This window comes from Sinohyriopsis cumingii, chromosome 5 (genome assembly GCF_028554795.1).
Source record: "Sinohyriopsis cumingii isolate HCF-2022 chromosome 5, ASM2855479v2, whole genome shotgun sequence".
NCBI classification, from domain to species: domain Eukaryota; kingdom Metazoa; phylum Mollusca; class Bivalvia; order Unionida; family Unionidae; genus Sinohyriopsis; species Sinohyriopsis cumingii.
This window is the reverse complement of record NC_142965.1, coordinates 74,333,108-74,394,055: the sequence shown is the minus strand read 5'-3', so window position 1 is coordinate 74,394,055 and position 60,948 is coordinate 74,333,108. Positions and strand designations below refer to the sequence as shown.

General features: G+C 35.7%; 1 protein-coding gene across 9 annotated transcripts; it reads right to left on the bottom strand.

Annotated features, from left to right (window-relative positions):
• Nucleotides 1-1,498: 1,498 nt before the first annotated feature.
• Nucleotides 1,499-45,418, bottom strand: LOC149799454 (uncharacterized). 9 transcript variants are annotated; one of them, XR_016421178.1, is made up of 10 exons: nucleotides 45,237-45,417; nucleotides 43,370-43,550; nucleotides 26,082-26,174; nucleotides 24,173-24,330; nucleotides 18,290-19,102; nucleotides 14,090-14,178; nucleotides 10,030-10,534; nucleotides 4,690-4,720; nucleotides 2,536-4,122; nucleotides 1,499-2,180 (listed from the first exon to the last, which is right to left on the bottom strand). XR_016421178.1 is itself a non-coding variant. In XM_089958809.1 (9 exons), exons 4-7 carry the CDS (start codon nucleotides 24,237-24,239, stop codon nucleotides 10,031-10,033), a joined length of 1,473 nt encoding a protein of 490 aa, XP_089814935.1. In that variant the 5' UTR covers nucleotides 24,240-24,330; nucleotides 26,082-26,174; nucleotides 43,370-43,550; nucleotides 45,237-45,418; the 3' UTR covers nucleotides 1,499-4,122; nucleotides 4,690-4,720; nucleotides 10,023-10,030. The 9 variants fall into 9 exon arrangements, 7 of the variants coding, with proteins under 7 accessions (XP_089814935.1, XP_089814932.1, XP_089814930.1 ...); XR_016421179.1 differs by having other exon boundaries at nucleotides 1,499-2,729; nucleotides 3,840-4,122; XM_089958809.1 differs by having other exon boundaries at nucleotides 1,499-4,122; nucleotides 10,023-10,534; nucleotides 45,237-45,418.
• Between the last annotated feature and the right edge of the window lie 15,530 nt (nucleotides 45,419-60,948).

Below are 60,948 nucleotides of genomic sequence, written 5' to 3'. Positions count from 1 at the left end.
TTGTGGGAGACATGATATTATGTCCCCTGAATAAATGTCATTCAACTGACTTGAGTAAGAACATATCGAAAAGATCCACTTGAGTAAAGCTCCATCTCAAACACACACACACGCACACACACAAATTATATATATATATATATATATATATATATATATATATATATATATATATATATATATATATACACACACAAAGGGAGAGAAAGATGCATTCATCTATTTATTGGTTTATCATTGATTTTTTTAGTAGTAATTAAACCAGTGGTACTAATAGTTGATTATTAAATTGCCTTTTGTTTAATTCCCATCACTATTATATAGCTATATACAACATACATGAATAAAACAGAATATTATTTCAACCGATTTGATACAAAGAGTTTTCTATGATTTAAATAATTTTATAAGCCCCTCGTAGAGCTCAGATTTCGCACCAAATAATATCACAGCAATAAATAAGCAGAACTACTGCACATTATATTCCAATACATTTACTAAAATCAACAGATTTCATCAAATGCATTTGATGTATACGGAGCAATTTAATTTTTTAAAAACATTAATAAAACATGCTTGTGTATTTCTCCTGCTGTAAGCTCAAGTTTTTATTGTGGGGCATCGATTAATATGCATTATTTGATAAAGTAATGCACATTAATATAAAGGTTTCTCAGGAGAGAACAGCTTAAAAAGTAAGCTTCACTTTTTTACAGATTGTTCCAGTACTCGGATAAAAATTAAACGATATTTCTTTAATATATTTTGAACATCGCGTTATCTAGTTTACGGAGAGAAAACAATGAATAAATGCACTTTGGGGAAAATTCAACAATGGCCGGATATTAAAGGATTTTTCTGAAAAGGATGTTAGTTATTGGAGGCTGGATTAAAAATGCCATATATGTTTGGAATGATGATTCGCTACATATCTGTAAAATATCAGATATCGAGTTTATTGAATTCAAACTGCATGGGAATGTTATATTATATCAGCAAACCAAAAAGGTGGTTCTGTAATCTTTAGTGTTTGTAGACAATATATTTTTAAGGAAAGGAGATACCATGCTCATAGTCAGCTCACAGATAAATAACTCTTAGGCAATAGGTGGAGCTCACATCAAGAGCTGTTAGCTATCTGAGCAGCAGAAAGTCCCCTGCTACCCTGCTAAAATCTCCAGCTATTAGCTGTGGATGCAAAACATGGCCATGCTAACATCTTTTGTTATCACCCAGAAATGCAAAACAAAGGGACCAGTTAACAAATGAAAACCAACTCGTATGAATATAAGCTGCATACCAAATCTAGTTGAAGTGCAGCCATCCTTCATAAGGTTCTATAAGGAATGTTAAGTGTACATGGTCTTTACTTCTATCAGTATTTTCATGGAATATGGAAATAAAACTTATTCACGCTATCAAAAGAAAATCTGTACATGACGAAATTTAGGAGTGTAACAAGATAACTGGATTCGATTTCGGATTTATAACAGAACACTTTTGATAGTGATACAAATTCATGTTTAATGATGAATGACTTGAAGAGAAAATAATTATGATTAATACGTGCGTGTATTAGATCCAAATATTGGACAAATTAACATAATCCGCACGAACCTAATAATGCCACAAATGAAAATACAAATAAATGACCTTACACAGTACAAGGACAAAATGTAAATGATTCACAGTAATTTCACACGACAAAAAATGACGTGTTATAGTAAAAATCAATTCACTCAAATAGTGTAAAATGAGGTATTTTATTCAAATAGTAAAATGGTGAAAACAAAGGGACAGATATCATCTAAAATAACGTTACAATCCCAAAACACTGGGTATTACAAACCCCAAAATTGGCCCATGGCTAAAAGATTACATGCATGGAGTTACACGCTCCGTCACCAGCACACTTGGCTACCAGTCACACTGGTCAATCAAGCAGTCAGTATTCCAGGTAGTCACCGACCACCATTCAATTCCTAGGTCAATCAATCAATCAGCGCCCACCAATCGGTCAGCAAGGCCCGATTACCTGCTACTCGACCAGCAACACTTTTCACTCAGCTCTACGGCTGCTATGGTTCAGCTTTACAGCTGCTATGGTCAACTTATATGGTTAGCTCTACAGCTTGTACCACGTCGACTCCGATCAGCTATACAGCTGCGACTCCGATCAGCTGAAAATACGTTTAACACCGTGTATTATGCATAACACGGGCATATGCGATAAAACGTAATGACGTTATATACGGTAGGCTATACAGATTACATTATCGGCACAATAATTACAAAACAATCAACAAGTTCAGAAGTGAACCTAAATGTGTCCGATAAGAATCCTATGGTACTAAACGTTTCTTAAAATTCAACTTGTTATTGCTAATATAAATATCTTGCTAAGTCACAAACAAGAACAGAAAATATTTGCATCATACTACGTAAGCCTAAGCTTCATAGAAAATATACAAAAATAAACGTGGTATTACAATAGTTATAAATTAAACACAATAAATTAATAACTAACTCCCATACCTCTACAGCTGAAGATGTGAATGTCCTTAATGTAGACCGTTCACTGACAAAATGTTCCGTAATGTGAAGAATTAGTCTTACGGTGAAGCAATTTTACACAGACGATGAAGCCATACATCGGATGTACGCCGGAAGTATTCGGTTTTTCCCATCGAAATCACATCGCACGCGCGGAATAGGATGAACCCAACTCACTGTTTCGAAAAATTGTACAATATACATAAATCACCTCGGGTATCGCTGTACAGAAAAAACGAAACCCGAGTACATATATTTAATAAATAAAGGGATTTATACATTTCCGTGACAAGAAGGATGTACAATCGCTGACACTAAATCCTATCAGTGACATTGGGGGAAGCAGGAAATCAAACTCGTACAAGGTCTCTTCCAAGCAAATTTTTTTTAGGCCAATTAGGAGTTGAAATACACAATCAGTGTGATATAGACACCAAAATTTACAATGTGAACTATCGGGGGGATTTAAATCCTGCAAATGACTGGGGAATGTTAGAAAACACGCTGTGTTCAATGCCTAATCGATATAAAGCTGTATGCCATATTTGGTTCACGTTAATTAATGCTAAAGTATTTTTGCAAACCAAAAATTTAACCAAACGAGCAATCAGATGTCCAAAGGTTACAAAAGATGAATGAAATGCTGGATATCAAATTTCTTCAGCGTGTCATAAATTTGGAAGTGCACTGCGAATTTGGTTGCACACCAAGAATCCTTGTTATAGCTATGCGGATAGAATGCGAGCCTTATCTCCTGTACATGATGTCCATTGCCTTATTAAAGTACAGACGCAAAATTAGATTTAGTTTAAATTCAACAGACCTTGGTAAACGTATGCTGCTGAAACCATATTTAGAAGGATGGGCTTTCAGGAGCCATAAATTATATCAATTATGTCATGGAATGCTGAAATTCAAATTCAGATTAGACTTATTAGTATAAATCTGCATACCAAATTTGGTTAAAATCCAAGTTAAGTTTTATCTTGTAAAAACCACATTGTTGGCAACTGACCGAAGAACTGGGCAGAGACATAATGTGATTACCACAGTGTTTCACTGACTTCATTTCTTCTAAATAAGCAAAATATTCTTTAGTAAATGTAAGAGTAGTGTATAAATGGCTATGTAAGGATTGATTTGTATATAGATCATGCACTAATTCTGCTAATATGCTGATATAACTGCTTGATCAAAGTCTTGTACTTCATGCATTTTTCATCAGTTAATAATTCGTTATTTGTAAAGACTTCGTCTTTATTGTTCGATATAAATTACAAACCTACCTATTGTGTCAAATGATGTGAGAATACAAATATCAGTGATAACAAATCTGAATGTTTCTTCCAGGTTTCTGAAGATCGTATTGTCCTCACTTGTTTGCTTCCATTGCACCAGTATCAAAAGGACATACAGTGGCTGCATTTTGGATAGTAATCGTATATTTGCTACATATTAGCCTCAGAGACGTCTACCTCTAAAACGAGATAACGGAACTATATCCAATTTTTGTGGCAGTCGCCCTAACTTACAGGTCCTCATCTCTCCGATTAGGCAGCAAGGAAGAAACTGGAATGTATGATATGAGGGCTAATAGTAGATTTAAATATGTAACTATGACAACCTTTTGGAAAAATTATAAGGTCCTAATGTGTAACAGGAAAACGTGCATTTCACATTTATTTTCTCTGTCGAAGCGGATAAATCATTGTTGAGAAAATATTGGTGTGTACTCTGATACACCTGTGAATTAACGAGCCTGTCTTTCAAAAACCAATACCAAATTACAATCATCTTTCTTATCTCCTGTATATAATAAAATGAAGACACTGAAATACCTATAAAGAATCAAATAGTAGAAAATTGTGAAAAGAAATATCTTATCTATTATATCCATTATCATTTTATTCCTGTGTTTTCGAAATATTTTCAAATTGCAAGCAACTGTTTTGTCCCTCAACATATAATGCTTCCTTTCATATACATGTACAGAAAACTATAACTTTAGTGGGGATTGCGATTTCATTATTATGTAAACCGTAAAGACATGCCATATACATTACGATATTTGTAATCAAGAAACACTAAAAAGAAATACATACTGACTTTTGCTGAGAAGGTTTTTATGTTACTTACTAGTATCTCCTTCATCTGTTCATGGGCTATCCTGAAATAAAGCATGCAAATATCAAGTACTATAAAATGCATATCATAAGAAAAACATCAAATAGATATATCATCTCCGAAATCTGTCCTAGGTAAAAAGTCACTGAATCAGTAGAGAATTATTATTTTTATGCATTACAGATTCAAGGAGAGAGTGTACATCTCGTTTGGTTTATTTATTGCAAAAGATATCTCATAAAGATTTGATCTTTCAGAACAGACATGAAGATAACTTCAGATTTTACAGTCGTTATTGATGATGCGTAATAAGCTGAAAATGAGAAATATATTCAGCTGTTTGGTTTAAATATACGAGATTAAAACACGAGTCCTTTGAAAAGACTGACACGCATATCCAAACCTCATTTCCAGGATTCCAAGATAAGATCATTATTTATTTTAATTGATGATTGATGAAACGATCTCTGATATTCTTGAGTGATAACAAAATTTTCAAATTGGCCATAGTGGTGTATTAGATCGGCACCACATTAATGTAGGACCAATGAAATTTCGTTTGAAAGTTTTGGCGAAAACCCCATGTCAATATGACCATCCATGCTGGAGGAGTAACAATAAAAAGATTTTCAAGATTTCCATCTTGACAGCCATACGGAATGTAAGATGGCTGCCATTTTAATTAATATGTCATTTCATAGTAACCAAATGAGGATGTGGCAATCAATTTTGGAGTAGAACAAGATTTTCAAGAATGCCACCATGGAATCAAATGAGGGTCGTCAGATAGATGCTTTTCTCGTTTAGAAACAACCTGACACTATAAGACATTTTCTGGTGAAATCCCAGTGTTGATATGTCATTTTGTTTCAAATCAGCGGTAACAAGATTTTCAATGACGGTCATACTTGATGTCAGATATAGTAAGCCCTATTTTCATTTAGAACAAGGCGGACATGATACAATGCCTTTGGGTGAACACCCTAAGTCATGGTGATCCATCTAGGTGGAGAAAATAATTTACTCGGTTTTCAAGATTGCTGCCATGATGACCATAATGGATGACTGCTTCGCGCCTTTTTCATTTATAGCCAACAACACGTTATTAGTGTTCTGGTACAAAAAATATTTTGATATTAATTCTTTTTCACAAGAAGTACGGTAGTAACAACAGGATTTCCAGATAGGTTGCCATGGAGGCAATATCGTACGTCAGATCAGCACCATTTTCATTTAAAACTATGTACATATCCTAAAACTTCCTTCAGTGAAAACAACATTGACCACATGTTGATATGACTATCCATTCTCGACGAACATCAGTAAGAATTTGAAAATGTTTGTTGTTGTTGAAATATTAGATGTCTGATTCGCAACATCTTTCTAGATTTTGGGATACGTGTTCATTGATGTATAATGAAAATACACCAATTAGTTTATTAGTTGCGATAACAAACTTATGCAGATGAACGGAGAGATGATGCAGAACGGGCAATCCGATAGATTTGTACCCATTGGTCTATGACTAATACAGCTAAATTATAAAGCTTTATTAAATCTATTTTGGATCTCATTTGTGCAAGTACAAAATACTGCCTGAAATACAGTGATAAGTGCCAGCAGCAATAAGTGACATGGTACATAATCTTAAAAAGACCCCGATGATTTCGTAGATTTTCTGGTTGTACTTTCCGTTGGAGAAACAGTATTATAGTTATTATTATTATTATTATTATTATTTGACGAAAACAAGTTGCTTACCAGCCATATCACTTTTAAACTAAAACTCAAAGAAACCTAAACTCGTCCTTAATTTAACTTTAACAAATGCACAAATATATAACCTTGCAGTATGTACAGTATATATCGACTACCATGTTGTACAGTAAATATGGACTACCAGTGATCACCTATCCCATATTCTCATTAAGGAATATAGAATAATAACTTTGTATACAAATGCTCCATGTACTGTGGTTTTCATGGTCCTTCTTTCCTCATTGTAAGTGTATATATTATTAGGGAGATAAAGTACTTTGACAGCTTTATGGCAAGTGTGAGTCAGTAAATAGTGGTGTTAATTAACGCACTCATGCATAGCAACATGATGGCCAAGTTATTATTATTATTATTAATAATATCATTACATAAAAGTTATTCACCTTAAAGCAACACTTTTGCTTCCGATGTCTTACATCCACATCATTAAAATTGCAGCGAGAAGCAGAATCTTAAAATAAGCTAACTTAGTGCATGGACGGAAAAGGAAAATCAATGCATATGAGAATAAAAATTATATTTTTGCCTTGATTCTACCCCACTAGATTAGCCAAAAGATCATATATTTTTTATGCCATACGAAAACCTGTATGTCGAATCATGACTGATCAAAACTCCAAGATTTTGTAATATTTTTGTTGGCTTTACAATTTTCTTTCAAAGTATTGTTAATTCGATTTAGTAACATAGTGCACGTAGAAGTTTCTTTCTCATTGTCATATAAGAGACGAAGTGGCAACCAAATCATGTTATATCCAATTTCACCCAGTGTTCATAACTCTATGATACGTCCAGGACAATATTATGCCATACTAATAATATCATGATGGAATGATTATATCAGTTCAAACTGTACAGTAAAAAATGTTGGTTTTACAGATTTGACACCTTTTTAACATTTTTGTCAGCTAGATTATGTTGTCTTCTACTTCAGAAAACTTTTCTCCAAAAATTCGATTCGAACCTTCAAGGCCAACATGCCTGGGTACTTTCAGCCAATTTTAGTTTCAGTTGGTTGTGTGCTTGTTTGAGCAGAGCAATTGTGGACAGACAACTCATGTGGTACAACACATGCTAAGAGATGGCCTCCTCTTTAAGAACTCAATTGGCTTTATAACCAGAATATCATTATTATTATTACCATTTAGCAAATAGTTATAAAAATGTTTTTTCTCTCTGTTAATACCAGATATAGTTCACCTTGTAGTACAAAAGAAAACTTTTAAAATTTATCTCCTGAAAAACATAACCTTTTCACTGCATATGAATGAAGTATATGTACATCCGTTAATTAATCTATACATAAAGTAATTGATCGGAAGTATGATTCTAATGGTATTTTACATTTGGCATCATTGTTATTATATGTTTGTCTTTTGTATCACATATATCCTGATGAAGAAATGCATGATTAAGCATTCATAGCTGTAATCTTGTCGACAAAGCTGAACTCTGATAGAAGTTTGTGGAACACTCTGATACAAAATTTTGAAAACTGAGAAGGTTGCGGTTGTGGTTGCTGTTCTCCCTGATGGAGAAGTGTTGTCCTAGAGCAACATATGGACTGCATATCCAAACCTCTTAATCGATTCTCTTTTCCTGAAACTCCACTTTTGAACCATGGACTTGCCACTTTTAAGACTGGGTCTTAGTTATCAGCATTCTATATGCTGGATTAACAGTCTTTATTGACATGCTGTTACATTATCTCAAGAGTTCCGTTTTTAAATCATACCGATATATGCATATATGACCTAGAACAAAACGATATTTACAAGCATTAAGAGACGTGGTACCAAGATGTTCCAAGTGAAATTTCAATTTAATGTTCGTATAATGTTCAGACTGTTTCTGAGAAGATACTTCGCAATTCTTTAATTAAAAAGGATGCAACCATGGTGAATGTATGTATGTATGTATGTATGTACGTCAGCACAATATAATCTATATGGTGCTAACCGAAGGTAAAGTTCGAAAATGTAAAAATTAACATAGGTAGTCTCCAAGGTTTGTGTAGTCAGATTAGTCAATGCGTTTTATCAACTGCTGTCAAACAAACTGTGTCTTAAGCTGTATCAGACACATAGACTAATTGATCATCATTATCAACGTACAAATCAGAAAGTTACTGATGTAAGAATGCTTCTCTACAAGCTGACCAAACCAAATCCAAACGTTTAATGGGGAGCTGAGGGGAGGGGCAGAGTGGTCTAAGGCGCTTGCCTTTACCGACCACTGCCATCTAACTTATGTCCACGTCGGGTCGGGTCTCAGACTCGGCCAATGTGGATGTGTAAGAAAGCTTTCCAATAGCTTCCCGTAGGTCCAAGGCTCTGATCCGGAGCTTACCCGGGTTCTTCCTCAACCGATTATACTGGCCGCCATGTATAGCATATCTTACGATGAGAAATGACATTAAATGCAAACATCATTTGTTTTTAGATCTTTTAATGTTATTATCGACTCTCTTGGTGGCCGGACTGAACAGCAATCTTGATTTCGACAGTTAAAGAGACTTTGATACGTCGACGGCTGTCAGCTTTGATCATGTTTTACTTTAGAGGGAGTCTTCTAATTATTCATATTCTATTAATAGCCTAACAGATACACTATATTAGTTTAGAACTATGACACCAGGTTGTTTACCATCAAAGCTTGGCATGCAGTTGTTCAGCAGAAGTTATCGATGAGAAACGTTATTTATGGCAGATGATCATCATCTGCATGAAGCTTCAAGCGTTGATGCCACACAGATTCTTATCAAATTCGGTCAAAAAAAGGTATATCATTTATCGGTTAATTCTCAATTGTAATGCAGCCATTACTTATCAGAGGTTAAGTTTCTTTACATAAATTTAAAAGGCCATCATGATTATAAGTACCATTCATTAATTTTATCACAGTGAATAAGACATTAAAACGTTGAACAAGGCTTGCACATGAGGCGAGACGCGTGCGGCAAAGACTCAAAAGGCACACTTAATGAGTTGAGACTCATGAGGCACGACTAATGCAAGGTCATCAAATTACATATTATTTAGATTAAACTGTTGTGGTTGTTTGAAACTAATTTCTCATCTAGGTCTACAGCCTATTCAAAACTGTATAATTGCCGAGGAATTTCAACTTAACCTTTCAATGCATACTTTATTTCATTAAATTCATTGTGGTATATCAAATTTCATAACACTGTTGAAGGAAGTGATAACAATTGTGAAAATGACATAGTTATTCAAGCCAAAGAGAGCCAGTGAAGAGACATCATTTATGAGCCAATAAAACTATCTCTGTATCAAACGACCTGATTACTTGATAATGACATCTAGTATTTTTTAATTTAAACGGTAAATTTATATTTTAATACCAGTAAGAAGATATGACATGGTGTTTCCCTCTGAATTAATTTTTATGCGCTTTAAAAAAGGAATCAAAATTTATCTTGAGTTAAGTGTATTTTGGAGAAATGTGGGCGAAGAAGAGCAATGAGGCTGCAATGAAAAATGTACACAAAGTGCAATATTGTTTATGTAAGGAATATTAAATTGGCATACATAAAAAAAACATACTTGCTACCTTAAGTATCCAGCTCCGAAAGTAACTTCGGCCACCATATCTCTCTCTTCTTGGAATCCCGCGCATCAACATAGTCCAAGACCCTCAGGTGAAACGGAACTTCACAGTCCTCTAATAATACTGGGACAACACATTTTCTATCTTCATCAAACCCATGTATAATAGCCATATTAATTTCGTGTTTAACAAATCCACTTTTAAAAGCTTCCCGTGTCATAACAACAATGGTTTTGTATGCATTCCTGATGCTATCACCAGCAAATTCTAGTAATGGTGTGCCGGGAGTATTGTCTTGATCGTACTCACAGCAAACAAATCCATGATCTTTTTCTAGTTTCTCCAGAGTTTCCTTTACCCACTGCATGTCAGAGCTACAATAACTGAAAAAGACGTGGTATTTCTTTCCTGGCGGCAAATCTCTTTTCTGTGAAGATACTTTGTACTCCTCAAGTATCGGTCGATCTGAAGCCCTTGAATATATTTCTTCACTTAGGTCCATCTTTTGCTACAAAGAAATATACAATTCATATCAGCATCTGGTCATTTAGCCAAAATATACTCTTTATTTATACGGCTTCCAAAAATAAGAAATAATGACACATTAAAATTTGTAATGCAGAAAAGGGTAATCAGTGGTAGATTTGTAAATTACATTCTTCAATGCTTACTGCACACTGGATCACAAATGCGTTTGCTTTTTGAGATGTCTATACATTCATGTTTATCTTTTCATAGATGTGATATAGGAAACTTTCATGTAAAAAGTCGTTGCGTCAAGTTATTACTGATCAGAGTCAACAAAGAACAAGTGGTTACCTTGCTTATGGAATGAAATATCCCTAACAAAGGCTCGAGTCTAAAGTCACCCCGACATCACTCTCATGGCATACATTGGTTTAAAATGTGAAAATAGTAATGTAGTAATAAATAATATGCCTTGAGTTTTTTTTAAAAAAACCCACATAAAATCAGGATAATGTCCAGCTGTCAGGTAGAAAATGGTGGTATCTGACATGTTGTTTTGTTGCTTAAGTGTGTTCCTACTAGGAGTAATTTCAACTAGTCTAGGTGATCCACTAGCATCTTCCGTATGATTGTCAATAATATCCTTGTTAGAACTCTGGCAGCTCTCATTTGGTTTGATTTGGTAAGGAAGAGGAAGTTATGTTATCAAATGATAGAGATTTTGTTGTTCTGTTGTTTGTTAAATAACACCACCTGAAGGGAGTTCAGTAAAACTTTTAGGTTTACCCCACAGCATCATTTTCTTTAGGCTCAACTAGACATAAGTCGTTTCGTGAAAACCCTACATCTATATGACTTTCAGTTTTAAAGCAGTAAAATAAGATAGCAGCCATGGTGACCATATTGGATGACATATCAGCACCAATGTTATTTAGGTCCAGCTACTCATAATAATAAGCATTGGTGCTAATATTATAAATAAAAGAATGAGATGAAACTATATGAAATGGTCCATAATTGTTGGCATGGCCACGGTTGACTATCCGGAATATCTGCAGACTATTTAGGTATGCTGAGGTTTTCTTTAGCGATTTTTCTACAATTTAAACGCGTTTTTGAAGCACACACAGTATATCAGTTCCAGTCTGCAGAATGTCAAGGTATATTCTTATTTACTGAATTTATTCTGTCAAAAATACCAATAAATTATACCTTGAAAAATAGTGCATGGTTGGGTGCTGGTTATATTGTGTGAATGTAGCAACAAATGGAAAAAATAGAAAGTAGTGTTTCAGCTGTAATCTGAAAAGGCAGGAGATCAGAGCCTCCCACCCAACACCACCCCACCCCCATACCCACCCAAGTGTACAGAGCTCATGAAATTCTTGGAAAAATGGCAAATGCTTTCTCATCATTTTACAATAGACACCATTTATCCAACTATTCCAATTTTGCCAGCTTCATTATATATGACCTAGCTGCTCTTAATTTATGAAAAATAACCGTAGAAACTTACTTACATTAGATTGGTATCTAAGTACAGCTTAAAAAAAAGGTCAGATATACCAACGCATTGGGCCCTTCTAATTCTATATCAGCAAACTCATATTATAAGTGAGGTGTCAGTCAAGGCTGTCCAAACTAAAGTGTTATCTTATTTTCCTGAAACAAACATTGAGCCTGTCGTTGAAATGCTGCATTTGTATTTAGAAGTTTTCTGAAGACACTGGCAAATTATTAATGCTCAGCTTCCTGCTGGTCCCCATCTGCAAATCCTTCCACATTATGAAGATCATCTTACTTGAGTGTATTAAAAGCTATATTCTTTGTTTACAAATTGAAGTACATAACCTATGAACGGGGAACGGTATTATTTCTGTTTTCCATATATAATTTATTAATTGTTGGAAACCTAAGTATGTGCCCCTCTTCAGAAGAATGTGCACGAGTGGTCTGTGACTAATATCAAATGTAAAAGGAACAGTCTATTTCATTAGTCCAAATGGGTGCGAGTGTCTGAATAATAGTAAATTAGCAATTGGACTTTTAAGTTGGGGAAAGTGATTTTTATTCAACAAATAGACTTGCCCTCAGGGACTTCGTTTCCACTTTTTTCGGGGGGGGGCAAACTTGACGGGCTTGTTAATTTTCTTATATAGGCTACAGCAATTTTACAGCACATGCAAATTCAAGGCGAATGCCCCCTCCCCCCATGACGTTCTTGCTTGCCCTGAGCAGGTGTCTGAAAAATTATTCAACCAGTGGAGCAAATGGACATTGGTTGACAGGACCTGGAGGTAAACATAACTTTACCGGAATAATTTGAGGGCGAACAAGTACTTGTCAATTGAATATTTGGTTCTTTTATATTCAAAGGATATAAATTTCAATATTGTGTCAAAATAGTAATAAAATGTATATTGGGCCCTTTTGGGCACATGAAAATGAAGTCAGGGCAAATGGAATTTAAGTCAGGATTGTGATATTTTAAAAGTCATATGCCCCGGCCTATTTGTGAAGAACGATATTCTGTGACCACTGATGAGGGTTTGACAGTTTCATAGAATGCATCAAGACTAAACATTCCCTAAAGCTCTAAAAGTGCTTGCTTCAGTATTTTTAATATCTCTAGACTGCTAAAACACCCAACCAGTTCGAAATTTATTCCGTACACCAAATGATAAATGCAGGTCACAATACATGATATAGGAGCTTTAAGTTATCATCGTGTATTAACCATTTCCTATGCGGCCACACTGTCATTAGGTCCAAAGCAGGTTATTGCCGAGTTCATCTACTAGCACCGTATTTTCATAAACATCTGATCCCAAACATATATCGCTTATTAACAGATGATTTATCTAACGTTAAGTACCACAATATTCTTTATTCCAATAAAAGTAAATAAAGCAATGTTTCGTCGTCAGATGTTTCTTTTCGCCTCTGAGTGCGATACAACAAATTTAGCATTTAACATTATTGGCACATAATACGCGTTGATCCTGGATTGTAAACAAATCAATGGCTAGAAGTAGGAAAAGGGGTCGAAGAGATGGAAGGCATGGAGCTGTGCCCTTCTGTAATGCATAGTTGTAATACTTATCAGCAAAGTGAAAGGAAAATCTCAAGATTACATGCTTATATGCTTGTTAGTGATTACCACATTATTATAATCAATTGGAAAATTGTGACCGCTGTGCATACTAATTCTACAGTCAACTATCGTTTTAATGTTGCAGATATCTCTTTTACATCCTATTGATTCAGAGTATGTAATGCTAGTTAAACAGTTAAAGATATATTCTGGTGTTGAAAATGCCTTTGCAGAGATGGTCTTGACAAACTGAAAGCATTAGAAATGCAAAGAAGGTTGTCATCGATTTTCATTTCCATTTATAAAATAAGATTTGCAACATTCTCGTGTGTAACTTATCTTAATGTCATTGGTTAATTCTGATTTCATCCCAATATTGACTATATTGATTTTTGTAATATCCCGGTATTAGCTATAAAGAAAAGAGAAAACCTTTACAACTACTGTCTTCGTGAAATATTGAATTCCTTGAAGGAATCAAATGCAAAGTACTGTACTTACAATTCCCTGTTCAATCTGTGTAGACGTCTCCAAAATGACAGGCTTTCTTCCTTCATCCATCACTTGGACCTTCGGGGTTTTGTGATCGCCTACACAGAGAAAAAAGTCATCTCAGCATAAACAATGCCACCAAGAATCTCCTGTTCATTATATTTACTGCTTTGCATTTATCCGTCCAAACGATCACTTTATTCATGTTTCTTTCCCATACCTTAACATGGGGATTTAAAGATCCACTTACCAGGCTTGCGAACAAACTCAGATTAGGCTCGGGCATGCACATGTTTCCAGGGTACTTGCCTGCAGGTAAGTGCAACACGTTCATATTGAGAGGGAGAAAGTTATCATTCCGTTGAAATGTTTTATGTTCTGTATATTTATACCCTGTGATCTCACCACAATACATTTATCAACACCTTTATTTAGTGTTTATATGTATCACATTCTTCTATTACATAACTGGCCACATTTTCATTTGTCATTTCCTTCTTGTGGTAAATACCAATGCCAGTCTCGCATTTTCTCATGCAATTGTGATAATGTGAACATTTGCTATTTTTTTATAGCAATGTTTGAAACATAAGGAATACTGTATGTATGTTTTAACTTATCAGATGAATTTAAACTGCCAACTTCCGGGACCTAACCTAGCATTGGGCTGTTTGTGAGATTGCAGACTCTAAACAATAATCTTATCAGCGACTACCATACTGCGAAATTGCCGATATTTAGAATTAGTATATGTAGCTCATTTTTATAATAATATAAATTGTGAGACTGTTTGACATGTATATTTACAAATATTAGGCATTAAGCTCTAACAATTAACCAGCACAAGGATTTCATTCGAAGTGTGATGGATGCACCAATGTAGCAGTGTTTATAATCCGTTGTTTACGTGTTAACGAAAGGAGACAAGTACATGCTTACTTATTACTTTGTAAATCATTAAATGGATAAAAGTAAGTGTTCTCAGTTTCAAAAGTCGGCCTGACATATTTTTTGATGCATCTTGCAGATTTCAAGGTCACAAGATGATATTTGTTAATTCAGTCTATTATACAGGTGCTCACAAATCCTTCATTTGTGAATTAAACCAACATTCATTACAAACAGTCTAGCTTTCACTAGCTTTTATTTCCTTAAAATATCCTATATTCTATTTTATTTCATTTTCCACTTGTGCTGGAATATAATGTTTGGGGCAAGCGGTGATTTCCCAAAGGCATATTCAATTTTCCAGTCAGCATGCCCTGGGCAAACAACCTGTTATAAAATTCTAATTCTTTGCTTTATACGAAGCAATTTCCTGTAGACTAATTATATTTATATATGCGCATTATCTCATTATCAGATTATGCACTATTCTTTTCTTTATACAAATTTATACCATCGTCTGTCCATCCTAAAAAAAAGTACGAAACTTAATGGAACAATGGTTTTCCAACGGTGATCATCTGTGAGAGCAGTATGCCTGCATATTCCCCCTTCCATCCAACGTGCAATTATAATGACATTTGAAAATAGTTTCAAGCTTGAACGTGTGCATGTATGAACCAATGGAAAATGCATTACATGCATGGGTCTCTAATCCCTGGGTCACAGCGAACCGGTAAGTGGAGAACATGTAGTATATGTTGAAGGCATGGATATTAGAAGTGTCATTCCATAGCGGTACTTAGAGATAGAAAGTTTTTGTGCATATATATGTAATTGCTTTTATCATGTTTATGAATGGTGGAAACACATTCTAGATACCACGAATAGAACTGGATAACTGGAATTAAGGTTTGGATTTATATGCCCCAGGAAATAGTAAACACAAACCTCTGCTACACGTATAAGTGTGAATAAATTAGCCCACATTGCAGTTACAATATCCATTTAGCAATATTTTGTCAATATTAGGGTTTTCGTGACTTGCTTAGATCAAGTCACTGCGTTACTATACAGGGTGGTAATAGAAAGGAAGCAGTGAATGATATCGATAAATAAAGCTCACAATTTCAAGAACTGGGCAAAAGTGAACACATTTTTCAAACACACTGTCATATAAGGATGCTTAATCTTTATTGCAACCAACTGAAGACTACACTTATAAAATAGTGTAATAAATTTGGAGTATGCACATTTGGTTATAGCACCCCATTTGAGGAATTTTTAGATTTTTGTAATTACTTGTCTGATTATTGGATTTCGGTGCAATAGAAATATTCCTTTGCCCGAAATGATTAGCCAGTTACTAGGAGCAAACGTCACGGAGTAAAGTGTTAGTGAGTTTCCACGATGCCATTATTCACTAGTAGTGGATTCAGGTCCGAACCGAACGAGTGTAGATGGAATAACAAAGTCCCTACTAAAATCTAGTGGTGTACATTGGTGGTGTGACTGCAATGGCAGTATTTACAGTAGGAAACCGGTAAATTACACAATGGAACCAATAAGAAGAGACTCGGCAGACACCGTTTATGTCGCCATGGAAATGTAGTGCAGTTTTACTGGCAAAATGTGCCTGGAAACCATGGGTTGACTGGCCTCGGCTGGCGGAGTTAAAATAGTTCTTTGTATTAAGGGTTAGTTTTATAGTTTCTACAGTGTGAACTGCTGGCGGTACGGAAACCTAATGAAGAAAAACCACGCAGATGTGTGGTTGATACATATTTGGCAGGTTGTGAGATCTGTGGTCTTGCATTGATAAGAGTAAAAATTTATGTATAGAATGGACACGTCGGGTTTTCTAATTTACAACTGAAGTTGTATGGAAGTCTTTGGAAATATGGGGTAAACTTATGACTTCTGGCGGGAATCGTGCCAGGGTTTGACACCGCTCGGTCAAGTAAATACCCCTGGCTGGTAACAATAGTATTAGGCTTGCCTATTTCGTCTCTGCTTTTATAAAAACCTGACTTTGTTCAGAATGACTATCATATGATTGTTTTATGTACGCATGAAAGACATAATACTGATAGTACCGTTTAATTTATTTATATCTACCAAACAGTTACATAAAAACATTCAAGCCAGTATACAAATTTCTTCTCAAAAATGTTTTTATTTGTTTTCTGTACAAGATCTGCAACCTTCAATCTATTCAACTACATGCACTAATTATTGTGAACACAAGATATGTGTTATATCCTTCTCCTATGTGATGATTCCCTTACTCTGCTAGCATGTTGTTACATGCATACATGTTTATGGGCAACATTTCACGCATCTTTCAACACATTCGAGAAAATAGTGTTTGGTTTACTATGTCTGACCAAATATCGCACTTGTGGACAATATGCCTATAGTTCTGCCACCCAGACTTTGTTTCTAATAACTGGTCACATGACCATATAAAATAAGCAAGAACTACCTACAGGAATAAAACACCATACCTCATAGTACACAACTGCATTGTTTTTTCTCATTTCTCTTGCATTCTGACATCACATTTTCTAGTAGTGAAACATTTATCTGTACAAATCCTTAAGCAGTTGTCTTCCTATATTTTTACAAAAGAACATTTAAAACATATAACATTTTAACAGGCAATACAACGATTGAGTTTCGATTTTATGTATATAGCCGTCTGTATATACATGCAGACGTCCAATGGTGTAGCTACCCAAACCCCCTCCCCCTCCAAACCACACTAATGTTGGGTGGGAGAAAGCACATGTGGGTCTGAAATTCCCACCAGACATTTGTTTTAATTAAGAAGGACCCCATAATTAAGTTTTACAGAGATGCCCAGATTTGCTTGATTCACTACTGCAGATGTTTATCAAAAATTTAACTAAATCTCAATGCTTCATTCAACACCTTAGACGAAGTAATGACTTATTAATAGTTCATTGACCTGATCTTGTCTCTATTTATTAGCAGTCATAAGAAAGGACCTTCTGAACTATTGTGTATGTTGAGAGCTGTTTCATTCTGAATTTTACATAATTTTAATAATATTGTAAAGCCTTTTAACTTTTTTTTTTACCTCGATGGAGCTTCAAGTTAACATTTTAAAATATATTGCTCCCGACATTTTCCAAATGATGTGAACTTAAATTATGAAATATCTTCCCGGCTTCAAACAAATAAATAAAATGAATAATTAAAAAAGTACAATAAAGTAAAATAGATATATAAATAAATGTTTCGGTTCTTTCATGTGAAGTATATCTCAATAATATTAACAAAACATATTGTGCTGATTACCTTGTTGATTACTCCACTTCAGACGGAAGCTCCATATCTCACTGTCCATGCTGGTGACATACAATCCTTCCTGCTGCTCTTCCCAATATATTCCCCAAGGCTGATGTGGCATTCCCTCTTTATGTACTGTTAATGGTTCTCCTCTATCTGTGAGGTGATGAATGCAAGGAGGGTTCAAGTTATTACATACATATATGTATCCCCTTGTGTCCACAGATATGCCCCTGGGGTATTTCAGTTCACTTCGTCGATACACAAACTTCTGACTACCTATCCTAACGTCAAAAGCATACACGCCAGTGTCATGGGAGTCACCAGAATTACACGAGATGTAGACCACGGAGTCATCAGGGTTTGTGGCCAAATAACTCCAGAACCCTTTACAGATCGTACGAATCGTGACTATATTTCCATCTACAAGGGACACAAGGCCCCAACAGATTAACATCTTCTCGGTGTCCTGATCCCGCTTCACACCACTCACGACAAGATTTCTTCCTGACCTGAAGGCTTTCACTCCATGACAGTTATCAAATCCTTTTGTTACATTTAACCTCGTCGTTGGTCTTAAAGCTGGTGGCTGACTTGTGGACTCGACTGATAGGATTTCTATTTGACCTTTATCCCGTGTCACCGCTACCTGAGTTCCTCCAAGAAGACAAACATCAAAGGGCAACGACTGCAGCTTGCTTGATGCTGCCAGTAACTTTCCATCACTGAGTCTATACAGCATGAGTTTACACCCTCTGCTGTCAACTACCAGCAACATGTCTGCTGACACCACAAGACCGTTGTAGTGTCGGTTACGGTTGGCTACAGAGAAATTGATAAAACATCAGTGCACTAGTCTACCATCGTAACGTTATCACCATCACCATCATATCATCCACCTCATCTTCAATATCATCATAATCATCATGATCATGATGTTGAAACTGTTTACAACAAATTTATTATCGCTTAATGTTATAATTATATTTTATACAACATCAATATGAAGACAATAATATCATAATGATGATCATTAGTAGTAGTAGTATTAGTAATAGTTGTTGTTGTTGTCGTGTTTAACACCATTTTTCAGCACAAGATAGGCTATACATGGCGGCCAGTATAAATGGTGGAGGAAGAACCCTGGAAAACCCGGGGAAGAACCACCGACCGCCAAGCCCAAGACTCGAACCCACGCAGGCAGAGGTGAGATGACAGTTACGGATCGTAACGTTGAGCATTTTAGAACACTCGGCCCCTCGGGGACCCTAGTAGAAATAGTAGTAGTAGTAGTAGTAGCAGCAAACAGCTCCGGAATATATTGATAGTCAAGACGTACGTACATGCTTATATATGTATTGTGTAACAGGGGGGTCTATAAAGTATTTGGCACCCGGTGCGGATATTTTCTTTGGCACCCCCAGAAATAATTTTAATGTGTAAACACAGAAAATTATATCATGTTTGCAAGTAGACTTTTAAACAGTACAGCGCTGTCATAAGCAAATTGAAAACAACCTTTGCTTTGGCGAATTTAGGTTTGAAAACATGTGCTGGTATTTAAAATCCCGTGATGGCACACACACACACACAAATACACACAGGGGCTGAAGTTGCAGCATATATTAGAATGGAAACTATAAATATCTCCACCCTGTAACCATGTATAAACTTCCTGGGCATGAGAAAAGGAATGCATTCACCGACTGAACATTACCCATGGAGTTCTTACCATCAGGGACCTCATTGTTTGGCTAGAACTAGGATGTACTCTCACTCACTCACTCACTCACAAACACACACACACACAGAGGTGGCCGAGTAGTCTAATATGCTTGCCTTTTACTAATTACTGTCATGTCAAATCTGTCCACATGGGTTCAAATCTCGTGTTCGGACGATGTGGGTATATGAGAAAGCTTGCCATTAACTTTCGGTGGGTTGGTGGTTCTTCCCCTGAATTTTCCCTGGTTTTTCCTCCACCAAATTTATTGGCCGCCATATAAAGCCTATTGTGTGTTCAAAAATGTTGTTAAGCCACCACCACAACAGCATACACACACACACACATACACACACACACATACTATTATTATTATTATTATTATTTAGATGGTTGGCTCCAGTTGTCGCACTCAACCAGTTCCTGTGTGATTCTGTTTTGTTGTTCAGAATTTTTGTAGGGTGAAGATATGTAATATTTATTATAACTTTTGCTGTTCGTGTAAGACTAAAGAGAAAATGCCTTCTCATTCATTAATCATGCCTAAGGAAAATCAGTCAATTTAATTAGATTGCCTACAAAATCGTAGAAGGATGGCCCACTACTGTATCGAAGGTTGAAGCATTTTTCTCGTTTCAAACCACTGACAAACAAAATTCTTTATTAGGTGAAAGGAAAAAGCGTTGTTTGTTAGCTTCTTCCTTTGAGAATCTTAAGTTGAGACACCTGTAAAATCTTAACTGTAAAAGTGAAATGGTTTCTGTCTTGGTAGTGTTCTTTAACCAATTCTATCGCAGTGCAAGAGGGGTGGGGAAAACGTAGGTATCAGGAGAAATGGGAAGTGTACACCCTTGGGTTATTTTATATAGTGCATATATAATTATAATAGGTAATTTTTAGACCATTCAGTCTGATTTGTTTTAATAATACTAGCGAGTTCCCGTCCTCTCAGAAAAAGAGATCAAATTGTTGGTCTAGCTAACTTCTAGCTACAGTTTAGTAGACTCGAAGGGTACTAATATTAGTATTGGGCACTTTCACGCTGAAAACGATTCTATGAACATTCAAGTCTTTTTTTTTTTTTTTTTTTTTTTTTTTCTTCTTTTTGTTGGAGGTTGTTTTTGTTTCTTTTCTGGGGGATTGTTGCTTTTTGTTGTTTTTTATTTGTTTGTATTGGGGTGGGGGTGGGGTCCATCTTACTGGCACGTTCAGTCCCTCCTAGTTCATACCACTACGAACTACTAAGAGCATAAGAAGCACTAAGAAACAGTAAGATGAACCAAATTCTAAATGCTGGTGATAAGTAGTTATCAGAGCACTTATTAAAGAAAGTAGATTGAATATTCGTATTATTTTTATGAATAAACGTAATTTTTATCAGGGGTTCCGAGTGGCCGAGTAGTCTAAAGCGCTCTCCGTTACGGATCACTGCCATCTCACCTCTGTCTGCGTGGGTTCGAGTCTCGGATTCGGCTAATGTGGGTATGTGAGAAAGCTTGCCAGTAGCTTTTCGTGAGTCGGTGGTTCTTTCCGGGGTTTTCCCGGGTTCTTCCTCCACCATTAATACTGGCCGCCATGTATAGCCTATCCTGTGCTGAAAAATGGCGTCAAACCCAACAACAACAACAACAACATTTTTTATCAGGATAACAGCGACCAACACATCAAGAAAGACAACTCTTTATATGCAATCTGCTAATACTGCACGCATTATCGCTCATTATCTGTGGGAGTTTTGTCAGCGCCGTTATTTCTCGGGTACTTAGTGAAGAAGATAATGGTTATGAATTCCGTAACTGTACACAAGAAATTAGTGACCCAGCTATTCAGACATTGTCTCATCCAAAATATTATTTTACAGTCAATAAATAACAATCAAAATATATGACTAAAATGTAGCAAGTAAACGTATATGGTTTAGTTCAGGTACGAAAATTTGTGGCAAACAACCAACATTGATAAAGTATGTTTCATTCAAACGCATTGTAAACTGAAATGGTGAAGTCATATTCACCTTGCAACAGTCTAATATGGCAATCCAAAAGTAATTACACGGTCTTTAATCATATATGAGTTATTTTGACGTCAGTTCCCCCATAATAATCAGACCAGGAATAAATGTCCTTTAATCAAACTCGAGTGAGTTTCCAATTGTATGTCATCATTGCTGATTTTATTTATTGAACTCCAATAAACATTACACGATGACTAACAAGAAATATTATTTTTTATGAGTTAAACAATCCTACAATTCTAATTACATATCTACGTATAATAATTACCGTTCCATCTTTTTATAATTTTCTTACAATGTTATTGAAAGGCAGAATGAAGATTATATAACCAGTCTTAATATCTCACAATTCTGGATAATTCTATATAGAGTTGCACTTCATTAACTTAATAGTATATGTGTTGTTGTTCTTTTCGACTTTACTCGAGTCTTTTCGGCTTTACTCGAGTCTTTTGGTTTGGCTTTTTCGATACGTTTTGTGTGCTTTTCACAGTAAGAAAAGGTGACATTCTCATGGTTTTGTTTTCTTGTTTGAGCAGTCAAGAACTTTTAAACTCATGTATGCCTTTCATCTTCAGGCCTGCATGCCACACTGCTGGCGCTCGTTTATACTTGCCAAATCTTGGAATATGTCCCAATTTGCTTGTACCATTGAGGGCGTCACATATCTGTCATCTGGATCGTACGATTTTGTAGAACTCTATAACTAGATCACCAGCTTTCTTGGAGTTCCATTTTATGGGATTTTTTCTCTCAACCCCTTGATTCATGAGCTCTGTGTTATTATCAATCCTTAGCTCATCATTGTTATCTATACAATGGTCCCCAATTTTGCATCGAACTCCATGTTGTCGTTTGCATTAGCTATGCTGGTGGACAAATTATTAATTTACAGTCTCTGCTGTTATTGTGGTACTTTTAATTTTAGCATTTTGTCAGTCACATTCTGTGTTATATTTTACTTCATATATTTAGTACAGGGTTTCCTTTTCGCCTCGGGAAATATCATATCAATGGCGTTGGCCATAGCCTTCTTATTATCAATACCGATCAGAAATTATATTTTGGTCTACTTCAGTCCTAAATTTCCATTCAGGTGTACAAGAATCTTTAGTAATACGGAGGTCTACCGTCTCAATGTATCAATAAGACACAACATTATTGGGGGTTCCTCAGACTCTTCTAATAACATTGTTGCTCTTATAGACACGTATCCTAACATAACACGGCTAGCCTGGGAAATTCTGTCGATTTCGATCCTGCCACAGTTAAATTGCAGAAAGGATTATATGTCAGTATGTTTTTCTTTGGTACAACAAATGATTATTGATTTTGGTAAATCTTTTGCATGGATGATTTCAGCTACATAGGAATGTGTGCTGAGTAGCTGCAGCACTTTCATTATTCGTCGGCTTCATTTCTTTTCCTTCTTGGTGCCTCTTTACCTTCCTCTTTCTGTAGCTTCGACACTGTGCACATTTCTTGGAAAGTATATGAAATCATCTAACTCCAATGTAAGTTTTCATATGTGTCTGCTATGGTTTCTTGTTTGACGCTTTGTCTCATAATCTGTACTGCTGTGGGTTTTGATTAGGTACCAACATCATGCATGAGAGTTCCTAAGAAGAGTATGCAGGAGATTACTATTTGTGGTGGTTCGATTTTATTCCTGAACAAGGCAGCAATGACTGACCTTTCCACCATATAAAACCTGGACAACTTGGTACGGAAATTAAGTTTGCAAATACAACATAAAGGGCAAGTAACATCTCATATTGTTTTTTTAAAAAAGAAAAGAAACAATCTGTTTGTGCTCATAATTCTGATGAAAAATTTAAAATGAACCATATCCAAATTTTGGGCACTTTTGAACCTAACCTCGAATTTTAACAAAAAATTAAATAACAAAAATTATTGTACATTATACAATTCAAAATGTCATTTGAACATAACAACAAGCTCACGATTATCAATATTTATTTTGAGAAACTTGCTACAATGCCATTTTGGTCTACTATTGAGAAAAAACATGAATGCAAAAATGTTTTTGTCTTTGACTGTCGATCTTCGCTCTCGCACATTTCATCTTTTAATGATGTGCCCTTTGTTGAGCGCACATATTCAAGGGTTAGTAAAACGCTTAACTGTCACATACCTTCCAGTTTCACAGTCCTAACTTTGACCAGATTACAACCGACTTCTTCTGCTCCTGCTGTGGCCATCTTGTTGTCTTAGCTCACTCTGTGGTTCAAGATCTATTGGCTCGAAGTGAAGTGATCTGTTAACTTAACACAATCCTGAGTAAAATCGGAGCTGCAAACAATAATTGCTGTGTCATACTCTCACTTCAGCAAAAAGCTTGAACACTGTCAGTCTGTTGTATGTCCGTTTGTACGTATAACAGTCTGCCTGTCTATATGTTCGCTTATATATTAATCATGGAAAAATCTAGTCAGCCATTTTCCCTCCACAGAATTTGATAATTCAGCTCTTCATGGCCTCTCCTCTCCTCTAATTTTATCGAAACGGTATCGACTAAATGTGTGTTTGGCGTACAAATGTAATCAGGTGTTACTTTTCATCACATAAAGGGTGTATTTAGGAAATTATTTACCGTCTCTCTCCCCACACTGCTTGGTGGATTTAGTTGAACTTAGCTGCACAGGTGGTTGGTGTATTAGTGTGATATTTGTTCCTTACTTTGGGTTCGCTTCTAGGGAACATTCTTAAAAAGTTGCAAAAAAGTGGAATGTTGAGAATATATTTGTTATTGCGTCTTCTTGCGTTATTGGATGAAACATATGCTATTCACGCTCTTCTTCAAAGGGCGTAAATGTTGTCGCTGCACCATTGTTTCTGCCTGTCCGTCTGTTTATGAGTCTGTTCAATGTTGATATCAGAAGATTGTTGAAGCTATTAAAGAGATACCACACAGAAGGAAACAACAATATGCATTAGAGTTATCTATATACAACAAGATAGTTTTCAGTTAGTATTATAATGCTAACTTATATACTGCTCTGATTACCGTTGTCATTTTTTTAAATATCTCTTTTATCAATTAGTGCCTTTTTCAAAGTATACAATCCGTCTTAAAGTGCTTTCAATAAAGGACATATAAATAAGTACATTATCTTAATTACTTCTTTCATTTATTGTATGTATTCTCTCTCTTTCCATTAATATATATATATATATATATATATATATATATATATATATATATATATATATATATATATATATATACAAGAAAGAAGAAATTAAGATATAAGGTATGATGTGTGCATCATCCTTCAGAACTTGATGTATGTATCTATTACGGAGAAAAGTAATTTGAATTGCATAAAGCACGCCATGCGATTTAGGTCCTTTGGCCAACTTGTTTGCTGTATTTGGCTATTATTTTGAGTTCGATAATCGTTTCTGCGAGTAGTTTGCATTTTATTTTTTAAAATAAGGTCTGGCTCGAATAGTAATTTTACAGATGTAGTTATATGGATAATACCGGAAATTTAATTTTCAGTAATATCTCCATGTTAACCCATTTTCCCAGACATTTTAGTTTGCAGAACTCATTTCCGACAAATGCAAATAGTTCTATTTTTTAAATTTCATTAATGCCAGTACTTCTCTACATACATATTACTGATGCGAATGAATGCAAAGTTTTTTGGGGTGGGGGAGGTGTTTGTTTATTTTTATCTTTTATTTTTGTTGCTGTTGCTGTTACTGTTTATTTTACAAAGACATGAGTAAGTGTACAACCAAGAGTATTAAATAACATAAGACTGCGTAAATGTAAAATATTCGTACCACATATTGTGTTGGATCTAAATACTGCACAGCTAAGACAGAAGCAGCTTTTATACGCTATATCACAAAAGTACAGAATCATAATTTTTGATACAATAGCTAGACACATTTACTTCAGAGTAACCCTTTTGTATTGGCCCTGGCACCCAGATACATCACTACTTGTCAATTAGATTTTCAGATTTGCTGTTTTATAAAGATATACTGTGTTCGCTTTTACACTACGACGACACAAGGATTTTAAATACCTTTTTCCATTTTCTGCTTCAATCATTTTAACAGTTCCTTCCTGTGCTGACGCTTACTGTATTCACTTGACTTGTATTCAAACGTTTGGTCCCCTGGAAGAAAAAAAAAACAACTTTGCAACAGCTAACACTGGCGTGGTGCAATTGTAGATCAGTATTACACAACTTTATTACCATCCAATAGACCGTGGAAGTACTCGGATAGTACTTCAACACACACACACACACACACACACACACACACAAACGCTACTGTGCATATAATATCCAAATACAACGTCTGCTCCTAACCGGCGAGGAGCCGACTAGTCTGCTGTTTTTCATTTCTGCCTCTCTTCATACTTGTTGGCAAGATCTTCATGAAGGTCAATTAGTAAATATAAAATACTTTGTATCACGAATGAAGATTACATGAACTACTGTGACCGTGGGAACAAAGCACTCTGAAAGTGCTTCAACTTACCTGAATGTTACACTTATACAAACGATCTTTTTTCTACAACATTATATTCAATTATCACGTTAGCTCAGCGCAAGTTCGTACGTTGTGTATAAACTAAGGTATTATTACAAGCCATGGCTTGATTTTTTAATTTTGCAGCAGGCTAGAGCTACTCTCTTACGCAAGGTTACCATGACCAGAGAGAAGACCCGACATCATGAATCGGTACAGGCGTTGGATTACGCGACTTCCCACCTATGAGTTACATCTTAGTCCTAAGATCAGAGAGGGAAACGTGACGTGTTCTAAATCCGTCCCCACGTGGACATACAGCGAGAAGGACGTTATCCGCTAAGTTTGATTGGATCGGGTCAAATTGACATTTCAATCCGAGTTCTAACTTCTAACTAGCAAGCGAAAATTTAGTCTCGCCCAGGAGGATTGCTGAGCAATATATGGTTATTCTGAGAAAGCCACTCGTACTTTGGCGGTAAAACTTAGAGAGGAGATTCTAAGGAAGCCAATGCTTCGTAAAGGTCAGTAAGTTATTTGTTCGCTTTTTGCAGAATATATTGACTTCTAATTGTAATTATGTGTAGTATGTATACTTAATTACTAGGATCGTTTAGTGCGTATAATTACCTTTGTAGTGTTTAATTTAAATGCGTATTTGAGAAATGAGTTTGAGTATTATGTAGAGAATTGTGTAGATTGTTAGCTTGTGGTCAGAATTAATTTTGTAATTCGCTACTAGGCTACTTCGTAGTAAACTGGTGCATTTATTCATGTGATATGCTAGAATTTACACATGCTTGAATTATGAATTTGGAAAATGGTTGAAGTGTGTAAGATTAGTTAACATGGATGTATGGATATATCAGAGAATGGATATTTGAATATTTATGTACTTTGTATAAGTTGTAATGTAAAGAAATACGTCTGATTTTTGTGATATTGTTTAGTATAATGTGATTAGGAATATATACTGATGTGACGCAATTATTGATGTATGTATGTCAAGCAATTGATACCGTACTTTTATTACGACGATATTTTACCATGCAAGAACGTACGAGTATTTCGATGTGAATGAATGCGTGACAGAAGAAATTTAATAGCCGTTATCTAATCATAAGCTGTGTGTAGTGTGAGATGAGAGGGCTTAGTAACATGTTCTACCGTCCTTGTGTTTTCACAGGAAGCTTTTTAGGTGACAGAACTTCCGGTTCAGTTTAGTCCCGAGTATCTAAGAGGGAGACGGAAGTGAGACTCGCAGAACAGTCGCAGTCGACAATTCTAGTTGGGGAAGAGAGTCGAAGAAGAGGAGAAAAAGGATTCGAGGAGAAAAAATGAAGAATGGGGAGGAGTATAGAGAAGTCGAGGAAGAGAAGGAATTTCGAGAAAGCCGGGAGCAAGAGGTGAAGGAATTGGAGGAATAAGGAGAAAAGTATACACAAATGAATATAATACAAGGACAGGTGGAAATCTATCTCACACTACTAATCAAGTGATGCAGCAGGCTATTACAGGGTCGAACGGAAGGAGAATACTGAGGAAAATTTTAATCATTTGATTATTGAATTGTCCATTAAACTGTTATTCGTTAAATTTCACTTTTTGTATATTCAATCATTTAACCGTCTGTATTGCTGACTGGGGGCTCGGAGCTTTACCTCTACTTTCAATTAAGGACATATAAATAAGTACATTGTCTTAATTACTTCTTTCACTAATTTAACTTCCAACCAAAATCGAGCCTGGGTGGGACTTCTATAATAATCTAATAAAATATTGAGAGCACCCCACCCCAACCATAACACACCAACCACAGTGGCGGCATAACAAGCCGCCACACCACACCAATATTCTATTTTAAACAATCAGCTTAATAATACAATTATGTGACGTTCACCGCACGATGCAATTTTAATTTCGACATGTGACTAATTTGATGAAATTAATCTGGATATTTTGCTTCTCCCCTGCAAATAAACTTCTGTCCAAACGTCGTTTTTTGAAGAAATCGAATCTTAACCATAACGAGAGTTTTGTTTATTTAAAAAAAAACGCCCTGTTTCTAACCTCCAATTAAAATGTAAAACAAATCCTAGAAGACGCTGTACCATCCCAGCTTGTATCTCATCTGAATTCAATGTACAGTCTGCATATCGCCCTCGTCTTAGTACTTATAAATGCCCTTCTGATAGTAGTTTAAGATCATCTCGCTTTTGACAGTGGATATTCCTCACCCTCCTTGACTTGTCTACAGCACTGACACAGCATCGAACTATTTGATAAACTGACTTTTATTGTATTTTTGTATTGGTAGTTTTTTTCTAAAATCAAAGACAAGAATTCCTGCACGATATTAACCTGCATTATTGATGAATATAGACTAAAGTCAAAAAACTATTTTAAAAACCTACATACCAAGCATTTCAGTTTGCAGAATTTATTCTCTATATATTTAGAGTTCGAATCTAAAACTCAAGCCCACGCCCTCCTCCGAACAAATGAAACATTTCGGGAAACATATACACCACTCTAACCAGTCAAGCAAAACAATTTCCTGAAGTCAAGAACATTCCGGAAGTCATATAATCATATTTTCATTTCAGATGAGTCGTCTAGCACGTGCAGGACGTGTGTTATTTCTAACTGAATGCAGCAGCAAGCATTCCTTAACGCGTTTATGATGTAACATGCAGGGCCGGCGCCATACCCGACCAGACTATCTGGCGCCCTAGGCAAGGTTAGATTCTGGCGCCCCCCCCCCCCCCCGGAAAATATCAATTTCAAAATTTATAAACAATAAAAAAATTTAAAAATGCGCCCCCTGAAATCAGCGCCCTGGGCGGCTGCCTAGTTTGCCTATATGGTAGCGCCGGCCCTGGTAACATGGCATCTCTATTACTGACATTATACATGTACTAGACAATTTTTCAGTAGACATGGGATGACGCCTTATAAAATTTTGACTTGTTATTTATTAGCCATTTTATGCCACTATGGTCCTCTTATTCTATAACAATCATCTAATGCCAAGTTCAAACTACAAAGAAAAAAGTCATATAGATCTTGATTATTTCTATAACAGTCAGTCGTTTTTGGAAATGTGTGTAGATCTTATTCAAACCTGTAGAACAGTAAGGCGTTTATGGACATGTGTGTAGATCTTATTCAAACCTGTAGAACAGTAAGGCGTTTATGGAAATGTGTGTAGATCTTATTCAAACCTGTAGAGCAGTAAGGCATGTAATGAAATGTGTGTAGATCTTATTCAAACCTGTAGAACAGTAAGGCGTTTATGGAAATGTGTGTAGATCTTATTCAAACCTGTAGAACAGTAAGGCGTTTATGGAAATGTGTGTAGATCTTATTCAAACCTGTAGAGCAGTAAGGCATGTAATGAAATGTGTGTAGATCTTATTCAAACCTGTAGAACAGTAAGGCGTTTATGGAAATGTGTGGAGATCTTATTAAAACCTGAAGAACAGTAAGGCATGTTTTACGAAAAGAGAATTTCTTCACCAGCTTTTATGTGAAGATTTGTTTCGTAAACTCTAAGTCAATCCGTTTCTCGATTCCGAGAGAGAGAGAGAGAGAGAGAGAGAGAGAGAGAGAGAGAAGAAAGGAAGGAAGGAAGTTCAAGTCATTTGATGTAGTGTCACTCGATGATGAAGACGTGACTACATTCTTGGGGAATTGAAGGTACTCGGGATCGAGCTGCAAAGACAAAGCTTGTTTGAGGTTCTGGCCAGCAAAACTGGTGTCGGCCCGTGGCTGGGGTTTTTATACCAGTTTCTGAAGACAACGCCAAATATGGCGCGCTCCTAGTTCCTTGCGAAGGCCAGAATCTCAAGTGAGGCTTCGTAGTCTCTTACATATTATCGTCGAGATCTATGTACGTCATTAGACAGACAATTCTACAACGTCAGCGCGATTAGTAATAGCTTATGATTTTTTTTAGGTTTCCGCAATGCGGTACTTACATATAGTTTCTCTTTGTGTGCCGACTTTAGGATACAAGGGAAATGTATGTATAGCCGGTTCGTACTTGATCATAAGGGCGTAATCTGTATTAAGTAGTATATAATTGTAATACGAATAAATGGATTCAATCTCAATATATTTTAGTAGAAAACTGCCTCCAATATGATTTATCAATTTACTTCTAATACAATTTAATCAAAACTTACTCTTAATACAATTTAGAGGAATTTTCAATCTTGTTACTTGTACTAAAAAATTCTGTCCTAATAATACCCTCCGGTTCATTTGAGCCGAGTCCTCGAGGCTCGAGATAAAAAAAATTACATTCATAAATAGAATATAAAAGGTGACAGATCAAAACATACAATAATAAAACATTGTGAGACATATTGTAAGTTCAAAAATACATAAGAAAAACACTGCAAATACAGAGTAAAATACAAAATATACAATGAGAAAACAATACAAGTATTCATAAAATATCAAAAGGTACAATGAGAGAAAAACACTGCAAAATACTCAGTAAAATACAAAAAATACAATGACGAGTATTTTTGCAAAATATTTAATAAAATTCCAAATGCAGTGAGTAGAACATTTGACAATATCGGATAATATTCAAAAAAACTGATACAATAAAAAGATCATGGTACGACATTAAATAAAAAATCTGAAGGAAAAGATGACCAATAGGGTTTTAAAATATTTCAATAAAATTCTACGAAATCTACTTCTACAACTGGGCTTATGAAATAATTATAACACTAATGTTAGCATACATTTCTTGTTCACTTTATTTTACTTTATGTATGTGTATATTTCTCTTTTTTTATACTTTGGTTTTGTATCGGCAGAACATAATTTGAGAAGATATCTAGAATGTGTGATACGATACGGTAATATGCCAGGTAAACCAAGTAACTGTGTAACGTGTGTTCATGATGCATTCATTAAAACTGGAATTAATAATTCGTCTTAAAGGTTGGGACGAAATTGGGATATGTAGCGAATTATATAGGTCACGATCTTTACGTGTTGCTAAAAACAGTAATGCGGATCCTTTGGCGTTATTGAATAACATATATAATAGGTAGATACGATCGTTTCAATTTGATTAATAGATTCCGTAAAAACATGCGGTTTAATCAGTGTAGCAGGTACCTTGCCTGCTGCCGTGTGACTAATTTGCTGAGACTCAACCATTTGAGCAGCAATCATTTCTTCCATTCTGTAATACTTTTCACGCATGTTTTCGACAGTGACGAGCATCGCTTGCTCTAAAAATAGTAACGTTTTCGACTTTCGACCAATAGCCGTACACGTTGTGTTTATTATTTTTTTTAAAAATCGATTATTGACCTGTTGGGTATAGGAGGAGACATCGCTTCCATATCGAACAATAACATCGATAATTTATTATTATTCTATTGCGTCAGCATATTTATGTGACTTGCTAATGTTGCAACGTTTCTCATTGTTAACATTCCAAATAGGTATTTACCTATTTTATTAATGAAGGGCAAAACTTCTCTCTATGACACATTTTAACGTAGAAAAGCACCTTTCTGAATTAATTCATTCAATAACAAGATTGTTGTATTAAACTGTACATTCATTGTAAGACGTATTGCATTTAACTGTGAAAGACAATATTCGATAAATTCAACTGAACAATTCCGTGAGAGTCTGATGTAAAAGTGTGAATCCACTTATAGACTGAACCATACCATAGTGGGAGATGCTAAAGATAACTCATAGTTCAAATTGTTTTTGTTCTGATATTGCGAACCCTGAATTCAGAGTTAAAAAGAAACACTATCCTACGAACCGAATCCATATTCCATCCATACCTTAAAGAGTAAGAAAGAGGTTTAAGAGATTTGGCGCCAGAAAGAAGAAAAAGAAATAGAAGGTATGAGGAAAGAATGGAATGAAGGAGGATGTGACTATAATTATCTCTCCCATATACGAAGGAATTTCCTTCGGAATTTCATATTGAGTTCAATGACGAAATATTCGACCTAGTCGTTTGCGACGTGTTTTCGATTGTGTGCGTGTTCTGTGAAATGCTTCTTTTAATGCCTGCGAAACATTCTCCGTTGGTTGCCATGATGGCGTGGATCCATCGGTCCACTTAACCAGGTAATGTTTCTTTCCAGAAATCCATTTGGATTTTAAAAGTTTATCAACTGAGTACCATTCTGTACTATTGTCAGTTGGTGCGTCACCATTGCTCGTTTCATCATGTCGTGGCCGAGTCGACTGAGGGACTGTGTTAGCTGCATGCGTGGTTGGCGGTCGATAATCCCTAGGGTCTTTATAATGCTTAAGTCTGTTGGCGTGTACGAGTGATTTCATTTCTTTATTGTCGGAACAACGGCGTAATCTGTACGTGTTATTCGGACCTAATTGAGTGATGTAATACGGACCCTCCCATCGGGGATAAAGCTTTTTTGATAACCCTACCGGTATGTGTGCGATTTGTAAGTGTACATAATCTCCAACGCGAAAGGGCGGTTCCTTTGCTTTCTGGTCAAACCTCTGTTTTGTTGTGTCTTCCGTTTCGCGGGTGTTTGCTTTAGCTAATTCTTGAACTATTTTTAATCTTTGAATTAACTGATCTATGTATTGTTGTGTTTGTTTCTGGACAGTCTCTCGAGGTGTAAGAGACACATCTAAAGGTAAAGTCATTTCCTTACGAAATACTATGTAATAGGGCGAATAACCAGTTGAATTGACAGCTGGACTCATTCGGAATGCCATCATTATGCTGGGCAATAGCGACGGCCAATCATCTTGTTGTTTACTACAGTACGCTCGAAGCGATTGACTAATGGTGCTGTTCGTTCGTTCGCACGCGGAATTAGTTTGAGGGTGATATGAACTGGTATGGTGACGTGTTACTTGAAATAGTTCACAGAGTGCTAATACAATTTGGGACATAAAGTTTCGTCCACGATCACTGACAAGTGTTCGCGGTGCGCCATACGTGTGAATATTTCATTATACAAAACATTGCCGATGTCCGTTGCTGTTTGTGTACGTAAGGAAAAGGCTTCACACCAATGTGACAAACTATCTGTCACCAATAAGATATACTGGTAGCCTTCCTTACTTTTTGGCATGCACAAAATGTCCATGTGCCACCGAGAAAATACGTCTTCTGGGGGCAATGGGTGCAACGGGGCCTTTCGAGCATTTGTGTCCCTTTTAATGAGTTGACATTGAGAACATGATGTAATGTAATCATAAACATTTTGGTACATTTTAGGCCAAAAGTATTTTTGTTTGATAGCTTGATATGTTCTTTGGACACCTAAGTGACAACCTCCTGCTTTTGAATCGTGATAAGACAGAAGAACGTCTTGTCTCAAATTTGTTGGTAAAGCTACTTGTTTTATGAGTTGATCTGATGAAGTTTTGTGTTTTGCTCGAGGCTGGAAAAAATGATATAAGACACCATTTACGAGTTCATACTGACTTGCTTCATACGGAATAGCTTTTGCGCGACGAGTATTCTCTGGTAATATTCCTTGCTCTAAGTAAACATACATGTCCTTGAAATCAGGGCACTCGCGCTGAAATTGAGCAATATCTGGTAGTTCTGAAGGGGAATCACTGAGTGTAGTGTCATTTGTGTGTACTGCGGATAGAGTTGGAATATCTTCGTTTGTGTAGTAAAATGTAATTTCTGTTAATTCTTTTTGAATACTGTGAACAGCTGGCTCTGATTGAGTAGTCTGTGTGTCTATGTAATCTGCAGATTTCTCCGCTTCCCTGTGAGTGTTATCAGTTTGTTCGTAGTGTCGACGTGAGAGTGCGTCAGCATTTGTGTTTTTATGTCCTGGAGTGTATACGATGTCAAAGTCGTATTCTTGCAAGCGAAGTGACCAACGAATTAATCTACCTGAAGTGTGTTTAACTGTCTTAAGCCACACTAATGCTTTGTGATCTGTAATGACGGTGAATTTCTGATGTGATAGGTAAACATGATATGTTCTGATACCTTCCAAAACAGCTAAACATTCTTGTTCTGTAACTGACCATCGTTTTTCAGCGTCTGATAAAGCTCTATCACCGTAAGCTATAACATGTTCTTTGTCATCTGTCCCTATTTGAGACAAAATATACCCTAGAGCGGTGCCGCTAGCATCACATGTGAGCCTAAATGGTTTGTTAAAGTCAGGATAAGCCAAGATAGGCGCTGAAGTCAAAGCTGTCTTAAGAGTTTCAAATGCCTTTTGACACTTATCTGTCCAATGGAATGAACTGTCTTTTGTCAACAGTTTATTTAATGGTGCTGCTATGGTAGAATAACCGTGAACAAATTTTCTGTAGTAGTTGCACAAACCTAGAAAACTCCTAACATCTTTCTGTGTTTTAGGAACAGGAAATTGTGTAACTGTATTTATTTTAGATTCATCTACCTTGATACCTTTTGTTGAGAATTTATGACCAAGATAAACAACTTCAGATGCTGCAAATACACATTTTGACGGCTTAAGTGTCAAGTTTGATTGCCGCAAACGTCCAAATATAAGGTCTAAATGTTTGAGGTGTTCTTCAAATGAATTGGAAAAAATAATGGTGTCATCTATGTATGCAAGATATGTTGACCACGGTATCCCTCTAAGAACATGACTTAAAAGAACACAATAGGTGGCGGGGGCATTTCTGAGTCCATACGGCATTACATTCCATTCGTAAAGACCACGTGATGTTATGAAAGCACTCTTATGTTTTGATAATGGGTCCATAGAAATTTGCCAAAATGCCGAATTTAAATCTAAAGTACTGAAAAGACATGGCTGAGTTTGTCCAACTGCATCGATGACATCTTCTAATCGAGGAAGAGGGAAGGTCATCGGTTGTGTCACCTGATTAAGTTTCCTATAATCAATAGCAAAACGATAGTCACCATTTTTCTTTTTGACCAATACAACTGGGGATGCATAACTAGATGAACTAGGTTCAATTAATTGATGTTCTAATAATTCTTCTACCTGTCTATCAATTTCCTTATTGATGTGCGGTGCCGCACGGTAAGGTTGACAACGAACTGGCATAGAGTCACCTGTTTCGATTCGGTGTGTGAACACATTAGTATTGCCTAACTCATCTAAGTTTACTGCGAAAACATCCCTATGTTGATTCAAAAATGAATGAAGTTCTTGTTTTTGATTTTCTGTCAAATCTGAAGAGTGTAAGTCAAAATTGATTGGTTCGCGTGGTTTGCTAGATTGTGTATTCATGATATTAGGTGTGTCATTCCTATCAGAAGTGTCCTCATTAATGGTAAATATTGTTTGTGGGTCTAGTACGTCCACACATGCTAATACTGTATTGGCAGGTATTTGCATTGTCATTGGAGTTGGGTTAATAATTTGTATAAAGTTCTTCTTAGAAACTGTCAAAATTGTTGTAGCTGGAAGAATTGTAGAATTTGGCATACTATGAGTCGGTTCTAGTAAAACAGATGTTCCCTTGGGAATTCTACTGATACTTATTGCATTTGTACTAACTGAGTTAGGTTGGATCATTGTGTGTTTTGTGGCGCGTGCCAGACCAGCCTGGTTATGAATCAAATTTATGGTTACCGTATCGTCTAACAAGGAGAGCGTTTGTGTATCTAGATTCACGACTGCTTTGTATTTAGTCAAAAAGTCAATACCTAAAATAATCGAATGATTTAAATTAGGTACAACATAGAATGAGTGAGAGAAGCGTATGCCTCCTATTTTCAAATTGAGTTGAACCATACCTGAAACACTATGACGTTCACCACCGGCTCCTACAATTTTGGAAAAATTTGATGGTTTGTAGTGACTTGAATTCAAACCTACGCGGTAAAGAAATTTTTCATTAATTGCTGATATATTTGCGCCTGAATCAACAAGTGCATTAGTTATCTTGTCTCTGACATAGGTAGGGATGAGATTTTTATGAATTGGCACTACCAAACTAACTTGGGGCTGTCGAGTTCGCTTGTGGAAAGATTGTGTCCCTTTATTTGGCGCGAATTCATATTGTTGTTGTGATGAGAAGCACACTCGTGAAAAATGACCTGTTTTATGACAAGAGTGACATTGTTTATTTCGTGGACGACATACGCGACGTGATTTACAGAGTCTACCACATCCAAGACAGTATTTTTGGGTACGACTATGTGGTTGTGATTGGTAGCGCGCACTATGAGGTAATTGATATGTGTAGTTATCGCGAGAATAGTGTACTGAGCTGCAGGAAAATTTTGGAATTGTGGCTGGCTGGTAAGACAAGGTCTCACTGGATAGTTTCGTATTTTGACACCCCCCTATTTTTTAGGCTTGGAAATAGGTTGGCTTGTTGGTGACTGCCTGTCACAGTTAGATTTGCATTGGAGATCAAATGCGTAACTCGGGCTGCAAATGAGCTGTCGACTTGGCTTACGTATTTTTGTGTGTCTGCTACAGAGGTAAATATCTAAAAATCTAGATGGTTGAGGGGTGATGAAAAGTATGCTAATTTGTTATAGTACTAGTGAACTTTATTCATGCATAAGGCACATACTGATTCTTTTAGCTGCCTTGTCACAGAAAAATATTCAAAATAGCTATTTCTTGTCAAAAATGAATGTAAAATTTAGGGGTTGGTGGCAGTGTTGGTTCAGTATAAAAACCACCAGTTGCATCAGGAATTAACCTGATTACTGCAGTCAAAATCTCACATGTATGCTTTCTACAAAAATCATTAGTTTTTTTTTTTTTTGTATCTTCAGTGTAAAATTATTGTCACTTTTCTGTAATTGGTCATCGTCGGATGAAAATTCACCAGATAAACTGTCCAGTGAGACCCAAGTTATGATGTTGAGACCGAAATGGTTCCTTATTGACATGTACAAAAGATTGAGAGAATGAATTGTTTTCTATATTCTGTTCTGAGTTGACTGCTTTAATTTTATCTTTAAGTTGTTTAAGTTCCTCTAAAATTCCGTCAAGTGTAGGCCAATCATAGTTATCAGTGGTGGCAATAGATTTCTCTGCTAAATTTGCGGCTTGACGTAAATCATCCATATTTTTGGGGTTTTTATTCAATACAATTTGTCTAATGGCTGGTTTTAAACCTTGAGCTGCGACTGATAACAATATTTGATCTGGGATAGTTTGGTTATTTGCAATTTGTAAAAGACGACTTAAATAGTCCATAACCGTTTTAGAAGACTCTTGGCGAGTTTGTAAAATTGATAGATCTAAAATGATATCGTTAGTGTGAAATCTGCTTTAAATGCAGTGACTAGGTCGTGCCAATTGGTTATGTCATTTTCCGGTGAGGTATCATACCAAATTTTAGCATGCCCCTGAAGGTGAAAAGGAAAAGCATTTAGAACTTTATCTTCTGATAGTTCATAAAACTTAGCCCATCGTATAAAATGATTTAACCATTTAACAGGATTCTGGGATTGGTCACCTTTAAAAATATCTAATGTGATAACAGACATACCTGTATGTGAGAATCTGATGTTTCCAAAGACAAATTGCACTCCAAGAAAAACTGTCTATATAATTATGAGTCACATTAACTGAAGTCAGAATGTTCTAGGCACTGACAGTATATGTTATGTCCAATTAGTTTTCCAAGTAAGAGTTCTGTTAGGATTCTTTAGAACTGGCGGAGGTCACTGAGGCCTGCTACTGCTGAACTTGTGTTATGTGGGGCTTTCTTCGGTAGTCGTCTGCTTAAAGGAGACTAGAAATCAAAATTTTCCTTTTGCGTATGTAATTATCTACAGATTTTAATTCGACTGCAATGTTTGTAAATTAAATATCGTAAGCGGGTAGTGATTATAGTGCGTGGAAGATAACACGATTCCGTAAATTGCCGAGTTTTTCCGAGTTTTGATGAGACGACAGATCACGTGGTACCGTGACACTATACTAGCCAGTCCTCGAATACAAACATAAACATTGGCGAGCAAGGCAGAGAGGAGACCACATTTGGGTTGCACATTCAAAAGTTGAATCTGCAGTCTGATATAATAGTTTATGTACTGTACTGGTAAGTGCTAAAAGAAATTTGTTAGGCACAGGCCCCGGGCTGGTGACTTAAATAAACTAAAAGTCCTGAATGAAATCCCACAAGCCGGGACAGTTCATACCTGTCAACTCTCAAGTCGGGAGAAAAACCTCCCAATTTTGAGGGTATTTCCTCATCTACCTCCCGATCTCGTAATGTCTCTCAATTTTGCGCAGCGAAGTCCCGATTATTACATTATGTCTGTCAATTTTCATTTGTCAGAAGAAAAAAACCCAACCCCAAACCATTTTTAAATATAACGTATGCAATCCACAGTCTAAACTGCCACACTGCAGACATCGTAGCGATATGACTGAAAAATTGTTAAAGCTACGTTAAAAATTCAAATCACACGCACACACGTCTAAATCCGGCACTGGACGAAATAATTAATATCATACAACAGTTTTTTTCTTCTTTTTTTCTTCTTCAGATAATAGAACGTGAAGATTAAACATTATTCAAGTAAATTTCAGATATTTTTAAACAACTACAACAGTACTAACGTAAAAAAAATATAAATGAATAAAATTGTCACCAATTAGCTTAAATGAATGATCACTTTGAAATTTTCTCTGCAAAGAAAATCGCATCTCGATTTCCGCCAAAGAAACTCGGCCAGTTAACACCTGACATTCCTCTACCGTATATGAAAAGTTTAATTACCATGATTAAATTACAAGGAATAAAACAAAATATACCATGCAGTATATGTGGCCCCAAAGAACTAATTCTGAATAAATATTTTATTCAGCAAACAGTGTTACATGCATTAAGTCTTAAACCTAAGGAAATAAGGTGGGGCATAAAACTTGAGAAAAACAGTTGCCACATGTACGGTAACTTGTGACTGCAGATTTGAACTGTTAAAATGAAGTCCATGGCATCGTAGGTAACAACAAAATAGGCATCGTTTATTTGGTAATCAATTGCTGGTGCTTACACATACACACACTGTCGAACATGGTTTCTTGGAATTATGTCCGAAGGGCAGTCCTTTTCACAAGATCAATGCAAGGATAAGGATTATGTTCATTAGTCACACCGGCTTTATTGTTTGCGTCCTTAAATCAAAACTTTAGCTATTTTGCAATTTAGCCAGAACTGACCAGAATATGCAAAAGGGGCTTGTCGTGGGGGAATAATAAGGCGTATCACAGGGAGAAAAGGCACGTCAGATGGGCGGTCGCACATTGGGGCAAGGGGGGGGGGGTCAATAGCCCCCCTCCCGTTCTATTGTCAGACAGTTAATGTGAAACTTTGACCTTTTTTTTTTAATCGCTGCTTTTTAAACTGCCCAAGGAATAGTCTTATATCAGTTCCAATTATTACAGATTACCGTTTATGCATACTACATGTATACAATGCATTTTTTTTAATTAAATTTTTAATTTTTATAAGATTACTGAAAATTGTGTTTTCTCGAAACACGACAGGTTTAGAATCTTATTTTTAGCAAAGCTTCCATTTGATTAAAATCAAATCTAAATTTCACCTAGGACAGTGGTGATTTGATTTAGATTGTGCCGTGTTAAGGCATGTATGTCAACATCTTGAAAATACATTTACTCATTTCACCAGCGCGATCAAAGTTTCCTCAGGCAAACAATTTTTGTTTCGACAAACCTGACGGGCACCTCACTTTGAATACGGGATGGGCCGGAACTAAAACCAGAAGGGGCCCAGGATGTCGGGCTATCAGATTTGTTTTTAGCACTGCTGGTGTAGATAAAAGATATGTGGATTGATTGTTGCATTTTGTGGTCACTTACTCGTCCTTCTGCCTATTTTCGTAACTCACACGTTTAACACTTTTCCCAGGATTTAAAATGTCCAAAGGTATTTCTGGAACAGCGCCAACTTTTAGTCTAGGCCTAGCATTTGCGTATCTTTGAGCTGCCATTTTTTCATGATCCCTCTCGTAACATTCCTTTGAGAAATGTAACGAGCACATAGTGCTGTATGGTGTTGCTTTGAAATTAACTCGTTTGTAATAATGTACCCATTCTTTCATTATGCCTTTATCTTTCGGAAAAGAATTTTTTTATGTCCACAGGCTTTTCTTAATGTTCTATTACACCCGTAAGCAACGCAAAACGGTATTGTCTTTTACTCTGGCAACTCCCACTTGGGCTGCTGGAGTCGCTACTATGACGTCACATCCCGAAAGTAACCGAATAGGCGCGGAAATTTTGCATACGAGGTCACGGAAATTCAGCTGCTAGAAGATAGGCCAATATTTAAATATTGGCATTACGGTCGCAGATGATACTTCAGAATAAGGTTTTCTGCTATAGTACTTTTATTATTATTCTATATTTCCATTGGTTTCTGGTCTCCTTTAATGTACTGGCTTTAGTTTTCAATCGTCGTCTGCGTAGTATCAAGGGAACCATTGTCGAATGGAGTGTGAATCACTGGAACTGACAGAGTGTTGGTAACGGCGTACACCTGTTACTGGGAAGTTGCAGTTAGTTGCTGGACATTCAAGCAGGAGCGAAGTAGAATGAACCACGGATCGGCCATGTGGATAGATTAGTGCTGTAGCTGTTCTATGCGAGGCGGCTGCATACATAAGCGACATGAGGTCTGCTAGTCGTAAAGGATTTGGTGCGAGTCTCTCTAGTGGATCATCATTATGCTGAGTGACACTTTATCCATGTTTTTTTTTCACTTCATCTTATTCTCCACCAACTTTTACGAAAAGAGAATTTCTTCACCAGCTTTTATGTGAAGATTTGTTTCGTAAACTCTAAGTCAATCCATTTCTCAATTCCGAGAGAGAGAGAGAGAGAGAGAGAAGAAAGGAAGGAAGTTCAAGTCATTTGATGTAGTGTCACTCGATGATGAAGACGTGACTACATTCTTGGGGAATTGAAGGTACTCGGGATCGAGCTGCAAAGACAAAGCTTGTTTGAGGTTCTGGCCAGCAAAACTGGTGTCGGCCCGTGGCTGGGGTTTTTATACCAGTTTCTGAAGACAACGCCAAATATGGCGCGCTCCTAGCTCCTTGCGAAGGCCAGAATCTCAAGTGAGGCTTCGTAGTCTCTTACATATTATCGTCGAGATCTATGTACGTCATTAGACAGACAATTCTACAACGTCAGCGCGATTAGTAAAAGCTTATGATTTTTTTTAGGTTTCCGCAATGCGGTACTTACATATAGTTTCTCTTTGTGTGCCGACTTTAGGATACAAGGGAAATGTATGTATAGCCGGTTCGTACTTGATCATAAGGGCGTAATCTGTATTAAGTAGTATATAATTGTAACACGAATAAATGGATTCAATCTCAATATATTTTAGTAGAAAACTGCCTCCAATATGATTTATCAATTTACTTCTAATACAATTTAATCAAAACTTACTCTTAACACAATTTAGAGGAATTTTCAATCTTGTTACTTGTACTAAAAAATTCTGTCCTAATACATGTAATGAAATGTGTGTAGATCTTATTCAAACCTGTAGAACAGTAAGGCATTTATGGAAATAATAGATAGATCTTATATTGATTTGTCCCCCTCACGTTTGACTTAAAAATGTGACATTGGACATTAAGATATAAAAGACAACAGTGTATTTGTTTTGATATTAATTGTTTTGTTGTACTTTTTGTATTGTTGTTTCGAGGGGGTTGGGGTCTTCTTTTTTCCTCAGATTAAATATACCATACGATTTCAATTAATACATGATTTCAACGATTTCTGCACAAAGTTGAGAGGATTCCCAGTCTAAAGTTGAGTCAAGAGGTGGCCCTATCACTTGAAATATTACATACAATATATTATGTTGTAAGTATTCCTTCACTATGTTAAAAATAGACACTCCTGTTTGCATTTTTGCTCACGATTACATAAACTACAGATATGGACTAGATTCGTTTGGCAGCTTTTCATTGAACAAATAAGTTCTTTATTGAGGATACAAGCCTTACTCGCCATTGGGGGACCCGCATTGGGGCAAGGAGGGGGCAGGGGGCGCTTGCCCCCCCCCCCCCCACTCCGATTTAACCTCATAACATATTTGGTCCTACATCTCTAAAACTTAGTAGCTGACACCTACATGGTTGCTTTCCCACAAATAATTGTGCGGGCTCCTTTGCTTACCGAATTAAACACCAAAGTACAGTAATCGACCTGAGCTAATGCAATGATAGGATTCGAACTCGCGTGTTGATTATCAAATCGGGCAAGCTTATTACTGAGCACTTCCTCTAGTAGCAATCATTCCTCGCTTCATGTTTATACAAAGTATAACCAACGTAGTTTCTTGCATATGCCATCGTTATGCTAATAGACTCTTGGGGTGGGGTGTCATTTCCAAAAGGGGAGGGGGTGAATAATGTACATCACTGTTTGACAGAAAACGTTCATAAATTAAGTTATTTTGATTTTTTAACAGTAGTTGGATTACTCGTGTATTATTTAATTTATTTGGATCTACCCTAACGGATACATAAGGATATATAAGCCTCAATAAGATATAAATGTTAGGTGGGTTACTGCGCTATGTATACCTGACCATTTTAAACAAAAGCATGTGTAATATATTCTCTCTTGCTGAACAAGGACTGCATAAGTAAAGATAGCGTAGTGATAGTGTGAAATGTAATGTGCATTATCTCTAAGTGGAACTTTGTTGATAGAAGCGTTGTGAACTTGCCAGGTATTGTATTCGCACTTAATCCCATTTATTTGTATTATTTGTATTTATATGTCGAATTAAAAAGTAAAAAGTATCAGGGACATAAACATGCATAAAACGTATTCAATTCATTCATCAATTTATATTTACTAACCTGATCATCGTCAGATAGTCCTACACACTGTCAAATGGAGGAATTCTTTATTCAAACGGGAGTTTCTTTAGTAACACGGTCGCCATATTGGAAAGGGAGAGTCTATGTTTTCAAGCAACTGTTGTGATGCGGTTCGCCGTTCTTCATTATCCCAACAATTCCGTAGATTTTGGATTCAGATCTATTTGAATATGTATATAGAGAGTTCTTCATTTTTTTATCAATTTGATTTAGAAATATTACAAGAGACGTTACACATATTGCATGGAGACGATACATTTTTTACTGAAAAAGAATGTTCTAGAAACCAGAAAAGGACAGTGAGCAGTCTTTCTGCTTGCTTTTCATCGCGAGCTTCAGTTTGATTTGAAACGCCAATAAGTTGACAGTATCAGCCCCCATCCTCACCCCCGGACGAAACGATAAATAAAACGACTAAGTTTTGTGCAACTTGTGTATCAGTGATGCTTTTCGTATTTAAAATCGATGGGGAGGACGGTTACAAACAAACGGAAGGGTGGGCGAATGCTATAGAACTATTTCTTTCATTCTTCAGCATTGTCCACACACAGACACACACAAACACACACACACATGCATACATACATACATACATACATACATACATACATACATACATACATACATACATACATTCTCGCTTTTGATCTCTATTCACAGGTTTAAGTATATTCACTGTTCTAGATCACTGGCTTTTTGGTAAGTCTTTCATTTCCGATTAATTGAGTCTCATATAAATAAACGTTTACTTTCAACACCAGACAGTCCTCAAACACGAGTTTGTGCATCCATGCTTGAAGTTGTCGTTAAGTAAGCACAAATTTCAACATACGCTCAGACCTAATATGTGGCATAAAATATCAAGACAAGGTCTCACCTTAGAAAACGAAGATTTTTTTAAAAAATAATATCTTTTCGACAAAACGATAAAATAGAAAAATGACACGCCAGTAATATTCATTGCATTACTTTTGACTAATTTGAGGAAAGGTCGATATACCAGTTATAAAAGGGAATGATACTCTTATCTCGGGTTACATGCAATCAGCAGATATAGAAATGGGTGGTGGGGTCTAACTCTTTTGTCAGATATCATACTGGGAGACTTCCTTCAAAAGCGATCCGACAATTCCATTCAAAGACTTATATGTTTTAGAATAAAGGGGGAAAAAAGCCCAATATTTTCAAGTATGAAGATTAAAAAAGCACATCTTAAGACTGACCAAAAGTACCTATCGTACAACACAATCGTGTGTTTTTAGTCGCTTAACTTTGAAGCTATAAATGCTAGGAATGGACGAATCTTCCTACGCTAGAACTGAAAACGATTTCCTATATAATTTATTGATTTGGTGAAACACTTATGTAACATGTTTGAAGAAGAAAAATCTATTTTCAACTATCGGAATTTGTAATAACCAGAATGACGCATTCATAGCTATACAAACTTATATTATCGGCATCTTTATTCCTTGATAGATGATGGAACAAGGGTCTTGGAAACATTACAAACATCGCGAAATTACGTCGCGTAGTATAGTGTCCCTTTCAGTCCCCAAAATACTAAACCTTTCATAGTATATAGAATTTGTTTAAACAAATCTAGGTACCCGATTATTTTTTAAATTCTCTTCCGTCTTACACTGAAGTCTGGAGTCACAACTCAAACAAATGGTAATGTTTATAGATACGCGTATGGTATATAACTGTCAACACTGAATAATATATATATTTTAAAGCACAAGGTCATTTCAATAGAACTTCACACACTGACTACAGAAAAATTCCGTAACTGTGATATATATATATGTAGTTGTGTAATCATAAACAGAAGACTCGTACTTACAAAATGTCCGTAAACCCCTTAAAATCTCGTCTTCCCGAATTTGTGGGTGTGTTCTCTCCTTGTCAGATACTTAGGTAACCTCCCCCAGGTAAAGTCCTCTCGCTACAAACAAAACGACCAATCACTGCGGAGAATATTAAAAGCATATAGATTAGCTGAGTTAAAAATAAATGACACTATATAGCTGATACTGTTTTCCTTGCAAACAATTACTTCAAGGACGTTTCGAGAGGGCTCGAATGACTCCAGTTGCGATATGTAAGTAGTAATGTGAGGTACTAAGGGTCTCGACTGCAATACAAATTACGCCGTAGGTTTACATTGTGCGTCGATATGGATATTTAAGGGAAATTAACAGTATGGGGATATACGGGATCCAACGGGAATTTAACATTGTGGGTTGAAATTGATGTCTAGTAGAAATGTATTTTAAAAATCACTCTACTAAGCTGAAAAATATGTGGAGTCAAACAGGAATTTAACGTTTGACCGATATTTGAGTGTTAAATATTAATCTAAAATCCAGTATCAAGTAGACTACTATCCAACACTTAGTTATCTAATATCTACTGTCCAACACCCTAAATTTATTATCCAACAGGCAGTGTCTAGTGACTAAAACTGACTTATTTTCAGCACTCAGTATTACACTATCCAACACCCTTCATGAACAATCCCAACACTAATTTTGGCCACGATATAGCCCTCGTTCAGTACGTCTTCTTAGGGTTTGACTCCATTTCCAGTATCCGACCCAGGAGGTGTTCCATTCTGCCCATTGAATATATTGCCTCACTCAACCTTCCTACTGTGCACTGTTGGCTAGCCATTCTTCTTTGTGGACCAGTCAATTATGATCACCAAAACTGGCGAACGCACCGCTTTATGCACTTTAAGTGCTGATGTAAGGGAAAGAATCCTTTAAATGTAGAGGCGAGTACGTGAAGAAAACATCACGAGATGTAGCACAAAATGCAAATCAATAGAAATCATGTCAGCCTAAAAGAAACGACCCGGATTAATAATTTTACATAAACCTACTATCTCTAAGACTGAGATACTTTGATACACAGGGGCGGGAGTGATTATACATCCATAGATAAAGTATCACACTGAAAAAGGGGATTTAAGTTTTATGCACGGGATTCGTGGAAGACAAAGACATACTGACAGACTTTGATACACAAGGGTGGGAGTGCATATATATAGTATCACACTGGGAGAAGAGGTTTAAGTTTAGCTTTTGTAGGAGACAAAGACGTTCTCAAACGTAAAGCCGATTGCTAGCAATGACTAAGTAGTATGTGTGTTCTTAGATACACGAGTTTCCTGAAAATGGTCGTTTTATTATTGTCCTCGATCGTTGATGTTATCGACGATATCCAGGATGACTAAACTTCATTATTGGCCTCACAATACAATATGGTCGTCTCCTTTTTGCAAGAGACAGTGAGCCCTTAATAATACCCATCTCTCTCCACATTTGTCCTTATTCTCCTTTTCTTAGTGGTGCTGATGTTGTCTCATCTCTTTTTTTCCCCCATAGTACGTTTTACGTCCTTGGCGTGTACATGTATTCAGAATCGGCTTCGATATGTCCTTTGAATTCTAGAGCAAATCCGAGTGTTTAAAACTAGTCGTAAAACAAATGATCCACGTTGCTTGCAGAAATCTTGGCACCTAGAGCCTTATTTTGACACACAGCTTGTATCTGTCATAGTCATTCCCGTGAACCAGTTTTCATATACTATCCTGAAAGCAACAGTTTAAATGTGTTGAAATAATCAGTCGCTTGAGTTTCCCTTAAATCTTGACAAACTCTCTACGAATTCTCTCCACTACTAAAGTCTTACACGAGCATTATAATTTGACCGACCAACCGATGGTAGCGAAAGCACGGAGACCACCTTGAACGTTCAAGGAAGGTTATAGGTTCTTGTGGTATCCAGACTGGTTTGTGAGTGCATATTTGACTTCGATATATCGACACATTATGCCGAATGATACATACAGCAGTTACAAATTGCACATAACTCAGTTTGGACAAATGAAAACTCAAGAAAGGATGTTTCTAAGAAAGCATTATATAATTATTAGAATTAGTGGTATGGGGCAATCCATTTAGTTAGTATTTTACGAACAGGATTTCTTCACCAGCTTTTATGTGAAGATTTGTTTCGTAAACTCTTAAGACAATCTGTTTCCAAAATCAGAGAGAGAGAGAGAGAGAGAAGAAAGGAAGTTCAATCCTCTTGAAAGAGGTGTCACTTGAAGATGTTGGAAATACAGCTACATGATGGGGAAGCTTGGCATGAGAGAGCACACGGGTCGAACTGCAAAGACAAAAGTCTGTTTGAGCTTCTGGCCAGCAAAACTTTATTGAAATACTCAACATATAAACTTACATTTCAACATCAAACTACAACAAGCTCAATTTACGGATATAAGAGATACATATAAAACTACGATATTCTTTTACTTACCAACACCATACTTGCATAATAACTGCCGTTTAGAAAGTAATACAGATAACTAAATATCGAATAAATTCACGATAGCAAAAGAATCTAAAATTCAATATTTCAGACTAATATCGTAATTGAAATATATGTTACTGAATTAATTCTAAAATGTCAACATATTAAACTCTATTATTCAAAGAGTATTTTATTTCTAAATTAACTATTACTGAGAATGAAGTTTGTAGCGAACGTTGCTTTTACTATAATCAATAATATAATTACAAGCAAATACAGGTTCTTCAAACAATTAAACTTTCCGATACATTATATTAAAGAATAGCAAAGAAATATTAAAATAATCTAATGTTTAAACATACTGATGTTAGGTTAACATCTTAGCACTAAACATTCTTGTAACACTAAAAAGTCTTATACTATGAAAAGTTGTACGTAGATCATAATCTTACCTGTAAAGACAGAAGTCTGTTTGAGCTTCTGGCCAGCAAAACTGGTGTCAGCCCGTGGCTGGGGCTTTATATACCAGTTTCTTAAGACAAAGCCAAATATGGGTATGAGTCTTAGTTCTTTTGCGTTGGCCAGAATCTCAAAACGAGGCTTCGTAGTCTCTACACATTATCGTCTGGGTCTATGTACATTATTACGTAGGTACTTCTGCAAGATCAGCGCATTTGCCCTCTAGAAAAATCTATGGAATCTGTCTAGTTCATCTATTTACGTAACCTAGCGAATGTACTTTTTTCTGACTTGAGATACAGGGCAATGTATGTATAAGACGGTTCGTACTTGATCATAAGAGCGTAATCATTGTTGAATAGTAGTATATAATTGTAACACGAATAAATGGATTCAATCTCAATATATTTTAGTAGAAAATTGCTTCCAATATGATTTATCAATTTACTTCTAATACAATTTAATCAAAACTTACTCTTAATACAATTTAGAGGAATTTTTCAATCTTGTTACTTGTACTAAAAAATTCCGTCCTATTAAGTACGCAAAAATCTGGCAAAGCTTGACGACCCCACCCACCCACCCCCCGTACACATGCGTATCTTTTTAAACCCCCACCTGCGTAGGTATGCTTTACGCACCACCACCACCACCAAAAAAAAAAACAGTTCTATAGAACGGCCTATATTTAATCCACGCATAAACCATAAAGGATTAATAATATTAACGTGTTTAATAGAATAGATAGTCCACCGGCGTTGAATATCTAGCTGCATCAAAGAAATAAGCTGCGTAGCTTTAAATAGTTTGTCTAGTGTCCGCTAAAATTCAAACGCGGACTGAACGGGTTAGGTATTAGACAAATCTCTCCCCTCCACCCCGTACGCATGCGCAATATAGATGCCCATTTCACTGAACATCGTTTCTCACCCATACAGAGAAATCAACCTGATCCGCTAATCTTACTTTTCATATCTCAGTCTGGTTCTCATCCCTGTCATCTCGGTTATAGTGTCCACGCGCTAGGAACTGTTCAGAAGAGGAAACCCTCGTTGTCTTCTAATAAGTCTAACGGAGTTGTTATAAAATCAAACATATATATATATATATATATATATATATATATATATATATATATATATATATATATATATATATATATAGCTTCACCCATAAAGCAATTTAAAGTCTCTCCAGCTTTGATAACATACCATACAAAACATTTTGAGATAGACACACACACACGCACACGAAGTCGAACTAAGTGTATAAATCCAAAACAGCAAAGTCCATCACTGCTGACCACTTGTAACTGTTTGAATCATCGTTCTTGCGTCTTAAAAATACCATCGACTTTATTAAACATTTTTGAGTTTTAAAATATCTTTCACTCTGGAATACGGGACAGGGGGTGAAGAACGCAGAAACATCAAGTTATAATTATTCTTTTTTTCATTTTGTTTCCAAGAGCGGCATATACAGGAAGATTCTGCTTGGATAATTACTAACATTTTCATCAAATAGCACAAGATCCAATTACTGTTATACAAAGTGATAGGCAATACTAGTACTTTATTGATACCGTAAGTGTTCAATTTGCTAACTAAATTTCAAAAGAGCAGGGATATTTTAAGTAGACTTGAAAGACTTGGGTGCGAAAAATAATTCATGTCGGAGTTTGTACCAACTCATGGTACCGTTTTCAGTCTCGTGGGTCGGTGGTTCTTCCCTGGGTTTTCCAGGGTTCTTCCTCCACCAGTTATACTGGCCGCCATGTATAGCCTATCTTGTGCTGAAAAATGGCGTTAAACCCGAGAACAACAACAACAACCGTTTTCAGATATACGACGCATATGTCATTACTTAAACGGCGCGCAAAGCTTCTTCTATCCATTCAAAACGTTTTTACACTGCATAACGGCTCAACAAATCGCCATCAACGAATGACATTAATAGATGATTTACCATACGGATATAGCATAGGGAAATTTTTTGTACTTGTCTTCTCAATAAAATCAGTCTTAAATCCATGCTTAAACATGTCTTTCAAAAAAACCGGTTAATAGTTTACTGCTACTCTCAGCACAGGATTAAAATTAACTTTCTGAACATTGCTTTTTCTTTGCTTTTCTAAATTGCTTGAAGTTTTGAGTGATCCTAAAAGTTACCAACTGGGCATGATGCAGAATAAAAAATCATGTGCAAGGAATTGAAGAAACAAAACTTGTAAGTCACCGCTTGTATGCTAAAAGAAAGATAAAGTCAATTTATTCAAAATAACAGTTTATTTTTAACCTAAAATCTGTCTTACCATGCAACTGCAATAATATGCAGATTTCATATAAAGAGTATAACAGCTGAAACATTTAGAAGCAATGCCAATGTCCAGTTAATCATTTCTCACATTATCCCTTCTCGTGTGTATTGAATTCTCTGTGAAAACTAAAAGGGGTCATAATGAGTTTGATTCCAAAAACATTTTCAAGATTTCTATATATATACATGTATATATACAAACTCCCGAGTCACATAATGCACTGGCAGATATGGGTCTATTCAGTTTGTTAGGAGTAATCAGTACAAGAAACATAGAACCCGATCTTCCGGTGCATTATGAAATGGCAGATCTGGTTCTGTGCAGTTTGCAGTTAGACTCAACTCACAAGCGAGTTCATATGGTACATGATATAGAAATCAGTTTGGTTGCTGAAGCAATGATTATGATAAATAAATAAACTAAAGTTATTCAAAATGGGTGCTTTGCAAAAAGGCACTTATCACTACAGAAACCTCCACTGGGAAAAGTCAAGTTCAGAGTATGACAAACAGGGGACATAACTCCTCTAACTGACTTGGAATGCTGGACATCCAACTCAATCAAGGTCTGATCAATATAAAGGTGCATGATGAATATGCTGCACAAACCAGAAGACAAGTACTACGGACCATAATGCTTCTAAATGATAATGAACATTGGAAACTGAATTCTGTCAAGGTCTCGCCAGTATCACAATGTTAAATTCTAACAATCCTTGGGAAATTAATAGTGCAGCAACCAAAGTCAGGATGACAGGCAATCTGGGAGATGAACTCCTACATTGGAAAAAATACTTATTCAAAGTTTCCTCAGCATAAAGCCAGATGCTGAATCTGTTTTAAAACCTGCATACCTTGGTAAATTTGTATTGCAACAACAACACAAAAAACAAAGACAGGAATGACTGAAAATAGAAGGTCTCTCAAAATGAAGACAGATACCAGACCTTGTTTAAATTTCACAAACTGTGGTCATGCTGCAAAAACCAAAGTCAGTACAAAAGGCAAACAGGGGGTATAACTCCTATAAATAATCTCTATGAAACCGGTAGCGAGAATCATTTAGTGCTCATCATTACAGAGCTGCATGTAAAATCTAGCCAATGTTCGATAATCCGCGGGAAAGTTGTGCTAAGAAAAGAAATTTTTGGGAAATAAGCAGATGGTGGCTACAACTTTTTTAAATGGCAACCATGAAGACTGGAAAGCAAACACTTTCACACTTTCCTAAATATAAAACAATATGCCTAGTATGGCTAAAATCCAATAATTCCCAGAAAGCTTATCTTGCAGGGAAATAAATAAAATTGCTTATAGACTGAAGTGGTTACACTCAACTCATTGAAACTGCTTAAACAAAGGAAAACAAGGACACTAAAATTAACATTAAAATCACTACAAAATTCTCATTTCATCCACACAAAAATTTAAGAAAATTTATATAATTTTGATGAAGAAATTGACACAAAATAATAGCTACCATAAACCAAACAAAATGGACAAAAACAGCTATACTTTATATTTTGCTGGATCATCATTACTATTGACGAATCATTGAAAGACAAGCAATCACAAGATAAATAAATTAACCCTCAAAACAAGGAGTTCCAGAATGTACACATCACTTCTCTTGAAAATGTTTGGAAAAATTCAATAAGTGTGGAAAATGAGACAAATGGACTTTGGGCAGTGCTTAAAATAGCACCATATATTAAAATGTCACACTTATACAATGAAAACAATACCAAATACTATGTCACACCTACACAATGAAAACAATACCAAATACTATGTCACACTTACACAATGAAAACAATACCAAATACTATAATGTCATTTTCACGACATAATCAATACTAAATATGATGTCACTTTCACAACATAATGAATACCAAATATTATAATGTTGCACTTTCACAATGTAATTAATACCAAAGATTATATTGTTACTTTTACAATGTAACCAAACTGTCATATCAATTTAAACAAATGTGGGCAATAAAATACAAGCTAAATGTGAATACATCACAACCTCTCACCTTATAAATTACTGTCTCTCAAACAAAATCTACATACAGCATTAAATAAATCTAATCACGAAATTGCTAATAGACATCATAATGCAAGTCTGTACTCACTTGTAAGTTGACTTCAACTGCAAACAACACAGACCCTGATCTGCCATCACATAATGTGCCAGAAGATAAGGGTCTCTGTTGGCTGTTCAACTGATTAAACCTAGCAAACTGCATGGACCCAGATATGTTAATACATTATATGATGGCAGATCTAAGTCCGGGCCGTTTGCAGGTGGACTACAAGCGAGTATATACAGTATATAACAAATCTGCTTATCTGCTTAAGGTTAATCACTGGTAGAGAACCTACATATCTAGTTATAGCCTCTTTGGTATGTACTGCTAATTTTTTTAAAAAGACAACATTATCATGAACAGAATAGTATACACACCAATTTAAATGTTTAAAAGTCCTCTGTCAGTACTAGCAGGACATCAATAAATGTGGAGATTACTGACCAAACAGGCTGCAGTGACCTTTACCTCTTGGTCAAGGTATGCAGTCTTCAACTAAATGTACTGTTCAGAAATTATGTTCTTATTAGACAGTACTGTGCCTATGACCACTGACATTTAGGCTCCAGAATCTATTGGTTTCTCTTCAATCATAACTATAAGCCTTTCTTGGAGTCACAATGACCTTGACCTATGACCTAAAATCAATAAGGCTCTCCAACCCTTTAAGTGCGAGTCCTCCACAGAATATTATGATTCTCTTTGTTCAGTCACAGTGACCATGATCTTCAACTTTAAAACTCCAACTAAAAGAGTATGTCAACCTTTTATATTTAAAGTCCCAATTTGGTAAACTTCTTCATACCAAAGTGCAAGCTGGCCATAAATTAAGGTCCTGTAATGTGTTATGGTACTGAAACTGAATCTCTTCTTTTAGTGACTAACCTCTGACCTTTTGTCTCCAACATCAGTAGGCATTTTCCTTAAATCATGAGTAATGACAAAGTTTGGTTCAGGTCATTATGTAACTGCAGAGACCATTTATACTCTTTCAATCACAATGACCATAACCTCTGACTTTCTATTTCACATGCTTTCATACACCAAGTACGAGCTATCCACAAAGTCGGTAACTTGAAGATGTAGAGAATTCAGGCTATTGTGTGCAAACAAAAATAGAAAAGATGGATGGACCAGTGGTCAGAAAGACAGACAGATGGATTGCATAACATAATGCGCTCCCCCTTATAGTGGCCATATAATAGAAGACTGAAATGATCAAGTACTAATTATGAAAAATATGATTAAGTATTCAACAGTAATGATATTACAACAGCAAAACTGTTTGACTTTCAAAAGAAAATTTCAATTCATTGTACAGAAAAGTTGTGCTGAGATATACTTTATCTATCAAAAACAAATTTTCACAAAAATCTGAACTTGCTCTTTTTATGAAGTAATGTACTGAATCATTACAAACCATTTTGTTCACAAACAATATCTTACTGGCATATATATTCTTCAACCATAAAACCACCCCACTCAAAGTCATCTCTAAATATCCACATTATAATCCAAGATCATGAGGAAATATCTGAGTTATCATCACATACCCTTAAATGAGAGAAACTGCAGCCAACATATAATAATTCCATCTTAAAAGTACTTCATCATTGGAATATTGATATTTAAACAAGCCGCACATGTCTGACTGTCAGTCAAAAATATGTATTAACATGCACTGATATCTACATTCATATACATGTATTAACAAGCACTGATATCCACATTCAGATAAATGTATTAACATGCATTGATATTCACATTTAAATGTATAAATTTACAAGTCAGATTACTTATTCAACAAAGAGAAATTACTCAATGGATCTTTTTTAATGCTTGTAACATTCGGAGACAAAGAGTATCATGCTGATGAGGCTGAGGTGGAGGAATAGAGGAGGAGGAGAATTAAATCAATGACAGAGGCCAAATTGACAACCGTGATGATAACTATTTCCATTACAATGGCAACATAAACAATGCTGATAATGAAATGAATATAAAAAAATTTAAAAAATGTTTAGAGTTGTAAAAAAATAATATTGACAATGATGGAAACTTGAATTGAACACACATTCATGTCAATATACCCCCAAATTAACATCAACGTAATTCATATCATAAACAGGTAAAGCTGATATCTGATGAGTGTTTGAGATTGTACAATCTAAATTTTAGAACCAAGGCTCTACAGAGATAGTCACACAGTCAAATTCAAGGGTAAATTGGGTAAAGGTTTTTAATATGTTACACACTGGAATCTTCATAATCCATTTTATTACCATTATGGATTAGTGCTCAATTCACAGTAATAAGATGCTTCTGAAAACAGTTGAGGAATATTTCCAGAAATTGCCATTTGTGTACTAAAACAACCAAACTCAATTAAGTAAAGATTAACAAAATGTCAATGTACTTAATACAATACAATGAGCCATGTTAGAACAAAAGGTAATTATGACCTACTTTCTCAATACAGCTTAATCAGTACAATGGTTGTTGTTGTCATTGTTGTAGGGTTTAATGCCATTTTTTAGCACAAGATAAACTATAAATGGCGGCCAGTATAAATGGTGGAGGAAGAACCTGGGAAAACTCTGGAAAGAACCACAGACCCACAAGAATCTACTGGCAAGCTTTCTCACATACCCATATTGGCCGAACCTGACACTCACACCCATGCAAACAGAGGTGAGATGGCAGTGATCCGTAGCGGTGAGTGTTTTAGACCACTCGGCCACTTGGGGCCACAATCAGTACAATGGTAAGATAACCCCAATAATTCTGCAAGCAAATATTCTTCCAAAGATCAAGATGCACAATATATTTTGTAACTGAATTATTAATACTCTAAGTTACAAAAATTTAACATTATTAAATTTTAGTAAATTCAATAAATTTTCCATATTTACAGCAAAAATATTTGTTATGCTCCTTGTCAATCTGCATGTTCTTTAAGCACATCATGCTGATCAAAATATGAGTTAATATAGTTGCTTCATTTCATCTGCCAAAATAGTTAACAAACAAAATAGTTAATTTGTGGGAACAGTAAGTCAGGACTTTAAGAAGAAAAAAAAAGCTGATGTCTTGAATGAAAATTATACATTTCATCATTTTAATTGCTCCTGTAAGCCAGCAATGCTAGAATAATTCCAGTAAGCCAGCAATGCTAGAATAATTCCAGTAAGCCAGCAACGCTAGAATAATTCCAGTAAGCCAGCAACACTAGAACAATTCCAGTAAGCCAGCAACGCTAGAACAATTCCAGTAAGCCAGCAACACTAGAATAATTCCAGTAAGCCAGCAACACTAGAATGTTTCCTGTAAGCCAGTAACACAAGAATAATTATAGTAAGCAAGCCACACTAGAATGATTTCAGTAAGCCAGTAACACTAGAATGATGCTTGAAAATAGATGACAAAACAGCAATTGTTGGCTTATTCTAATAGCTGACAAGAAAATTAAGTTAACTTCAATAAATCAAATCATAAATTGTGACCAAATGTGTTTATGTTCATTGGTAAGACACTTTACTTCAACTGCCTTAACACTAAATAACCTATTTGTGTTGTTTTGCCATAAATCACCAAGCCATACCAATCAAATGATCACTGTTGCATCACTTAAGACAATACTGGTTGGAAGGGCTTAACTCCTCTATACAGTGTATGAATGGTTTTTTAAATTCTACTTCCTGAAATGAATGGTAACAAATTTATAAATAATAAATCTCTTTGTCACAATAAACACCAAATACATCAATATCTTGGACAGTTTTATTCCCCATTTTATACGACATGTTCTATATTTCAAAGTAATCTAACATATGGGGCAGTTGAGATTAAAGTAATATTTGAATTAATAAAACAGCACGGTCACAACCATGACAAATGTACCTGTAAATATGACACAACTGAAAATATATTGGTCCAATTAGCAAAGGTATAATTGTAAATCAAACAGGGGTCACAACTCTTTCATACTTTTACTGAAAACGAGGAAAAAAGGTCCATATCTTGATATAAAATCTAAAAGAGAATGGTTTTCAGTCAACAAATCAAGCCAACGCCCTTCAGCAGATTCAGGATGTGAAGGCAAAGTTGTGTCAAGATAGGGCTACAACTCAAATTTTGATTGAAAAAAAGATGAAAAGTTATCATGGTCAAGAGCTTTTGTGTACACTAAGCCTGATGTACCAACTTTGCTTTCACATCCTTCCAAAATTAATCTGCAGAAACAAAATTCAAGACGTATGGGACAGGTGATATGCACTGGTAACATTACATATCCCTTGCCATGGCCCATGGCCCAGTGGTAAGAATGCTAGGCTCATGCCCAAATGTCCTTGGGCAAGACACTTTATTCCAACTGCCTTGATACTCAAAAAAGCGAAAGCGAACCATATGCCACCTTCAAAGAATATGGCAGGAATATACAAATTTAATCAAAAGGATCCTGACATTAAAATGAATAAAGAAAAAAAAACGAAGTGGAGTAATCTCTGAGACAGAACTTCTAACTTGCAGTTTATGAACATTGTAACAAGAATAGAATCAGCCCTTATAATCCTAATGTAGAACATAAATTTCAAAGCATATTAAATGATGTAGTGTAACTTAATCGAACTACAAAGAGTACAAGATGTTTCTAAATACAGTCAGGAAATGCACATACATGTATTATACACTCAATAACTTGCAGACAAGACAATGAGTTAAAAACATGACCAGGTTGTTTCTTGATGACAAACAGCACCACTTCAATATTCAAAATAATGGCAAATTGAACGATGTTACATGATACAATTGGCACAAATAATAACTGATAGAGACCCTTCTATTGTCAAAAATATGTATCCTTCATTTTACATTATTGTACAGTATATAAAGCATTCAAACTTCACTTTTATTACACAACACAATACAGTACACAATGCAATAGTGTACAAAGCAATAAAACTTTACTGTTCAACACACAACACAGTACAATACACAATGATGTAGTAGTGTACAAAGCAATAAAACTTTACTGTTCAATACACAACACAATACAGTACACAATGCAGTGGTGTACAAAGCAATAAAACTTTACTGTTCAGTACAAAACACAATACAGTACACAATGCAGTAGTGTACAAAGCAATAAAACTACTGTTCAATACACAACACAATACAGTACACAATGCAGCAGTGTACAAAGCAATAAAACTTTACTGTTCAATACACAACACAATACAGTACACAATGCAGTAGTGTACAAAGCAATAAAACTTTACTGTTCAATACATAACACAGTACAGTACACAATGCAGTAGTGTACAAAGCAGTAAAACTTCACTGTTCAATATACAACCCAGTACAGCATTAAAACTTGACTATTCAATACAAACATATTCAATGCATCTGATACAGATGGAGTACATAAATATATCACACATATGGCATAAAAACTGAACTTCATCATACATAGCATAACACTTGTGAACTTTATTAAATATGGCATAAACAGAGTACACATTATACAGTGTATCATAAAGCTTATTTCACAATACAAATTATACATTTAAATATATATGACACAATACACATACACTTTGGTATACATATGTGACACATAACCCATGCTTCAGTGTCAGCTGTCATTACAACCAATTTGACAACAGGAGAGATGATAAAGAAAAGCTAACATTTTGGTATCAATAACAGTTTGGCACATCAAGTTTAAATTTGATAATTTTTTTAATCTCCCATCTGGACGGAAACTATCCACAGCATTATGATGAATTGTGATCGCCTGATCAGTGTGAAAATAATGCCTGAAACTGATTGGCTTATAATCAACCAAAGTACAGGTATAAACAAAAGAAAACAAATGTATAGCAGAACCATGCTCTTAGAGACTTGTAATTCCAAGAAACTTTATCAGCATTTTAATTCTTTAAAAACAAAATTAGCTGATGTAATCATATGGACTATTACTGTGTGTTAGCAATCTGCTGAAGCCAAAATGTCAACCGAGTCCAATTCCAGAATAAAGGTACCATGAACAACACATTATATACCAACCCTCATGTTTAATAGTTGTCTATGTAGATAACTGAAAATTTTGTGCACTACCATTTTCCTACTTTCAGTCACACTCACCTTAACCTGTCATTCTGATTCCAAGATTGATAGGTTTCTTACTTAAACCAAGTGCAAAGCATATACAAAAGCTTGATCTAGATCTTGTGATGAAAAACTAATGTTATTGTGAGAAAACCATTGTTCTTCTTTCAGTCATTGTCCTTGGCCTCTGACCTTTTGACCCAAAATTATTCAGGTTCTTCTTTACCTTAACCTTTTGACCCTAAAATAAATGTGACTTTTCATCTTGAAATCAATTGCTTTAATACCTTCTCTTTGGCAGAAAACGTTCTTGCATGTTCTTTATCTTAAACTCAGAAGATTTATCAGATTTGATGTAAAGTAAAGGTTTTCACCACCTGAACAATATTGGACCATGACATCATGCATTTCTCTATAATCAATTTACTGCTAAACTGAAAATAAATTTATGGAAACTAAATAGTATTCCTGGTCCTATATATTCACATTCTTTAAATAAAGGGTGGACTGAAAATACAATATATTTTGAAAGATCTATTATGCAAACAAATAATGTATTTGAACTTAATGACAAAGTCATGGAATCATTCCACCCTTTGAACTTATCTGAAATTCATCATGTATGTATGTATATATATATATATATATATATATATATATATATATATATATATATATATATATATATATATATATATATATAAGCACACACCTCACCCAAGATAGATCATGCACAAAAGTACAAGTGAGGGTGCAAGTTACCATTGGACCTCTGATTGTTTAAGAAGTATGCCATCCCAGTTGGACACTGATAGTAAGTAGGCGGGGTCTATTAATGGTTTAACACTTGTTTTATACTCCAGTTGGAATTAATTTGTCAAATAAATGCTATTTTTAATGAAGTTGGTTGCTTTTTTGGCATAAATTATCTATATTTTGAAGATAACCTGAAAACATTACTCCAAGACATGTACTTCTGTAAACATAGTGCATTATGTCACTGCTTTTTGCATGTGAATGTGGATATACTCGATTGTTACTGTAGAGTCAACAACAAAACAAGATTTCCTTTTTTCAAAAACTAGGTACATTTAATTCATGACACAACAACCATCAACTTTTGAACTATATCTTTAACAAATATTGTTCTATTACAAAAGTACGATGCCACAGTTTCGTTCCAAGTAACTGTGACATTTCTGCAAGCCTCTGAGAGAAAATTTGGGAATTTTAAGTTCACTACAAACTTTGGAACTCACTTCTCTATAATGAACCATATCCATGAAACAAAGTTTTCGCCACATACTCCTTTTAACTGCTTGTCTTGGAATAGTTCATCACATTTTGTAAATTAGTAGGATAAACCACTGATTAATGTTAGATATTCTATTTTATTCTCATAATAATGTTTTATGATGGTGCTGAATTAGTCAATTGAAATGAAATGTCCTGTCAAAATACTGTGCCTGCTAGTATTTCATCCCCATTTGATACAAAAGAAGAAATGAACATGATAATACAAAGCAGTTATACTTTCAACTGAGTTTAACAATACAACAAACACTTCCACAGGGGCCCTAAGTGGCCAAGTGGTCAAAAGCGCTCTCCGTTATGGATCACTGCCATCTCACCTCTGTCTGCGTGGGTTTGTGTCTCTGATTCGGCCAGTGTGGGTATGTGAGAAAGCTTGCCAGTGGCTTCTTGAGGGTCGGTGATTCTTTCTGGGGATTTCCTGGGTTCTTCCTCCACCATTATTACTGGCCGCCATGTATAGCCTATCGTGTGCTGAAAAATGGCAATAAACCCTACAAAAACAACAACACTTCCACAAATCAGAAATCCAGACACCGTTGGCACTTATTTAGGTTTTCAGAAAAGCTGAGATATAGCTGTGACAGAAGATTGACACTTTTCACAGTTGAGTACAAGGTGGCATCTAGTATTTAGGATCACTACACTGAAATCAAATTAAAGGAATGAATTAAAACATAAATTTCTCTTGACGAATCATACTTAATTTGCATTTTTACAGTGCTGCCAACTCATTACTGACATTTTCATGTACAGAAATTTCATTAAATATTGTTATCTACAATATACTGAGATTCCTTTTTTGCAACGAAAACTTGACAAAAAGCATGACTTCATATTAAAATTTGCGAATCTGATGATGCTGAATCAGTTTTTTTCTGACCCTAGCAGCAATTTTCAATGATGAAACAAATGATGTATCAAAGTTTCATTGACTTGTTTGAT

Coding starts and splice junctions, on each gene's coding strand:
- LOC149799454 (XM_089958809.1), bottom strand. CDS start 24,239: ATGGCCACAGCAGGAGCAGAAGAAGTCGGTTGTAATCTGGTCAAAGTT. Junction 14,179..18,289: donor GAAGTGGAGTAATCAACAAG/GTAATCAGCACA, acceptor TTCTCTGTGTAG/GCGATCACAAAACCCCGAAG. Junction 10,535..14,089: donor CACAGATTGAACAGGGAATT/GTAAGTACAGTA, acceptor ATTTCTTTGTAG/CAAAAGATGGACCTAAGTGA.